This window comes from Schistocerca americana, chromosome 6 (genome assembly GCF_021461395.2).
Source record: "Schistocerca americana isolate TAMUIC-IGC-003095 chromosome 6, iqSchAmer2.1, whole genome shotgun sequence".
Lineage (NCBI taxonomy): Eukaryota > Metazoa > Arthropoda > Insecta > Orthoptera > Acrididae > Schistocerca > Schistocerca americana.
The window spans coordinates 503424985-503497073 of record NC_060124.1 but is presented as its reverse complement, the minus strand read 5'-3'; the positions used below and the strand labels follow the sequence as shown (position 1 = coordinate 503497073).

At 43.4% G+C, this 72089-nt stretch overlaps 1 protein-coding gene across 2 annotated transcripts; it reads left to right on the top strand.

The window, feature by feature from the left end:
• Positions 1-20135: 20135 nt before the first annotated feature.
• Positions 20136-59532, top strand: LOC124619636 (juvenile hormone acid O-methyltransferase-like). 2 transcript variants are annotated; one of them, XM_047146151.1, is made up of 6 exons: positions 20136-20222; positions 35433-35638; positions 41483-41673; positions 48258-48390; positions 52129-52276; positions 57757-59532. In XM_047146151.1, the coding sequence occupies exons 2-6, from the start codon at positions 35453-35455 to the stop codon at positions 58020-58022; spliced, it is 924 nt and encodes a 307-aa protein (XP_047002107.1). In that variant the 5' UTR covers positions 20136-20222; positions 35433-35452; the 3' UTR covers positions 58023-59532. The 2 variants fall into 2 exon arrangements, with proteins under 2 accessions (XP_047002107.1, XP_047002106.1); XM_047146150.1 differs by having other exon boundaries at positions 57754-59528.
• The last annotated feature ends 12557 nt before the right edge of the window (positions 59533-72089 follow it).

The following is a 72089-nucleotide window of genomic DNA, read 5'->3' as shown; positions in this document are numbered from 1 at the left end:
CTCTATCCCCCCCCCCTCTCTCTCTCACTCATACGCACATCCACGGTATAAATATCATAAACAGAAGTTAGTAACGAACATATACTTCGTTAGGTTGGCAACAAACAGGTAAACATACCAAAGACGATAAAACACGTAATGGAATGGCAATATTTAAACTGCGAAAAGAAGTGTACGACGAAATAGTTGTATCGAGTGACAGAAGAACGATAGGCCACCACAAAAAAGAGTGAGAAACATGGTGAACGGTGTGTGGATGGCGAAAAGACAAAGATGTGAATATAGAACAGTGATGAAAGTGGTAATGTGACCTCGAGACCAGTTGTGAAGAAACGCAGATCAGCAAATCGTAAGTAATAAGTTTTTTTACAAAAAAATCGTGAAGTGAACTGTTTAATAATCTATAACTAACAAAACTGTATCGTTATAGATCCCACTGATGATGCCTTAGAACAGGAGAAGGCGAAACGCGTCTGGGATAGATAAAGTAACTAGCAGTAGGAAAAGGCAGTTTGATTTGCAAAACAAGTATTTATATGCTTGCTGCGGAGGATGCCCACGCAAACAAACCTGTTGTTCACCAGACTGGTGTACAAATATACAGTCAAGGTGCGTACGATAACGACGAGAGTTCTCTTGCTTTCGTACGAAATCGCAATCTAGGTATAGGTCCGGTGTGTATAGAGCGCAGACAGGTTGGTGGACGACCACCGATTGGCCTCCTTCTCACCAACAGAACACCATCATTGGCACCGAGCCAGAACCAGCTTTCATCAGAAAACACAACAGACCTCCACCACGCTCTCGTTTGGAATCACTGACGTCTCAGATGGCAGTGGTTTGGAGTCAGTGGGACGTACGCTACTACAGGGCGACTGACTTGGAGCTACCCTTGAAGTAACCGGTTTACATCAGTTCGTTGTGGCACTGTGGTACCAACTGCTGCTCAAATTTCTGCTGCAAATGCATTACGATGCGCGAGAGTCATGCGCCGAACACGATGGCCTTCCCTGTCTGTAATGTCACGTGGCCGTCCGCTGCCCGGTGTTCTTCCGAAGGTACGTCCTCGTGACCAACGCTGATATCAATCACGTACAGTGGTTACGTTCTTGCCAGGTCTTCCTGCAGTATCGCTGAAGGAACGACCAGCTTCTCGTAGCTCTATTAGACGACCCTGTTCTAACTCACTCACATGTTGATTATTGAGTTTTTGTCGCATTAAGGGCATTCGTGACTGAACATCAACTCACCAGGTGCAGTCTCCAAGGTAACTAGTACTCACCACCGTGACAGCGTGCATTTAACGCAAACCTTATTTGCAGCCTCATAATGGTGCTACTAGCACCACTGTTACTTGATGCGAAATTTGAACTGCCATCATCTTTCAGATCAGAACTCCTTCTTAGTGTTGCAACTCTTTTCCGTCAGAATAGTATCGACGACAATTGACACATACGTACCAAATAAATTAATTATCGATGGTACTGATCCCCAATGCTACACAAAACAGAGTAGGACTCTGCGGAAACAATGAAGAAAACGTACCAACTTTAAAAGAACGCAGAATCTCCCACGTGGGAGATGATTTACTGTAGGTTGAAACATAGTGTGAACGTCAATTCGAGATGGTTTTAACAGTTCCCACAACGAAACTCAGTTACAGAATCTGGCAGAAAATCCGTAGACATTCTAGTCAAAGTTCACAAGTGGCAAAGTACAGTCGATATTTTCACTGTGTGATAGCAATGGTAATGCTGCTGATGACAGTGCCACTAAAACATAGTGATTAATCACCGTTTTCCAAAATTCCATTGCCAAATAAAGACAAAGTATATATTCCTGAATCCGAATCACGAACAACCAACAAACTGAGTAGCGTACAAGTAAATATCCTCGGTGTGGTGAAGCAGCTTAAACCACTTAGTAAGCCGGCCGTTGTGGCCGAGTGGTTCTAGGCGCTTCAGTCCAGAATCGCACTGCTGCTACGGTCGCAGGTTCGACTCCTGCCTCGGGCATGGATATGTGTGCTGTCCTTAGGTTAGTCAGTTTTAAGTAGTTCTAAGTCTAGGGGACTGATAACCTCAGATGTTAAGTCCCATAGTGCTCAGAGCCATTTGAAACACTTAATAAAGGCAAGACCTCCTTTCCAGATTGTAAACTAGTAAGGTTCCTTTCAGAGTACACTGATACAATATCTCTATAGTTAACCATTCTATACAATCGCTCTCTCGACGAAAGATTCGTACCTAAGTACTGGAAGTTGCGCAAGTCGCACAAACACACAAAAAAGTAAAAAGGAGTAATGTGCTTAATTATGACCTGCGTCATTAATCTCGATTTATTGTAGGATTTTGGAACGTATACTGTGTTCTAGCATTATGAAATTACCTGGAAGAAAAGAACTTATTGACAAATTGCCAACGTGAATTCAGAAAATATCGTTCTTGCGAAACGCAGCCACCTCTTTATTCACACAAAGTAATGAGTACCATCGACAGAGGGTCTTAAATTGATCCGATATTTTTTGATTTTAGGAAGGCTTTCAATACCGTTTTTCACAAGCGACTTCTAATCAAATTGTTTGCCTACGGAGTATCGTCTCAGCTGTGCGACTGGATTCCTGATTTCCTGCCAGAAAGGTCGCAGGCCGTAGTCACAGACGGAAAATCATCCTGTAAAGCAACTGTGATACCCGGCGTTCACAAAGGCAGTTTTATACGTCTTCTGCCGCTCCCGATCTATACAAACAGCTTAGGAGACAATCTGAGAATCCGTCTTAGATTGTTTGCAGATGACGTCATCAGACGATCAAAACCAATTGCAAAATTATTAACACAAGATATCCGTATTGCGCGAAAAGTTGCGATTGCGTGTAATGTTATCGACCTGCCTAATATAGCGTCGGGCCCCAGCGAGTCGCAACACAACGCAGCATGAACTCGACTAATGTCTGAAGTAGCGCTGGAGGGAGTTGACACCATGAATCCTGCAGGGCTGTCCGTAAATCCCCAGGGAAGCGTCCTGGGACCTCTGCTGTTCCTGATCTATATAAATGACCTGGTGACAATCTGAGCAGTTCTCTTAGGTTGTTCGCAGATGATGCTGTAATATACCGTCTAGTAAGGTCATCCGAAGACCAGTATCAGTTGCAAAGCAATTCAGAAAAGATTTCTGTATGGTGTGGCAGATGGCAGTTGACGCTAAATAACGAAAAGTGTGAGGTGATCCACATGAGTTCCAAAAGAAATCCGTTGGAATTCGATTACTCGATAAATAGTACAATTCTCAAGGCTGTCAATTCAACTAAGTACCTGGGTGTTAAAATTACGAACAACTTCAGTTTGAAAGACCACATAGATAATATTGTGGGGAAGGCGAGCCAAAGGTTGCGTTTCACTGGCAGGACACTTAGAAGATGCAACAAGTCCACTAAAGAGACAGCTTACACTACACTCGTTCGTCCTCTGTTAGAATATTGCTGCGCGGTGTGGGATCCTTACCAGGTGGGATTGACGGAGGACATCGAAAGGATGCGAAAAAGGACAGCTCGTTTCGTATTAGCACGTAATAGGGGAGAGAGTGTGGCAGATATGATACACGAGTTGGGATGGAAGTCATTAAAGCAAAGACGTTCTTCGTCGCGGCGAGATCCATTTACGAAATTTCAGTCACCAACTTTCTCCTTCGAATGCGAAAATATTTTGTTCAGCGCAACCTACATAGGTAGGAATGATCATCAAAATAAAATAACAGAAATCAGAGCTCAAACAGAAAGGTTTAGGTGTTCGTTTTTCCCGCGCGCTGTTCGGGAGTGGAATGGTAGAGAGATAGTATGATTGTGGTTCGACGAATCCTCTGCCAAGCACTTAAATGTGAATTGCAGAGTAGTCATGTAGATGTAGATGTAGATGTAGATGTAGAAGAGTACGAGGGGGTGGAGATGTCTTCTGAATAGCTCGTTGTGTACCATCGCTCGTGCGCCGACTATAACGCCACGTTCAAACTCACTTAAATCTTGATAACCTGCCAATGTAGTCGCAGTAACCAAGCTAACAACTGCGCCAGACGCTTGTTGTCTTACATAGGCGTTTCCGACCGCAGCGCCATATTCTGCCTCTTTACAAATGGTTCAAATAGCTCTGAGCACTATGGGACTTAACATCTGAGGTCATCGGTCCCCTAGAACTTAGAACTACTTAAACTTAACTAACCCAACGACATCACACACATCCATGCCCAAGGCAGGATTCGAACCTGCGACCGTAGCCGTCGCGCGGTTCCGGACTGAAGCGTCTAGAAACGCTCGGCCACCGTGGCCGGCGCCTCTTTACATATCTCTGTATTTGACTACGCATGCCTATACCAGTTCTTTGACGCTTCAGTATATTTGAGTAAAGAGAGACTCAAATGCTGCTCAGTGCACTTTGTTTGGATCTGGTAGATGGCAAAGAACCATGTTAGTAGCGGCTTCAGCAACCAATACTCTTGCTCACAAACGCTTTGTCACGTACGGCAGTATCAGGACCAAACTATCACGTCTTCATGCGGCATGTCAGATTTATATTTGTGTACCCAAGTAGTAAATAATTCAGAGCTGCATCAAATATGCCTGATTCAGTATTATTGCAATTGCTTGGCAGCACATGTTCCTCAATTTTATTGTTCCATTTCCTATGACTTCCGTTTTACTCCTACTTATTCCACTGTCAATAAAATACGTGTACGAATCTGTAAATTCATCAAAACAGATCGGCAAACAAATATTCATTTCGACTGATGTTTCAGTTATATCACGCTGTTGAAAGCAAGAAGAACTGCTGTCGAGAGGAAAATGTGCGAAAAGGTTAAATATTCTCTTTTTTAAACTGTCTTGGCATGTTCTCAGAACGTAATAATGCACACTGCAGAGCTCTCTCTCAAAAAACCGGAAAGAGTATGTTAGCTTTCGCTTCTGTACGGACTTCTTTCTTTCTGAGACATGAGTGTTCTGAACGGTTTGATGTGGCACCCCATGAATTCATCTCCTGCGCCAAGCTCTTAATTTCAGAATAGCACTTACCCCTCAGTTATTTGTTGGATATAATCCAATTTCTGACTTCCCCTTCACTTTTCATCCTTTCCTTTCTTCGTCGATTCTGCGGAGAATCTGCTCATTCCATATCTTACCCATACACCTAACTTTCAACATACTTCTGTAGCACCGCATCTCAAACGCTTCGAATCTCTTCTGTTCCAGTTTCCCCATTGTCTATGATTCACTGCCGTTCCAATGCTGTGCTCCAAACGTAAATTCTTAGAAATTTGTTGCTCAAATTAAGGTCTGCTTTTAATACCAGTAGACTTCTTCTGGCCAGGAATGCTCTCTTTGCCAGTGCTAGTCCGCTTCTAACGCCGTCCTTGCTTCGTCTGTCTTGGGTTATTTTGTTTCCAAGGTAACAAAATTAGTTAACTTCGTCTGCTTCGTGACCACCAATGTTGATGTTAAGTTTCTTGCTGTTCCTCATTTCTGCTACTTCACATTGCTAGATGACAGTTGGGTTTTTGACTTGAAGTTGGGAAAAAGTGGCCCTATTAATCTGACATCAATAAATCGTAGCCCCTCCAAAATAATGAGGTAATCTTTAGCTATGAAATTATACAAGATTCACAATTAATTCAGTTAATAAAGTCAAATCATCTGACAAACATTAACAATATCAAGCTATTATATTGGCAGATCTGGTTAAAGGGTTGTTGGTCTGATTGTAATAATCATGTCTTGGTATAAAATAATAATATTCTTGAAGTCATACTGTGGTTGCTGAAATGTTAGTATCAAAAGATAAATAGCGTTATAGAAGGGTAGGCATCTGAATCTGAGACCGGAATTGAAAGCGTATTGATCGTAAAAATCTGCAGTGAAGTCTTCAGAGGGAAGCTTGAAAATAACTGAAACTCAGTAGTAATGATCTGGCTGTCGCTAGTGTTCATCTCACTGTCGCAGCAAGATCTCACCATCTTTACCTGCAGTTGAAGGCTGAAGTGGCTGCAAAATTAGTTACGCACAAATAACCTGCACCTGCGGCTAAGTGCAACTCAGCCCGAAATATACTAAGTCCCCCAGCTCATCTGCTGACCGCGACGCCTGGTTGCTCAGTTGATAAGCTGCAAAGAAGAGCCCTGTCGTAGGTGTCTGGCAAAGAAGATGAACTCCAGCGATGAAGTCTGGCGATGAATCGAATTTGTTCCGTCTGCTTCCTAAAACAAAGACTCGGGTTTCACATTTTCGTTCTCCATGTCATTGTTGATTGGCTGAGTTACGGATATTCGGAGTGCCGACTAGCAAAAGCATGCCTTACAAGAAGCTGATCCCGTCTCTGCTTCTGATATCATGCAGTTAACCAGTAAAATGTTTCTTAACACTCGGTACTGCGTTTCTCTCTCTCTCTCTCTCTCTCCGTCTAATTTTCTATGGCCAATGAGGTGGGTCCTACTGGGTCTTACACAGCTCAGCCATGTCTCTCTATCTCCTAGTTTATTTATAACATTAGAAGCCAAGATTGCTTAATGTGAAATAGTTTATTTCGTGACCAGTTCCGAGAGTAACTAGCTGTTATCTTCAGATTTCTCAGATATCCCACAAATATAACAACATATCTGTCTTGTCGACATAATGAGAACATGATACAATTACAATAATACGGCTGCACACTGGTCTGCCAAACATAAAAACTTGCTAAATAAATTATCCATAGCACCAGTTGGGAGCACAGGAGCAAAAACATCTACATCAGTAAAGATGATAAGTCGGAATTTCAGGAAGACACAAGGAGTCGCCACACGGACTAGCAGCGTGGTCTGCGGCGCCTTGCCTCGGTTCGCGCGGCTCCCTCCGTCGGAGGTTCGAGTCCTCCCTCGGGCATGGCTGTGTGTGTTGTCCTTAGCGTAAGTTAGTTTCAGTTAAATTAAGTAGTGTGTAAGCTAAGGGATCGATGACCTCAGCAGTTAGGTCACATAGGAACTTACCACCACCACCACAAATACACTCCTGGAAATTGAAATAAGAACACCGTGAATTCATTGTCCCAGGAAGGGGAAACTTTATTGACACATTCCTGGGGTCAGATACATCACATGATCACACTGACAGAGGCACATAGACACAGGCAACAGAGCATGCACAATGTCGGCACTAGTACAGTGTATATCCACCTGTCGCAGCAATGCAGGCTGCTATTCTCCCATGGAGACGATCGTAGAGATGCTGGATGTAGTCCTGTGGAACGGCTTGCCATTTCCACCTGGCGCCTCAGTTGGACCAGCGTTCGTGCTGGACGTGCAGACCGCGTGAGACAACGCTTCATCCAGTCCCAAACATGCTCAATGGGGGACAGATCCGGAGATCTTGCTGGCCAGGGTAGTTGACTTACACCTTCTAGAGTACGTTGGGTGGCACGGGATACATGCGGACGTGCATTGTCCTGTTGGAACAGCAAGTTCCCTTGCCGGTCTAGGAATGGTAGAACGATGGGTTCGATGACGGTTTGGATGTACCGTGCACTATTCAGTGTCCCCTCGACGATCACCAGTGGTGTACGGCCAGTGTAGGAGATCGCTCCCCACACCATGATGCCGGGTGTTGGCCCTGTGTGCCTCGGTCGTATGTAGTCCTGATTGTGGCGCTCACCTGCACGGCGCCAAACACGCATACGACCATCATTGGCACCAAGGCAAAAGCGACTCTCATCGCTGAAGACGACACGTCTCCATTCGTCCCTCCATTCACGCCTGTCGCGACACCACTGGAGGCGGGCTACACGATCTTGGGTCGTGAGCGGAAGACGGCCTAACGGTGTGCGGGACCGTAGCCCAGCTTCATGGAGACGGTTGCGAATGGTCCTCGCCGATACCCCAGGAGCAACAGTGTCCCTAATTTGCTGGGAAGTGGCGGTGCGGTCCCCTACGGCACTGCGTAGGATCCTACGGTCTTGGCGTGCATCCGTGCGTCGCTGCGGTCCGGTCCCAGGTCGACGGGCACGTGCACCTTCCGCCGACCACTGGCGACAACATCGATGTACTGTGGAGACCTCACGCCCCACGTGTTGAGCAATTCGGCGGTACGTCCACCCGGCCTCCCGCATGCCCACTATACGCCCTCGCTCAAAGTCCGTCAATTGCACATACGGTTCACGTCCACGCTGTCGCGGCATGCTACCAGTGTTAAAGACTGCGATGGAGCTCCGTATGCCACGGCAAACTGGCTGACACTGACGGCGGCGGTGCACAAATGCTGCGCAGCTAGCGCCATTCGACGGCCAACACCGCGGTTCCTGGTGTGTCCGCTGTGCCGTGCGTGTGATCATTGCTTGTACAGCCCTCTCGCAGTGTCCGGAGCAAGTATGGTGGGTCTGACACACAGGTGTCAATGTGTTCTTTTTTCCATTTCCATGAGTGTAGTCCTGGCAACACTTACATTGCGTTAAACACCATGGGGTGTCGAAATGGTTGATCACTTTCAGGAGCTACAGTAACCACGAGGTACTTCTCAGCTGAACAGGTATCGAAGTCTCTTACAGGAGCATTTTTAATGCACATAATAGAGGCGCATGGGTGGCACCGAAGGTGAGGTCCATTGCCATTTTATTCACGATAATGTGAATATTGCACCCTTCTGAGATCGCGCCATAGGACGGGGGCAAACAGGATGACTGAAAAAAGCACCAACACCCTTTGCTGTTTCGGATCACGTTCAAATTTCTTCGAGTGCTTTTAAATGGACCCTAGTAGTTGCATTCGGCATACCAGCCCGACTATACACCAAGGGAGTCAGATCACATTCATGGGATTCCAGCACCACGATGTCCCTATGGTAGGGTTGAATTGTCTGCAACACGCCACCCGTGTCGAACGTTGCCAAGAACGTCGTACTGTTGCTCATCGTACTGTGAACTGTAGTTTTCGGCCGCGAAATGTGTGGGAATCAACACCTCAAGGGAAGGGATGGTTTCGTTGACGCCTTTTATGCCATCTCCTGAGGGTTTCTCGTGTCGTTTCTGATTGGTGGAGTATCTGAAACGGTTTTCTCGGCCACTCATAAAAAAATCTCTTGTTTCTAACGCTGGGGGCCACGGTTCTGGCCTCCATAGCAGAGGTGCGAAAGGAAGGGTGGAATGTAAGTAGTGCTGCCACGATCTTCCAGTCGTGACATGTCCACGATGGCATTGGGCACAATTGTGGTGAAATTTTGTGCCTTGTGACATCATTAATCCACATTACACTTCACATGAACTTCTGAGCCTTTCTTTTCGCACCTTTTGATAGACTGATGTTTGAAGCTTCACAGAGCGCGAGGCTGCTGCAGGGCACCACGACTTTGCACCAATACAGAAGAGGTTTGTAGGTACCTTTGAGCCACATTTCAAACTTATGCGTCGAAGTGGAAGACAATTACAAGATCTCGCAAAAGTGACAACATTTTCACTTTCAGTAGTGTATTTCAGGTACGCACATGAAATCTAAAGAAATGAGGAAAGGCAAGTCCACTTTAAAATGATGTAGGTACCGATTACATCTTACAATCGGTTGTTTAACTTGGAAGGTAGATACTCAAAGAACAAGCAAGAGGAAGATGAAAATTGACGCAAAAATTCATGGGAGAAAAATACTATCGCTACAGTTTGCTGATATGATTATCGTTCTGGCTGAAACTAAGATAATAAAGGGTGCAGAAAAAATGTCGCACTTGGAGGTCGTCAAATGATTCCTCATCCAGATTCAAGACGAAAGTTTGTCTAGCAAAGTCAGATCGGGTGCATTCTGAAAACACATGTATTAAAACATGGAGTACATCGTGTAACCAATCGGAATGTGCAGTGGAACGTGTATCAACCAGCCGTACCGTACCAGTCGTCTGTGCTCAGTGAGTAGACTTCTGGGACATCAAACTTATATCCAATGGAGCTATAGTTCGATTCCGCGTCCAGTTCCCTCCCCTTTTTTTTTACTTTTTAGACGTCCGTTCCACAGTTCTCTTTGTTTATAAGCAGAACGTTGTTTTGTTACATGACAATAACCTATCACATGACAATGAGATCCATTAAATTGGATGCAAGTGCCTAATAACCGCGCAGTTCACAAACATAACTGGTCCTGTCAAGTTCATGTAAGGCGGCTTTCCGCTGCAGTACACAAATGACGAACGCTCAAAAATGGTTCAAATGGCTCTAAGCACTATGGGACTTAATATCTGAGGCATTAGTCCCCTCGACTTAGAACTACTTAAACAGAACTTACCTAAGGACATCACACACATCCATGCCCGAGGCAGGATTCGAACCTGCGACCGTAGCAGCAGCGCGGTTCCGGACTGAAGCGCCTAGAACCGCTCGGCCACAGCGGCCGGCTGACGAATACATCGATATGCTCTCGCTACTGAGTGCATCAGATAACCAAGCTGCTGTTGCTGTACGGTACCCTCAGAGGCAGCGTCCCCATAAGAAAGTTTTTCGTCGCCTGGAGCACCACCTTCGGGAATCCGGTAATCTTCGTTCACAAGTCATGGAGAGAGGTTCTCCAAGGACTGGACGTACTCCACAAACAGAGGACGCGGTTCTTAAAACCGTTCACCGTTCACCTGGACCGAAGTACCAGTGATATTGTAAGGCAGTTCCACATATCTCAAGTACTGGTTGCTGAGGTGTTTCCCGATGAAGAACTGCATCCATATCACTACATGTTTACTCAACAAAAACGTCCAGAAAACCGCAATCGACTAGTACAATATCCTAAATGACTTTTGCACCAAGTGGAAGATAACGAACATTTTATAAATAATGTGACATGGACTCTCGAATTTAGCTTCTCGTGAAGGTATTATCAACCTCCACAACAGCAATTATTGGTCTGGACACGGCCGACTTGTCACCCGTGAACGTGGCTTTCAGCTGCGCTTTGGCATATCCCTGTGGGCTGGACTCGTGGTAAAGTGAAGGTTGCTCATATCTGTGCGTACCGGGCCTGTGAGGACAAAAGGCTGGACGTCAAACAAGCTACCTATTGTGTTTTTTGTACCTCGGTGGATACAGACGATGTTACTGCTTCCACTATTACTTTCGGTTGGCTTTATTTGTGTCATGGACGAAACAAAGTGGTCGTTTACGTCTGTAAGAAGTTCATGTTACATCTTAATGTTTAAATAAAGGTGACAGTATAAAAAATTATGCACGAGATACCCCATTATGAAGGTGTAGATTGTGTACAATTTGATGCATTAACTAAAAAATAAAGGTGAGTCCGAACGCGAGTCGAATATCGACCAGTCTGCAAATCGTTCGCACCGCACTGCCCCGTCTCACTTTTTTTTATGATCTCATTTTGTTCTTTAAAGTTCGTTGCATTTGTCCGTGGCGGTCGTCCCATGACACCTGATCAAGTTCATTGTTGATCCGTTCGTTCGGATCATTACAGAAGTTAACTAATCCTCTGACCGAACACGCTGAGCTACCGTGCCGGCTAGCTCAGCTAATGGGAGAGCTCCGACAGAGCGCAGAGTTCTTGCTACCTCTTTGCCACGTTTCTTGGCCACGCTCCACGCATTTACAGCGTTGCCAGAGACTCGATTTTTAAGTCGCATTTCGCCTATTGGCGGGACAGGTTTTATACTAAATACAATTTTGTCTTGAACTGAGATAAGGAACCGCACGGCTGCTGCCAAGTGTGGCATTTTTTCTTCGCCCTAACAACTATAATGCATTCACTATACACAGATAAATTCGGATTAAATAAGAATAAAATGAAAGTGATGAATAGTAGCAGAAATTAAAATAACGATCTATTGAATATCAAATCTGAGGACAATACGACGGTAAGTCAATTATTATCCGCAATTTAGTTATATTTTTGTTTGTTTTGGTAGTACTGTCGTTTTACGTTGATGACGCATGCTTTGTTTATTTGTTGCTATATATTTGCAATTTTCAAGTTGCTGGGTTAATTTCGTTATCGCTGCCGTGCTATTAATCATGGTTCCTCCGCTGTCTATTTGCACCAAAGAAGAGCAACGTTCAGTGATCCGTTTTTTGTGGTCGGAAAGCATATCAGGAGCCGATATTCATCGAAGACTTTCGGTACAGTACGGGAACAGTGTTTTGCCACAACGAAATGTCTACGAGTGGAACGAAAAAGTCCGAAATGGTCGCACAAATATTACGCACGATGAAGGAGCCGGACGACCGTTTACCGCCACAAATGAAGAAACCATTGAGCTTTCACGTGAAATGATTCTCTTAGACAGACAATTAATTATTGACTAAGTGGCACATATTCTGCAAGTTACTCACGATTCTGCCTACGAAATCATCCACAAAAGACTTGGGTTTCTTAAAGTTTGTGCAAGATGGGTCCCAAAACAACACACACAGTTGCATAAACAAACGCGCTTGGACATCCGCAAAAAAACATTTAGATCGCTATGGTAAGGAAGGGGACAACTTCTTAGACAGGATCATTACTGGTGACGAAACATGGATCCATCATTGCGAGCCGGAGAGTAAACGGCAAAGTATGGAATCGAAACATCCAAATTCGCCGTGCAAGAAAAAGTTCAAGACCCAAACGTCCGCAGAAAGACTAACGCTTACGGTTTTTTGGGACGCACAAGGTCCAGTACTGGAACATTATGGGGAAAGAGGTACAACAGTAAACAGTGTAAGTTACAGTGAAAAGCTTACTGCCAGGCTAAAGCCTGCAATTCGAAGTAAACGCCGAGGATTGCTGTCAAAAGGTGTTGAGTTGTTGCACGACAATGCGCGTCCGCATACTGCTGCCCACATTGCTGAAACGCTCCAGAAACTCAAATTTGAAGTACTGAATCATCTAACATATAGTCCCGATCTTGCCCCTTCTGAGTCTCACTCGTTTGGTCCTCTCAAACAGGCATTAAGGGGCCGTCGATTTGCTTCGGATGAAGCAGTGAAAGAAGTGGTGCCTTCCTGGCTGACAACTCAACCGAGAACCTTCTTTTATGAGGGCATCAGGAAGCTTGTACAACGATGGACCAAGTGCGCTGAAACGCAAGAGGGTATGTCGAAAACTGATGTTCCAGTAAGGTTCCTATTTGATTACAATAAAATGTTATAACTACTTTGCTGATAATAATTGACTTACCCTCGTAGCTGCGTTAAAATTTTTAACGTAACTAGTGTGTTATTTCTTCACATCAGCATTCTTAAAAATCAGTTGCTGAAAACAACGAACAAAAAACTAAATAACAAGATCGGTCTTTACGGTGGGTGTAGATGTTTGAGGGGAAATGCTGACGCAATCGCCATTCGTTGCTACCAACAAAAACTGCAGTGTTTAACTTCCTCAGGCAAATTTGACACCACAATTGGTAGCTCGCTGGCGTTTGTCAGGGAAGCATGGAAGCTGTAGGGAGAGACGGTTAATATGCAATAAGTACAAGAGCCAAGAGGGAATAATAATAGTGGACGACCAAGAACGAAGTGCTCTGTTTAAAATAGATGTAAAATAGGAACGTAGTCTTTCGCCCTTATTGTTCAATGTGTACATCGCAGAAGGAATGACAGAAATAAGAGAAAGGTTGAGGAGTGGAATTAAAATTCAAGGTGAAAGGGAATCACTGGTCCGATTTGATGATGAGATTGTTATCCTGAGTGAAAGTGAAGAAGAATTACATGACCAGCTCAATTGGATGAACAGTTTAATGAGTAAAGAGTATGGATTGACAATAAATCGAAAGAAAGACGAAAGTAATGAGAATTAGCAGAAATGAGAACAGCGAAGAACTTAACATCGGGATTGATGGTCATGAAGTGGACGAAGTTAAGGAATTCTGCTACCTAGACAGGAAAATAACAAATGATGGACGGAGCAAGAAAGACATCAAAAGCAGACTAGTACTGGCAAATCTGGCATTCCAGGTCAAGAGAAATCTACTAGCATCAAACATAGGTCTTAATTTGAGGAAGAAATTTCTGAAAATGTACCTTTGGAGCACAGCATTGCATGACTGAGGGCAGGAATATATGAAAAACACTGACAAGGAGAAGGGACAAGATGATGGAACACGTCACAGAATGACAGCCATGTACTAGAGAGAGCTGAAGAGGGCAAAAACCGTAGAAGAAGACAGACACTGGAATGCATCCCGCAAATAATTGAGGACGTAGGTTGCAAGTGCTTCTCTGAGATGAAGAAGTTCGCACAGGAGTGGAGATCGTGGTGGATCGCATCAAAACAATCAGAAGACTGATGACTCAAAAAAAAAAAAAAGCCCTGAAAGGTACATTCCTTCCAACAGGATTATGCAGCGATAGCGCCTAAGACCATCTAATGAGATAGCAGACTACAGACTGACTACATCACATGTTTTCAGTGGGATGGAAGAAAGGAAGGAAGGGCGATTTAAGGCCCATTGATGGCAGAGTCATGACAGAGTGAGTACGCGCATATGAGCGTCACAGCAATGTTTAACAAAGTTCAGTGGAAGACGCTGCAAGAAAGATGCTGTACTTCCTGAATGATCTTACGCTGAACATTCCTAGGTCAATCTAAAAACAAATTATTTTCTTCATCTCATATACTCCGTCATGATGACGAGAGAAAAATGCATCCACGAATAGAAGGTAAAAGAAAGAAACCGTGAAAATGATTCTGGTATAGAATGTAGCCGTCACCTCATGCGGTACAGTGGGTTGTGGAATGCTTATGAGTGTATTAGAAAAGTAATGACACTGGTAATACTGTGAGCGATCTCGCAACGCTGTGTTGTTCTACTTACGTTGACCACTGCGGTCATTCCTTTAAGATGCCCAGTCCGAGTTTCAGCTCCGCTGGAAACCCTCCTTTACCAGGCGCACAAGTTTTTCGATGGCACAAATCATTTTTGGAAGCCCGAGAACGCGTTGAAGACTAACTTCGTTCAGGGAGACCTTCAATTTCAGAAACTGACGGAAACGTCGAACATGTGCCTGTTCTTGAGAGATCAGACCTACGTTTAGTAGTAAAGGTGCTGGGTGATCTGTTAAACTTCAAAACTTTCACGGAACACCAAATTTTGACAGACAATTTGCACAAACGAAAGGTTAGTGCCAAAATGGCGCCGAAAAACCCTTCAACTGGGCAGAAGGATAGTCGAAGAAACTTGTGAGTTGATGTTCTTGGGAGGGTTGCCAATGATCACGAATGGTTCATTCGGGTGATCACAGGTAATGAATTCTGAGACAAAATGGCAGAGTGACGAGTGGCACACTGAGACATTTTCTCGACCGAAAAAAGCCCAAATGGGCAAATCAAAGCTCAAAACAATGCTATTTGCTTTTTTGATAGTAGGGATATCATGCATACAGATTTAGTTCCTTTAGGACAAACTGTCAAGCAAGTGTTTTACAAAGATGCACTTTAAAGGCTAAGGAAAAGAGTAAATCGAATGAGACCAGACATTGCAGACAAGTGGATACTGCATCATGACAAAGCGCCATGTCACACGGACACATCAGTCACGGAATTTTTAACCGAAAACGAGTTCATGCAGTTCCACAGCCCACCTTTCACCTGATCTGAGTACTTGTGACTTTTTTCTTTTCCCAAAATTGAAAAGCTTCTTAAAAGTATGTCAGTTTGGGCTGTGGAGAACATTCAAAAGAATGAGACCGACAAGTTAAACTTTCTAACAGCTGATGCCTTTCGCTGCTGCTATCAAGACTGCGAACAACGACTCCACCAGTGTACAGCTGCCAAAGGGAACTGCTTTAAGGCGAATAATACTGTTATTTCAGTAAATCTTTGGTAGATAAAAATTCAGCCTCATTAATTTTCTCACACAACTCGTATGGAGAAGTGGAAGCTTGGTACGAACTAGGATGGAAAAGGACATCTGATGTGTTCTCCTCAAAGGAAAGAGAACAGCTCCAAACAGGCCGGACCTTGTCGGTGGCGTTTAAGTGTAGAGAGGGGGATTAGTAATCATGACGTCATCATGGCAACTGTGGTTGCGGAAAGTTAATAAATCAGTCAAGAGTGCTAGGAGAGTGTTTCTGATAGAAAGAGTAGATAAGCAGTTGCTAGTATCTCACTTAGATAATGAACAGCAGTCATTTAGTACCATGATGATGGTCAAAGAAGAATTATGGGCAAAGTTTGAACAGATTGTAAATCCTGTGCCTGGTAAATGGATTAAGGATGAAGAAGACCCACCGTGGTTTAATAAGAAAATCCGGAAAATGCTAAAGAAGCAAAGGCTGTTGCACTCTCGATTCACAAGAGGACGCACAAACGACGACAGGCAAAAATTAGCAGAGATTCGTGCATCTGTCAATTGATATATGCGCGAAGCACACAACAGCTACCGCCGTCATATCTTGGCTAAAGATCTGGAGAAGACCCCGAAAAAATTCTGGTCCTATGCAAATCTCTAAGCAGGTCTAATTATTCCATGCAGCCACTCGTTGACCAGTCTGGTTTGACCCTAGAAGATAGCAAAAGGAAGGCCGAAGTCTTAAATTCCACGTTTAATAAAACGTTCATGCAGCAGAATCGTACAAAGACCCGTGTGGATGACATAGTAATATGCACCCCTGGCGTAGAGAAACAACTGAACGAGTTGAAAACAAATAAGTCGCCAGGTTGGGATGGAATCCTAACTCGATTTTACAAAAAGTATTCTACGTCATTGGCCCCTTTCTTAGTTTGCATTCACCACTGTGGATGTCTCAACCAGCCCCAAGTGCCAAGCGATTGGAAAAAAGCGCAGGTGGCTCCAGTGTACAAGAAGGGTAAAAGAACGGACCCGCAAAAGTACAGACCAGTATTCTTAACATCTATTTGCTGCAGACTTCTTGAGAATATTCTACGTTCAAATGTAATAAACTTACTAAAGACCGAAAAGCTCACAGTCGCGAATCAGCACGGCTTCAGAATTCCACTCATGCGACACCTAGCTTGCTCTTTTCTCGCATGATACACTGCGGACTATGGATGAGGGGAGGACAGGCATAGTCCATACTTTCAGATTTCGGAAAAGTATTCGACACTGTACCACACGACAGTCTTTAACGAAGGCCTCCAGATATGTGACTGGCTCGAAACTTCTTAAGTAACGGAACACAGTATGTTGTCCTTGACGCCGAGTGTTCTTCTGAGACAGGGATAACCGAAGGATGCCCCAGGGAAGTGTGATAGGACTGTTGCTATTTTCTGTATACATAAATGATCTGGCAGACAGGGTGGGCAGCAGTCTGCGGTTGTTCGCTGATGATGCTGTAGTGTACAGGAAGGTGTCGAAGAACGTGACTAGAATGATACAAGATGACCTAGAAAAAATTTCTAGTTCGTGTCATTAATGACAGCTGGTTATAACTGTAGAAAAATGTTAATGCGGATGAGCAGGAAAAACCAAACCCATAATGTTCAGATACTGCATTAGTAGTTTCCTGCTTCACGCAGTCAAGTAGTTTAAATGGCTGAGCGTAGCATTGCCAAGCGATATGAAGTGGAACGAGCATATGAAAACTGTAGTAGGGAACGCGAATGGTTGAGTTCGGTTTATTTGGAGAATTTTAGAAAAATGTGGTTCATCTGTACGGAAGACCGCATATAGGACGCTAGCGCAACCAATTCTTGAGTACTGCTCGAGTGTTTAGGATCCGCATCAGATCGAACTGAAAGAAGACATCGAAGCAATTCAGGCGAGCTCCTACCGGTACGTTTGATGGGCATGCAGGTGTTACGGATATGCTTCGGGAGCTCAGTTGGGAATCCCTGGAGGGAAGAAGGCATTAATTTCGAAGAACACTACTGAGAAAAATTAGAGAACCGGCATTTGAAGCTGACTGCAGAACGATCCTATTACCGCCAGCTTACATTTCGAGTATGGTCCACGATGATAAGATCGAAAAATTAGGGCTCATACAGAGGCATACACACTACTGGCCATTAAAACTGATACACCAAGAAGAAATGCAGATGAGAAATGGGTATTCATTGGACAAATATATTACACTAGAACTGACATGTGATTACATTTTCACGCAATTTGGGTGCAAAGATCCTGAGAAATCAGTACTCAGAACAACCACCTCTGGAGCCGGCCGGAGTGGCCGTGCGGTTCTAGGCGCTACAATCTGCAGCCGCGTGACCGCTACGGTCGCAGGTTCGAGTCCTGCCTCGGGCGTAGAGGTGTGTGATGTCCTTAGGTTAGTTAGGTTTAAGTAGTTCTAAGTTCCAGGGAACTGATGACCACAGCAGTTAAGTCCCATAGTGCTCAGAGCCATTTGAGCCAACCACCTCTGGCCGTAATAACGGCCCTGATACGCCTGGGCATTGAGTCAGACAGAGCTTGGATGGAGTGTACAGGTACAGCTGCCCATGCAGCTTCAACACGATACCACAGCTCATCAAGAGCAGTGACTGGCGTATTGTGACGAGCCAGTTGCTCGGCCACAATTGACCAGACGTTTTCAATTTTTGAGAGATCAGGAGAATGTGCTGGTCAGGGCAGCAGCCGAACATTTTTTGTATCCAGAAAGGCCCGTACAGGACCTGCAACATGCGGTCGTGCATTATCCCGCTGAAATGTAGGGTTTCGCAGGGATCGAATGAAGGGTACAGCCACAGGTCGTAACACCTCTGAAATGTAACGTCCACTGTTCAAAGTGCCGTCAGTGCGAATCAGAGGTGACCGAGACGTGTAACGAATGGCACCCCATACCATCACGCCGGGTGATACGCCAGTATGGTGACGACGAATACACGCTTCCAATGTGCGTTCACCGCGATGTCGCCAAACACGGGTGCGACCATCATGATGCTGTAAACAGAACCTGGATTCATCCGAAAAAATGACGTTTTGCCCTTCGTGCACCCAGGTTCGTCGTTGAGTACACCATCGCAGGCGCTCCAGTCTGTGATGCAGCGTCAAGGGTAACCGCAGCAACTGTCTCCAAGCTGATAATCCATGCTGCTGCAAACATCGTCGAACTGTTCGTGCAGATGGTTGTTGTCTTGCAAACGTCCCCATCTGTTGACTCAGGGATCGAGACGTGGCTGCACTGTCCGTTACAGCCATGTGGATAAGATGCCTGTCATCTCGACTAATAGTGATTCGAGGCCGTTGGGATCCAGCACGGCGTTCCGTATTACCCTCCTAAACCCACCGATTCCATATTCTGCTAACATTCATTGGATTTCGACCAATGCGGGCAGCAATGTCGCGATACGATAAACCGCAATCGTGATAGGCTACAATCCGACGTTTATCAAAGTCGGAAATGTGATGGTACGCATTTCTCCTCCTTACACGAGGCATCACAACAACGTTTCACCAGGCAACGCCGGTCAACTGCTGTTTGTGTATGAGAAATCGGTTAGGAAACTTTTCTCATGTCAGCACATTGTAAGTGTCGCCACCGGCGCCAACCTTGTGTGAATGCTCTGAAAAGCTAATCATTTGCATATCACAGCATCTTCTCCCTGTCGGTTAAATTTCGCGTCTGTAGCACCTGATCTTCGTGGTGTAGCCATTTTAATGGCAAGTAGTGTACATTTCGTGTATGGACCACGTAGATAAGATCGAGAAATTAAGGCACATACAGAGGCATATAGATAATCGTTTTCCCCTCGCTCTATTTTCGAGTGAAACAGGAAAGTTAGCAACTAGTTACGGTAAAGGGTACTCTCCGCCACGCACCGTATGGTGACTTGCGGTGTATGTATGTAGATGTAGATTTAAATGTAGAAAGAGAGTGTGCAGGATAGAGGTCAGTATGGAATGGCGTGGACGTTCGCCTACTTGGGAATCGTAGTGAACCAAAGAGCGACTGAATGAGCAAGAGACGGTAAGGCGCAACGGAAGAGGACAGTCCGAGTCGGCAGGTAGCCGTGAAGGTCGCGCGCGCTGGAATAACCGGGCGTCGCTTGTCGCAGCCGCATACATTGCCTCCAGGAGCGTTTCCTGAGTACCCGGGGTTATCTCCACCGATGATGCCGGAGTGGGGGTCAAGAAAACTCACGGTACCGAGAGCCAGCCGGGAGGAGGAGCGGGTGGCGTCCGCAGTGAAGGGGAGGCTTCGAAATAGGCCCGCGGCCGAAGCTGCTGGACCTATATAAATGCCGGCAGTGGCCACACGGTGGCACTCGCATCGCACTGTGACCGCTCCGCCCGCTTCTGAGGACCGTCCCGTCGCTCCCACACATCACTCCACCGGCTCTGCCCGTCACGCCCAAAGGTAAATGCCCACAGCTTGTCTGCTCGGTAACCACGTTACGTGAGCTGTCATCAACAGTTTTTGTGAAACCTCAACCATACAAGCCGCTAGCGTGTGTTGGCCACATCGCAGCACAGTCTGGAAATCGAATCAAAGCTCTCCTGGTAGATTATCAGTCAGTGCAGATATTACACGCGAACAAGTGACGAAGCTGACGCCCAAATGTTTTTTTAACTGAACGTGATTTTCATCATTAAAGACAGCAGTGTACCGCATATCGCTGATTTTAATAATACTGTGAAGATACATTTGATTCAATGAGCTACGAAATTCTGTACTGTTACGAAGATGTGTAATAGCCAGAGTCAGTTATCTGAAACCTTAAGGTACTATTTACAAACTGAAACTGCGTCACAAATTAAAACTGTGTACCGGACCGAGACTCGAACTCGGGACCCTTGCCTTCATCACGAACTGTATTTAAAAATTAAGTACAAGAGATAAATACTAGTGACTAAGAGTGCAATGTACTTACATTTCGTTCAGCGCTGCGCCAAACACACGACAACCACTGTGTTTCGTTTTAAACGTTGATGTAAAACACGTTTTATACGGTGACACGCTTGTAATTTGTTCTTGCTAAGAGTAGCCTGCCGTACTGTCACTGTTAAGGTTAGTCTTTTCATTTCAATCTCTTACATGTACAATGTTGACAAGAACGGTTAGCGTAGGTGCGTAACAATGACTTACCATTAATATTAAAAAGTAGACACTTCCCTGAAGTTCTGAGAAATAATGTTTTCTTGAGCACGAACGATGATCTAAGAAGCCGATAGGTTGTTCGTGATAAAATAAATAATATTTGCAGAATATCAGGAAAGTGATTTCTATTTAATATGATTGTTTTATTCTGTCTATGACCGACGGAAAATTTAGTTACAGATTTCGTTACAATTTTAGACTGTATACAAGTAAATCTGCAACAGATAGCCTCTTTTCAAAGGGTTGTTCGTGAAGAATGGCGATGCGTTACCGCATAATTATTCTTTAGTTTCTTGGCTTACGATGTACCTGGTGAACAACGCGTTGGTGTCGGTTCAACGTTTCGGAGATGTCGTAAACACTTCGCAGACAACGATAAGACGATATCCCAGTGTGGCAACCGAATTACAAGGAATGACTTTACTCTCTTACTTACTGTTACAAGTCACATCACTACACTAATTCACGACACGATAGTGTAATCGTCTTAATGGAAAAACGTGCATGAGATAATGTACGGGCCGCATTTTTTAATTTCTGCAAAAACAATGAAAGGAAACACTTTTCGGTACAACACTTTTTCTTTTTGATGTTCACCGTGTTTGCAAGCCAATTCCGGAAATGCTTTTCAACTCCACTGCTGATTCCTCAAAAACATGGGTTTACAGGGACTCATCAGTTTCTTAAGGTGATGAAACCTGCTGCTCATGATTGGTTTGTTTTGCATAAGGGAAAATAAGAAGTCGTCATGCGATGTATTTCGTGAATACGAAAAATGATGTTATACTCCGTAAATGATCGATTGTGTGATATACTGTCTGACAACTGGCATTTTCACTGTGCAGATCGATATGGTATTTTCGTTTGTTTTTCTTAATTTTATCTATGACTTATGGGAAACAAATTGTTTTCCACTATCAACTAAAGCTGTTCTCTGACGGTTCAAAGCAATGGTCGCGACATGTCCATTGTAAGCAAAGAAACAAACAATCATCTTTTGAACGAGTTTCCCTAACGAACTACTTTTTTGCGTAAGTTCATTTCGGATCTCCGTTAGTAAATGGCTAACCGGTTCATGGGACCCAGTATCACTTAGGGGTTGCCTATCTAGCCACTTCCAAGGGCAACAAAAACTTGATTTTCAATATTTCATATAATTATTAACCGATTTTAAAAATTTAAAATGGCGTCACAATCTACTCATTAAGAGGGATACTCTTAATTTAAAGGTTTCGCACGGAAAGACGGGTATCACAGTTACAAACTATGTATATTTCTTGAAGCATCGCCGGCCGCTGTGGCCGGGCGGTTCTAGACGCTTCAGTCCGGAACCGCACTGCCGTTACGGTCGCAGATTCGAATCCTGCCTCGGACATGGATGTGTGTGACGTCCTTAGGCTGGTTCGGTTTAAGTAGTTCTGAGTCTAGGGGACTAATTATCTCAGATGTTCCCATAGCGCTTAGAGGCATTTGAACCGTTTTTTGAATCTTGAAGCATCGTAAATCAAAGTGCGCTAATACCCAGACTATATTCATCCAGAATCAGTGAATAAGAGCATTTAGTGACTTGGAAAAACTTTACACATAATTTCACTCCGTTACGAAACTCTTTCTTGCTGGCACACCCACAAAATGAAACGAACAAATGTTTATCGCTTAATACGTTTTCGATGTTTATGCAGTAAAACAGAATCGGACATGGCGTTTTGATTTATTGCTTGTTTGCTACCAACTATATTCACAACTCAGTTTTCAGACATTATCGGAATATACTACTGAATGTGCCTGCAAATTTATACCACAGTACCACACGTAGTTCAGAAGGTATGACGTCATAAATTTGCGATGCATGAAAAACTAGATTTTCAATTGCCAATTTCCTCCCCTGAATGCGAAAATATTTTCTCGTTGACAGCCTACATAGGGAGAAATGATCATCGCAATACAGTAAGAGACATCTGGCCTCCTAGAGAAAGTTTTAGGGCTCATTATTCCTACATGCTGCTAGAGAGGGGAACGGTAGAGAGATATTTTTAAGAACATGGCGTAAATTGCAAAGTAGTCACGTAGATGTAGATGTACATATGGATGCTCAAACCGGAGCACAAATTATCCAGTATAAACTTTAAACATAATCTCAAACGTTTTCCAAACTTTTTCTCACTTTTATGCGTAATGTAGAATGTTTAACACATTAACTTATTTGTAAAGTAATCAGAAATTTGAAGCCGTTTCATACACGAGAGTTCAATGGAATCGGAGAGTTACTGGTTTACTGCTACTTAGTTTCACGCTGGTACGAATACATTCATGTAATGTCTTCTGTTAGTGTATTGTACACGGGTTTTTCATTATCTCAGTCGAATTGTTTTATCATATCTTTAAACCAGTTCACATGAGCTGTTACTGAACTTCGCTAGACCTACAAAATTCGTAAATTCATACGATGAAAACATCACGTGAAATGTCCTTTTTTCCACAACACAGTTTGTTTGAACACTCACTATAGACAAACTACTCGGACAGTTCATTGGTTTAAAAATAGGAAACATTTACAGTGATGAAATATGTCAAAAGCGCCATCTTATGATCGTTAATAAAATGTTTATAGTTGCTCTCATTGCATTCAAAACGCACAATGATAGAGTGACTGCAGAGTATTTAAAGTTTCCACAACTAGGCTAGATGATTCATCAGGAAAAAAAGAAATTTCCCCCAGTTGCATTTAAACGGTCATAATTTTATTATACGATATAAAACAACCCGGCACATGTGCCGGACGTTCCACCTAGCGCTCAGCAACTAATTTCGTTACTGCAATTTCCGATCTCTTTCTCTCTAACCGCATAGCTGCATATTATTAGGTACTTGATGAGATCGCATTTTCATTTGTGCACTGCAACCTTAACGAACATGTAACTTACGATACCCTTTCTAACTGATGCTATCTCTTCTATTCTCTAGATTCTAAAGGAAATATTTAGCATGTAAATTGAAGTTCATGAAAAACCTATGTATGCAAATACCTATCGTATTTCGAGTACATTCACGCCTTTGTTGAGTGATGAATCAGTTCCCCCGACCGTGAACAGGTGTAACATAGAGACACCTGAAGTTGTTCAGCGTTTCCACAAATAGCTGTGACGTCTCTTGGAAATTGTTAGAAAACGCTTTGGTGACAGGAACGCCGAAACTGTGAAACTCGAAGTATCGCAGACTAGCTACCCGTTCATTTCAAGTTATGGATAAATTTTAAATCTTTCTTTCCTGTTCACGAAAACGTGCTACAAGGGCAGCGGTGCATTTGTATTTTGTCATACGGGCATACTTTCTTTGTGCTCTCCAACTTCCGCAATGCATCACTTACAGGACCTTAAGGTCGAATCACGCTGAAAGTCAACGGAACAGAATGGAATGTACGGTAATGTCACTGTCAAATGGAGGTGTGTTTGTACAGAACTTCAGCTAAACGTCACTTCGATTAGAATTGTACCGAACGGTGAAAAATGACATTATTAAATCTATTTATGATACAGAAAGTCGGACTATAACATCAGAGTAGAGGAAAAGCAAAGATAGAGTTTATTCATGGCCCAAAAAAAAAAAAAAATCATAAAGGGTATTTGTATACAATAGGCAGTAGGGGTTATGACTGACTCCGGGTTGCCTACTTCCAGGCGTAGGGCTGCGGCAGGACAGGAAGCAGGGAAGATGATAATGTCCCGTCGACAGTGTGGTCATTAGAGACGGAGCACAAGCTCGGATTACGGAAGGATGAAGAAGGAAATCAGCTGTGTCTTTTTCAAAGAAAAAATCCTGGCGTTTTCTTAGAGTGGATTAGGGAAATCACGGAAAACCTAAATCCGGATTGCCGGACGAGGAGATTTGAACAGTCGTCCTCCCGAATGCGAGTCCATCATACTAAACACCGCGCCATCTCGTTCGCTGGTAGGAGAACGTCGGCGGGTTGCTTTCTTAGCATTCGCCGAACCCACACGGCATCATCAGAAACACACACACACACACACACACACACGAACGTGTGTGTACATAACATGTTAAATGGGTATCTTCGTTATTTCAAGCTTACTACAGCTTTTGCAAAGAAATCCAGTTCTTATGATCTTTGTTCAATTACCAAAGTTTTGCAATTTTTGTTATGAACAATTTTCTCAGCAACACGGGTTGTTGGATATTTCACTTTCTCGAGAACTGCTGTATAGAAAGCTTCTGCTGCAGGCTAAGAGTTGTAATCTTCAAGTAGATATGATCTCCGATTACTTTCTTTGAGTTAAAAAATTTTTGACTTTGCAAAAGTTGAATATTGGAGTAGACCATTCTGCAGTATGATTTTTTTCAAAACAGTCTTCTGTTCGACAGCTCCAATGAAATCTCCCGCTTTTAATCTAAGTAGATGAGATTCAGTCATTTTCGTTTTCTTATGTGCAGAAGATTAAGGGCAATTATTCTTTACACCAGATGGTTTTATTTTTATTGTCCTGTGTTCTGTGCGACTTTATTCTCGTACCAAACCTTGTACAATATTTATCGATTTTAGGAACTTCGAATACTATATACTTAAGAGTTTTGTTGGAGCGATCAACCGTGGGAGCTATCAAAATGGTTCAAACGGCTCTAAGCACTATGGAACTTAATATCTGAGGTCATCAGTCCCCTAGACTTAGAACTAATTAAACCTTGCTAACCTAAGGACATCACACACAGCCATGCCCGAGGCAGGATTCGAACCTGCGACCGTAGCAGCAGCTCAGTTCCTGACTGAAGCGCCAAGAACCGCTCGGCCACAGCGGTCGGCTGGGAGCTATCATATTTTAAAATGGTGCAGTAATGATTAACTTTGATATATTGTATTATTTTTTTAAACTACCATTGCAAAATTCCTTTCCTACATCAGCCTTTGTAAATGTGATGATATTCGTCCTTTTTTCAGTATATACATTTTCAAGTACATCTGCTTCTTTTGTACCACGTTTAGAATTCGTAGTAGCAACCCATGCGTTTTATGGAATAAATATTGATCACTGATGATAAACATTTACAGTCAGAATTCCATGTGGAATAAGGAATCGTGGTCTCCTAATTCTGCTTGGCGAAGATCGTCAAAACATTTTGTGATAACAGATGGTCTTGGACATATCCTGTATAGCAGGACGATGCAGCTGACTAGCGATGGCAGCTTGTACTTCTTATGGCTCTTCAATTACTGATGTTATTTGAATCGAAAATGGTCTTGCTATGAGGATATTGGACTAAAATGCTGGACTATATAAAATACAGGTCATAGTTTCACTATAATTTAGAGAAATGAATAAAAGGTTAATGATATTCTACATTCCAGGCTGAACTATAATTTTCAAAGTAGTGTTAATCTGGCTTCTACTAAGCACTCATCCTCAGTTACGTTGCACGATCTTGCCAACACACACGACGGCCGACTATACTTTAGACAACGCCCACGCGCACCTGCTAACCTCTCAGAGACATTTAACTTCGGTAACGGGTTCGTGCTGATGGCTCTCGAACTCTGCCTATGCTCTATCTGATCAAAAGTATACGGAAACCCGTATGTATGACCCTGATCTCTGTACGTCGTGAGAGGCGAAACAAACATGCCAAATTTAAACAGATGCAAAATCCCCAAGATTAGCGATCTTTTACAGAAGCTCGAAATTTAGCGCGGACTTCGATGCGAGATGCTTACAACAATTTCCACAACGAAACTTTATCTCGAAACCTGGCAGAAAATTCAAAGAGATTCTGGTCGTATGTGAAGTATGTCAGCGGCAAGAAACAATCAATGCCTTCTCTGCGCGATAGCAAGGGAGATACTATCGAAGACAGTGTTGGCAAAGCACAGTTACAAAACACAGCCTTCCGAAATGCCTTCTCAAAAGGATACAAAGTAAATATTCCAGAATTCGAATCGAGAACAGCTGCCAAAATGAGTAACGTAGAAGTAAATATCCTCACAGTAGTGAAGCAACTTAAATCACTTAATAAAAACAAGTCTTCTGGTCCATCCTGTATACCAGTTAGGCTCCTTTCGTAGTATGCTGATGCATTAGCTCCGTACATAACAATCATATACAACCGTTCGCTCGACGAAAGATCCATACCCAAAGACTGGAAAGTTGCACAGGTCACACCAATATTTTTTCAAGAAAGGTAGTAGGAGTAATCCACTAAATTACAGGCCTATATCGTTAACGTCGATATGCAGCAGGATTTTGGAACATATATTGTGTTCGAACATTATGAATTACCTCGAAGAAAACGGTCTATTGACACACAGCCAACATGGCTTGAGAAAAAATCGTTCCTGTGAAACACAACTAGCTCTTTATTCACATGAAGTGTTGAATGCTATTGAGATGGGATTTCAGATCGATTCCGTACTTCTGGATTTCCGGACGGCTTTTGACACTACCACGGTCTCGCGGTTCTAGGTGCTTCAGTCCGGAATCGCGCGACTGCCACGGTCGCAGGTTCGAATCCTGCCTCGGGCATGGATGTGTGTGATGTCCTTAGGTTAGATAGGTTTAAGTAGTTCTAAGTTCTAGGGGACTGATGACCACAGCTGTTAAGTCCCGTAGTTCTCAGAGCCATTTGAACCATTTGACACTACCACACAAGCAGCTCGTAGTGAAATTGTGTGCTTATGGAATATCGGCTCAGTTATGTGACTGGATTTGTGAGTTCCTATCAGAGAGGTCACAGTTCTTAGTAACTGACGGAAAGTCATCGAGTAAAACAAAAGTGATTTCTGGCGTTCCCCAAGGTAGTGTTACAGGCCCTTTGCTGTTCCTTATCTATATAAACGATTTGGGAGACAATCTGAGCAGCCGTCTTCGGTTGTTTGCAGATGATGCTGTCGTTTATCGACTAATAAAGTCGTCAGAAGATCAAAACGGACTGCAAAACGATTTAGAAAAGATATCTGAATGGAGCGAAAAGTGGCAGTTGATCCTAAATAATGAAAAGTGTGAGGTCATCCACATGAGTGCTAAAAGGAACTCGTTAAACTTTGGTTACACGATCGATCTGTCAGATCTAACGGCCGTAAATTCAATTAAATACCTAGGAGTTACAATTACGGACAACTTAAATTGGAAGGAACATACAGGAAATGTTGTAGGGAAGGCTAACAAAAGACTGCGTTTTATTGGCAGGACATTTAGAAAATGTAACAGATCTACTAAGGAGACTGCCTACACTACGCTTGTCCGTCCTCTTTTAGAATACTGCTGTGCGGTGTGGAATTCTTACCAGATAGGAGTGGCGCAGTACATCGAAAAAGTTCAAGGAACGGCAGCACGTTTTGTATTATCGCGAAATATGGGAGAGAGTGTCACAGAAATGATACAGGATTTGGGCTGGACATCATTAAAAGAAAGGTGTTTTTTGTTGCGACGGAATCTTCTCACGAAATTCCAATCACCAACTTTCCCCTCCGAATGCGAAAATATTTTGTTGACACCGACCTACATAGGGAGGAACAATCACCACGATAAAATAAGGGAAATCAGAGCTCGTACGGAAAGATACAGGTGTTCATTCTTTCCGCGCGCTATTCGAGATTGGAGTAATAGAGAATTGCGAAGGTGGTTCGATGAACCCTCTGCCAGGGACTTGAATGCGATTTGCAGAGTATCCATGTAGATGTAGATGTAGAACCCGCCAGCATAAAAGTGGGCTGTGAGTACTGGTCGTTAGCAGAGAAGTAGTCACATCAGGAGAGTTCACTAATTTTGAATTTGGACTAGTCATTTGATATGACATAATTAACAGATACATCAGGGACATTTAAAACCTTCTAAAGCCGTCAAGTCCGTTGTCGGGGATGTGACTGTGAAGTGGAAGCGTGAAGAAACAACCATAGCCAAACAAAGACCAAGCAACCCTTATGCAGTGATGATTAGAGACCGTCAAGCATTGCGGAGGGTGGTTGTGAAAAGTCGCATGAAATCAGTGGAAGACAACATGCGCCGGTTGCAAAGTGCTACCAGGAGTTCAGCTGGCACAATGACTGTGTGTAGGAAGTTCAAAAGAATGGTGTAAAATGGTCGAGTAGCTCCTCATAACTCACACATTTCTGTAGTCAGTGCTAAGAGATACTGATAGTTGCGTAAAGAGTGCCGCCACTGAACAGCTGATGACTGAAAACGTGTAATTTAGAGTTATAAATCGCACGATACCCTGTGGCAAGCCGATGTCCCATCCATCATCTGTTGTGCCAGCAGTGAAGTAGAGGAGATGGTGTTACATATGGGAGGGTTTCTCGTGGTTAGGCTAAAATCCCCTTATTGCGCTTCAGAAAGCGCTTAATGATGAAATATTGAAACAGATTTTAAAGGACTGTGCTCTCCATACAGTAGAAAACAGTTCAGATATGATTGTTGTATCAGCATAAAAATACACCTTGTCATAAAGCAGCGCCTGTGAGACAACAGTACGTGCACATTAATATTCTTGAAATGGACTAGCCTACAAACGGAACACCTTTGGTATGAGAAAGTCGATTTTGCTCCAGACATTAGCATCCAACGTCACTACCCTCTCTGATCTCGGGTCTTGAGGAAGAACGGGCAGTCATTCCTCCACAGATATTCAGACATATCATTCTGTCTTGCCAGCATAGTTGAGCCATCATTAACCTGAAGGGTGGACACAGCCCATATTAATGTCCACTAACACGTGTCCTTATGCTTTCAGTCAAATAGTAAGTCTTCAGTCCTACTCTGAAATCGAATACGATCTCTCGCTTCCTGTTCTAAAGCTCCGAAGCGTACTGTTCTATATGCCAAATTCCACGTAATAATTTCGTGAACAGTTTCTAAATCCTCTGAATTTTCGAACAGAACCTTTTATGGCTGAGTTTTCAACAAACTGAGTTTAGGTGAGTCTTCATTCCCCACGACCATCATAAACCTCAAGTAATAATCACTGCTTCCTGAAGCTCCTCCAATAGATATTATTTCATTACGCTGTGAATTAGTGCCTGCCACTTTTGATGCAGCAATAATAATCGGTCTATCAATTCATTCGGATTATTCCAGTGGACGAAGTTGATATGTGCTGACGATTCAATGGAGGCCTTCTTCCAATATTTAACGTCAAGTTCGTTTCCTCCATGCCTGTACATTCGCATGTCCATATGTATTTCATTATCTCTCAATGACGATCCAACGCATTTACCTCATTATATCAGAGAACTGAATAACATCTCCAGCTTGAAAAGATAGTGACATACCTTCTGAACCAAGAACAATGTCTGTATTCCAGAATGAAATTTTCACTCTGCAGCGGAGTGTGCGCTGGTAGGACTCTTCCTGGCAGACGAAAACTATGTACCACACGATGTTCGATCTCGTAACCTTTGCCCGTCGCGAACAAGTGTTCGCTACCTACGACCCCTCCTCACAGCTTCACTTCCGGCAGTACCTCGTATCCTACCTTCCAAATTTCATAGAGGTTCTTCTGCGAAACATACAAAACTAGCTCTCCTGGAAGAAACAATAACGCGGAGACATGGCTTTGCCACAGGGAGATGTTTCCAGAATTAATTTTGCAGTCTCCAGCGGAGCGTGCGCTGATGTCTAGTCTTGTGCTTGAACGCATTCGTTCCCTCCCCAACATCCTTCCTTCCATCCAGACCTCCCCCTTTCCCATTGCTCTTAGCTGGTGCAGTCTGCCTAAATTTCCCTCTCACAAAACTCGCGACATAAGAATATATTACTTCTGTACACCTATAAATACTTTTAAATAATTTTACATCTGTCAGTGTCACAACTATTACTAGTGACAGTAGCAGCAACAGCACAAGTAGTAGAAATATTAACTCGACTACTTCCTAGTCAGTACTATTTATTCGCGTTGTTTCTGCATACACCCAACTCATTTTTAATTTCATCAGTTCTATTTTATTATTATATTTCATATTAAAATTATTGTTATTTTACAGGTAAATCTCATGTAAAAAAATATTTTATCTAAAGGCACAAACCTTGTCAGGTCAAATAAATAAAAAAAATTAATAGTTTCTTGCGAATTTCAAACATATTGTACCATTTTACATTGTCTAAAGCTTTTCCTAGTCGAGAAATCCTATTTACATGTTTAGATTTTTCTTAGGTCTTGCATCTATCGCAAGGTGCAACGACAGAACTGCCTCTCTTGTACTTTTACATTTCCTAAGCCAAACTGATCGTCATCTAACTGCTCCTCCATTCATTTTCAATTTTTCGGTATATTATTCATGTCAGCAACTTGGATGCATGAGCTGTTAAACTGATTGTACGATGAAACTTCCTGGCAGATTAAAACTGTGTGCCGGACCAAGACTCGAACTCGGGACCTTTGTCTTTCGCGGGCAAGTGCTCTACCATCTGAGCTACCCAAGCACGACTCACACCCCGTCCTCACAGCTTTACTCCCGCCAGTACCTCTTCTTCTACCTTCCAATCTTTACAGAAGCTCTCCTGCGAACCAGCATTTTGAGAACACTGGCTTCTCGTTCTCGCCTTTCCTTCGATAATTTCCGAAATGCCGCCCCACTAATTTTGCACGTTTGCTTTTTTCACTGTTATTCATGTTATGGCACTTGAATTTTCAACCAAACAGTCAAAACAAAAGAAAAAAATTCGTAAAAGGAAAGAAAGACTGTATCCAGTTCCAATCGCACTACACCACAAATGAGGACAAAGCTTCTTAACTTTAAGCACGGCCAGCGAGCACAAAGATTTTTCCTTTAAACACGGAGCGATGAACTGACCAACTCGGATTACTCGACGTAATTGTGGTGTGAAAGAATTACAATGCAGAATAATTTACTTTCATTTCATTGTCGCCTGTTCCTCTGTTGTCAGCGAACAGTAAAAGCACACCTGCCGGCTGGTATTCGTCTCGTAAAGAAACGGGACAGTCCCTTCTTTGGCTTCTGTTTCCCGCGTCGCCGAAATTTTAGCTGGGATGCAAATATTTTCTGAATACTCTTGACAATGTCTTTCTAATTTAAAGAGCAAATAATTTTTGCAATTTCTTGCCGTGAGGTGTGCTGGATCGACTCTTATCCCACTTATTCTCATAACATTTTTAGCGGTTTCTATGGGCAGAGAAGAAAAAAAATGGCTCTGAGCACTATGGGACTCAACTGCTGTGGTCATAAGTCCCCTAGAACTTAGAACTACTTAAACCTAACTAACCTAAGGACATCACACACATCCATGCCCGAGGCAGGATTCGAACCTGCGACCGTAGCGGTCGTGCGGTTCCAGACTGTATCGCCTTTAACCGCTCGGCCACTCCGGCCGGCAGGGCAGAGAAGACAGACTTCAAACTGTAAGTATGGCTTCAAATGGCTCTGAGCACTATGGGACTCAACTGCTGAGGTCATTAGTCCCCTAGAACTTAGCACTAGTTAAACCTAACTAACCTAAGGACATCACAAACATCCATGCCCGAGGCAGGATTCGAACCTGCGACCGTAGCGGTCTTGCGGTTCCAGACTGCAGCGCCTTTAACCGCACGGCCACTTCGGCCGGCAAACTATAAGTAGTCTTGTTGACATTGATGTGGCGTATTGTCATATGTGTGAACACTGCTGTTATGTCTACACCCAAATGCACCTTTTGTTCCAACATAAAATAAAATTAACCTTTCCTCTAAGAAAAAAAAGCTTAGTTAAGTAGTTTAATATAAAATTTACAATGCCACGTACTATTCGATTGTACACAGTGCGAACTTTGATATCGTGCGGGCTGCAGCACAACAAATGAGACAAACGAAAGTTGGTTACTTCTCCTTTTTTCGCCAAAGAGACAACTAAGTAAATAAATAGACAAAGTTTCTAAACTCTTGTGAAGCATATTTCACTAGTTATTAGGTGTTCTGCTTACGTTCTTTTCGTATAAACATGTATATAAAAATATAAAACATTCCCTGGATCAACATGTTTTGTTAAACGGGTGTCATTAAATCAACGCTCAGATACTGAAGACTACACAGCTTTGACAATAATTACAGTAATGGAGGGTTCACTTGATACTTCCTTGTAATTTCTACAAGAAATTTAAGCAGTGTCGGGTTTTACATACTGAGGCCCACACATATTACAGTATGTAAGTCACTGCTGATTAGTTTATCACAGCTTTCCAGGGGTTCCGGTATTTTCACGAAGAAAATAATGGTAGGGTTGAGTAGCAGCCGACAATTCTCGGAATAATACCATTTCAAACATTGTATTGTACATTGCCATCCTGACAGCTTACTTCAAAATATTTTGAACAATCATGAAGATGATACCAGACAGAAACCCAATGTTAGATTTCCATTCAGTCACCAAGTAAACTATGTATATTTCCAAGCTTGTATTGTCGAATTTCGTTCATAAGGCTTACTTATACCAACAAGTTGTTTACCAATATTAAAAATGTTTGTCGTTTGTAATCGCAGTTATTTCAAAACGTAATACGTTAAAATGAGTACAGAGCAAAAAATGCCACCCCCTTAAGGTGCCACCCCTAGGTCTGTTATTAGTGGGCGTATATGTAAATCCGTCACTGGCTGGAGTACTAATTATTCTTCATGTTTCACTGTCCAAATTAAAAAATATCGATAAAACGGACATTGCACTAGACTAATTTAATCTCCCTATCAAATTGGAACATAAAGTTACATTTTTTTTTTAATGGAAAACAAACTGACCGTTTCCGTTGACACTGAGTGTTGAATGAAAAATGTAATGAGCGGTATATGTTTGCGATAACTCCAGTTATTGCAAATGTCTGCCAGAATACCAAAGAAAAAGCGCCAGACGACTCTTAGAAGGGACAAACTGTATGTGAACAACAGAAACAGCAAGGTGTTTCAAAATCAGAAATTGAAAACTTAGTGTTGAATAGCTAATTATATGGGAGCTAATTATATGTTTGTATGTATTTGCCTCTAAAAACGAAGTATTTATCTCCAAAAATTCAGGTTGATCACATCTCACACTAGTTTGTATGCATTCTGGATCAAATGTGACATCTGATTGTCAGATTTCCTGCGTGTAAATACAGGGGCAAACGCATCACGTCATCATGATTCACCCTTCTCCTTAACCACACTCTCTTCAATAGGCAAATTAGGCAAATCCCTTCCATCCCATCCTGAACATCCATTTCCCCTCTCCCCTGACCCCACCCCATTCCTAAGCCATGTCCATTCCTGCCAATATGCATCAAAGAGATTCTACACAAATGGTGTTACACATATTTAGCCCTCTTAATAACAGCTCGATATTTTAGTGCAGTATTAGCTCGTCCAATCACATCTTTCAACTAACACTTAAGCTAGCCTTAGAAACATGTTGGAGGCTAAAGAAAATATGGCATGACCTGCTACGGCTGTGATACACGAGCTTTGTTCGGGAGCAATCAACATGCATGACACAACTGGCTTAGAAGCTCTCTGACTGGCCTCTTCCCAACAAAGGGACGTCGTTTAGAAAGAGAAGTGGAGTAGGGAGAGGGAGAGGCGATGAAGGGGTAGGGGAGAGGGGGAGTGGGAGGGCTAGACGGAGGGAAGATATGTAGCTATCGAAGGTTTAGGAGAGAAGTAGGGTGCAATGGCGTCATGCATTTGCCCCTGCCCGTGAATATAGGCAAGCTGACAGTCGAAGGTCAAATTTGATCCAGAATCCACAATTAAATTGTCACTCTGCAGTGGAGTGTGCGCTGATATGAAACTTCCTGGCAAATTAAAACTGTGTACCGGACCGAGACTCGAACTCGGGACCTTTGCCTTTCGCGGGCAATTGCTCTACCGGCTGAGCTATCCATGCACGACTCGCGCCCCGTCCTCACAGCTTCAATTCTGCCAGTATCTCGTCTCCTACCTTCCAAACTTCACAGCTGCCGGGTTAGAGGGGAGCTTCAGTGAAGTCCTCACAGCTTCAATTCTGCCAGTATCTCGCCTCCTACCTTCCAAACTTCACAGCTGCCAGGTTAGAGGGGAGCTTCAGTGAAGTCCTCACAGCTTCAATTCTGCCAGTATCTCGTCTCCTACCTTCCAAACTTCACTGCTGCCGGGTTCGCAGGAGAGCTTCAGTGAAGTCTGGAAGGTAGGAGACAAGATGCTGGCTGAACTGAAGCTGCGAGGACGGGGTGCGAGTCGTGCTTGGGTAGCTCAATTGGTAGAACACTTGCCCACGAAAGGCAAAGGTCCCGAGTTCGAGTCTCGGTCCGGCACACAGTTTTAATGTGCCAGGAGGTTTCTTGATCCAGAATGTCCATCACCCTACCCGCCACCATAACCTGCCATTTCCACTGCGGTAGGTACTCCCGATACACATTTAAACGTTAGTGTGTGGATGGCTCCTCATAAGGTTTTACCTCCAATTCGTCTCTATGTCAAGGCTGGCGAGACTATAAACAGTTACTTCCTGGTGTTTTCTGGCTTCCCATTTAGTCTCTCGTGGGGCAGTCGCAATGGACAAGGCGGAGCTGTACTCGCGGTCCAACGGGCTCCAGCGGTGGGAGGCGTCGGCGGCGCTGGAGGCGGCGTGGCCATCGCTGCGGTGGCCGGCGCCGCCCCTGCGAGTGCTCGACGTGGGCTGCGGCGCCGGAGACGTCACCGTCGACCTGCTACTGCCCAGGCTGCCTCCACACACCCAGGTTCGCATAACAGATTTCTCCCTTCCTCTAAACTCCACTGAGCTTATCTCCAGCAGTATGAATCCTCCAGGTCCAACAGCCCAGTACCTCAGTGGGTTTCTACCACCAACCCCGCCCCCCCTTTAACCGACAGGAAGAACATGCTATGATATGCAGATGACTAGCTTTTAAGAGAATTCACACAAGGTTGGCGCCGGTGGCGACACCTACAACGTGCTGACATGAGGAAAGTTTCCAACCGATTTCTCATACGCAAATAGCAGCTGACCGGCGTTGCCTGGTGAAACGTTGTTGTGATGCCTCGTGTAAGGAGGAGAAATGCGTACCATCACGTTTCCGACTTTGATAACGGTCGGATTGTAGCCTATCGCTATTGCAGTTTATCGTATCGCGACATTGCTGCTCGCGTTGGTCGAGATCCAATGACTGCTAGCAGAATATGGAATCGGTGGATTCAGGAGGGTAATACGAAACGCCATGCTGGATTCCAACGGCCTCGTATCACTAGCAGGCAAGATGACAGGCATCTCATCCGCATGGCTGGTACGGATCGTGCAGCCACGTCTCGATCCCTGAGTCAACAGATGAGGACGTTTGCAAGACAACAACCATCTGCACGAACAGTTCGACGACGTTTGCAGCAGCATGGACTATCAGCTCGGAGACCATGGCTGCGGTTCCCATGACGCTGCATCACAGACAGGAGCGCCTGCGATTGCGTACTCAACAACGGACCTGGGTGCACGAATGGCAAAACCTCATTTTTTCGGATGAATCCAGGTTCTGTTTACAGCATCATGATGGTCGTATCCGAGTTTGGCGACATCGCGGTGAACGCACACTGGAAGCGTGTATTCGTCACCGCCATACTGGCGTATCACCTGCCGTGATGGTATGGGGTGCCATTGGTTACACGTCTCGGTCACCTCTTGTTCGCATTGACGGCACTTTGAACAGTGGACGTTACATTTCAGATGTGTCGTGACCCGTGGCTCTACCCTTCATTCGATCCCTGCGAAGCCCTACATTTCAACAGGATAATGCACGACCGCATGTTGCAGGTCCTGTAAGGGCCTTTCTGGATACAGAAAATGTTCGACTGCTGCCCTGGCCAGCACATTCTCCAGATCCCTCACCAATTGAAAACGTCTGGTCAATGGTGGCCGAGCAACTGACTCGTCACCATACGCCAATCACTACTCTTGATGAACTATGGGATCGTGTTGAAGCTGCATGGGTAGCTGTACTTGTACACGCCATCCAAGCTCTGTTTGACTCAATGCCCAGGCGTTTCAAGGCCGTTATTACGGCCAGAGGTGGTTGTTCTGGGTACTGATTTCTCAGGATCTATGCACCCAAATTGCGTGAAAATGTAATCACATGCCAGTTCTAGTATAATATGTTTGTCCAATGAATACCCGTTTATCATCTGCATTTCTTCTTGGTGTACCAATTTTAATGGCCAGTAGTGTAAATAATATAAATATAAATAATATAAATAAATAAATATAAACACGTATGTATTACGAAAAGTCTTTAGTGAGCTCTAACACCAAAACAGTTCCAGGCGTGGCTATTCTAACTGCTAAACTATCTAACAAGCGTAAAATAGGTCGCATCTGACAGTAAGACCTGTAATTGGAAGGCCGCACCATTACTATTTTGATGCTGAAAGTACTTCAGAAATTCCATAGCAGCAGCAAAATTAAGTGACTTTAGATCTGCCACTAAATGTGATGCAGTACTCCTGGAGCAACTACGACACAAATACGCGACCTGTACTCATAGCATATGTCACAGCACCCACTCTGGATAAAGGTGCATTACTGAAGCTGCCAGTCACGCCATCATAAAATTCCGGTATTCTCAAATGTGCCTTCCATCCGTAGCATGCTCACGACGAAGATCAGCACAGGTACTGTGTGAATGTCTCTCGTCAGGAAAACGGTGGCCGTATATTCCAATATCCGTCGCGTCACTGGAACATAAAGTCATACCGAATCCAAGACCAAAGTCTCACATGCCAACAACAGCTCGTAGGGGAGAGTGAAAACTTTGATGTAGTCGACACTAATTGTGAGTTGGCTACAGAGGACAGCGATTCACTCACGCATCTTTGTCATAAAGGGTGGATGAAAAAGATACGTTCACAACGGGGAAAAAGAAGACCTGAATTTGACCTTTCGTTTCTCGAAGTTTGTTGGTGATATGAAATCCTGAAATAAAAGTTCTATGAAGAGAAATTGGAGTTTACAATTGGCCTTGAGTAACTGAGGCACCCATCCTACATCTTTATAACGCAAAGTGGATGTAAAAACGTTTACTTTCGTTTGCCTTTCATTATCGACATAATCTGCTACACTTGCAATCAGATTCATAATTAGTTCTGATTTTAGAAAATTAACTACCTTTAATAACAGCGAAGAAGAGATACCAATGACGTATCAAGTGCATAACATACTTAAACTACTTGAATAACTTAACAATACACTACGATTCAGATTTTCGTAAACTGAGACCCTCGTAATATAGTCACAGCATTTGCTGTAGTATGGCTTCAACGTGAGCGTGGTTATGTTACTGTGGAATCTCCTCTGCGCGCGTCTCATGTACTAAAAGTGATTACTAAGCGAGTGTGACGAACAAATTTCCGACCAAGGATGTAATGACTGTGTTACGTCATGTGAAGAGACTCCAGGGAGGTAGAGGTACTTGCCGATTTTCGAAGAAGGCTTCTCCGTTCCTTGCCACATGCAGATGAACACTGAACTGCTTAATTAATTTATGGAGCATGTTCACTACTCTGGGATTAATACCTCCCTGGTGTGGATGTTTATGTTCAGGGAGTCTGAGTATGTACGAGTCGAGACCGGTTATTGTTTCCACTAGTATCCCATACTGTCACATCTGACATTTATCGGCTATGCCGCTCAACAGTGCACTGTAGTCGACAACCTGTATGCATCTAACATTACGGACCTTGAAAGCCAGGATTCACCGGAAGACATTATATTTTGCGACTAATAACTCCACTGCCCTCAACAATAATATTGATGGACTGTGAAAAGGGGCGCAATTGGACGCGTGTGCGAACCGTCGACACGGATTGATACACAGTGCTCCAACTCAAGCCAAGACTTTGACCAAAGCCGTACGTCAGTTAACGATATGCAAATAAGATGGCGGCCATCCCGTGTCACCATCGCACTGCATGGTCTAGTACCTACTCAAAGCTTCGTACGACTCGTGTCGTCGTGGCACTTCCCTTCAAAAGTAGGACTACTCTTCGCTGGCGGTTAGCTTACAGTCAGGCCGACCTTCCCGCTCACTCAAGAGAATGTGGCGAGGATCTTACATATACGCCATGGTGACCTTTTTATATTTTTCCTACTTTTTGCATAGCACTGAAGGACCTAAGTCGAAACAAGGCCCCGGGACTAGACAACATTCCATTAGAACTACTGACAGCCTCAGGAGAGCCAGGCCTAACAAAACTATACCATCCCGTGAGTAAGATGTATAAGGCACGCGAAATACCCTCAGACTTCAAGAAGAATATAATAATTCCAATCCCAAAGAAAGCAGATGTTGACAGATGTGAAAATTACCGAACTATCAGTTTAATAAGCCACGGCTGCAAAATACTAACACGAATTCTTTACAGACGATTGGAAAAACTGGTAGAAGCCGATCTCGAGGAAGATCAGTTTGGATTCCGTAGAAATGCTGGAACACGTGAGGCAATACTGACCCTACGACTTGTCTTAGAAAATAGATTAAGGAAAGGCAACCCTACGTTTCTAGCATTTGTAGACTTAGAGAAACCTTTTGACAATGTTGACTGGAATACTCTCTTTCAAATTCTGAAAGTGGCAGTGGCAAAATACAGGGAGCGAAAGGCTATTTACAGTTTGTACAGAAGCCAGATGGCAGTTATAAGAGTCGAGGGGCATGAAAGGGAAGCAGTGGTTGGGAAGGGAGTGAGACCTGGTTGTAGCCTATCCCCGATGTTATTCAATCTGTATATTGAGCAAGCAGTAAAGGAAACAAAAGAAAAATTACGAGTAGGTATTAAAATCCATGGAGAAGAAATAAAAACTTTGAGGTTCGCTGATGACATTGTAGTTCTGTCAGAGACAGCAAAGGACCTGGAAGAGCAGCTAATCGGAATGGACAGTGTCTTGAAAGGAGGATATAAGATGAACATCAACAAAAGCAAGACGAGGATAATGGAATGTAGTCGAATTAAGTCGGGTGATGCTGCGGGAATTAGATTAGGAAATGAGACGCTTAAAGTAGTGAATGAGATTTGCTATTTGGGGAGCAAAATAACTGATGATGGTCGACATAGAGAGAATATAAAATGTAGGCTGGCATTGGCAAGGAAAGCGTTTCTGAAGAAGAGACATTTGTTAACATCGAGCATAGATTTAAGTGTCGGGAAATCGTTTCTGAAATTACTTGTATGGAGTGTAGCCATGTATGGAAGTGAAACGTGGACGATAAATAGTTTAGACAAGAACAGAATAGAAGCTTTCGAAATGTGGTACTACAGAAGAATGCTGAAGATTAGATGGGTAGATCACATAACTAATGAGAAGGTATTGAATAGAATTGGAGAGAAAAGAAATTTGGTGCACAACTTGACTAGGAGAGGGGATCGGTTGGCGAGGGCATATTCTGAGGCATCAACGGATCACCTACTTAGTATTTGAGGGCAGCGCGCAGGGTAAAAATCGTAGAAGGCGACCAGGAGATGAATACACTAAACAGATTCAGAAGGATGTAGGTTGCAGTAGGTACTGGGAGATGAAGAAGCTTGCACAGGATAGAGTAGCATGAAGAGCTGCATCAAACCAGTCTCTGGACTGAAGACAACAACAACAACAACAACAACAACTTTTTGCATATTCTTTTGGCTCTCTCCATATTTTCTTTAATGGAGTTCCAGTTTAGATGGTGGCTTTGATGGTCAACAAATGGCGTAGAGCACACGGCTCTGTTATGCGGAACAGATATAAACTAAGTGCAACAACCTTTTAAACTGATTTTGTATGCATACTGCATCTCCCATATGTGTATAAGACAACGCGAATAAAAACGTTTCTCCTACAAGAGTCTTCCATGATAGATATTGTTTCGACTGCTTCTCTTCTGTCGGAGGCACGAATTTTCCGCAACGGTCAACTACTGTTGTTGTGACCGAACGAAACTATTTTCGTCCGACCACAATCGTAGGTTCTTCGATTGCTCTGAGAGCAGGTGCACCAAACTAGAACACAAGAAATACTAGCTCACTTTATTACAGAAATGAATAAAAGATTTACTTAACTTTGACATACTTCTTTGTCACATGAGTACTAGATAATTTACAACTATCTTCGATCAGCAAGGCATTACTTGATCCACTAATTAAGTAATTATTTCTTGAAGTACAATTTTCAACATTAGCAACAGAATAAGTTCATGTGAAACTTTAACTACTCGTTGGTCCTAGACGATCGTCTTGTCTGCTGTAGCTGAGATCTCTAACTGGGCTTTCTTCCTGGCTCAGGTCTATATTGACCCCAGTGCGAGAGCACTGCTGTTGCTGAGAAGGAGGCGATGTCTTCTGGACCGCCTCCCATATATCGTTGCGGATTGCAGCGAACTCTCGGTAATGTCTGTGGTATCGATTCGCGTTGCCAACTCCGATGTGGCGCCGCGATCTCAGGACGATACCACAACTGTAATATTTAGGCTGCAGCTCCATATGCGTAAAGAGATTTTACTCGCCACTAACGAAAGACCGTATGGTAGTGATGATGAGCACTAAGACGCCTTACAGCGGCATCGCTCTTGCAGCTGGTGGGCACAGACGTATCGGCTGCCATGGTGGAGCACGCCGCGGAATTGTACGGGGCGGCGCACTCCGGCCTCAGCTTCCAGCTCCTCGACATTGCCGACCCTAACATCGACGCCTCGCCCGTCTACCAGCTGGCGCCATTCGACAAGATCTTCTCCTTCTTCTGCTTGCACTGGGTTCCGGAGCAAAGGTGAGGCCAGGCAATGTCGCTGCAGATATTTATGCAAATTATTTCTTGTTCTTTCTTCTCTCTGTACAAAGTAGATTTCCTACAAACTGTAGCAACCCTCTTACAATTTTTCAGCCTCATTAGATGCAAACTGTGTATTGAATTCACTCTTCTTAACACCAAACGTGCGATAGTTTTACCTATTACGCATTCTACTGACTTTATCTTCCACATCCAGTCTCGTTTTCTGACCCACCAAGTCAGCTGAGAGCGCTAATGCGCTGCTTCCTGCACTCGGGTAGGCGCGCCAGCCCCGGATCGAATCCGTCCAGCGGATTAACGACGAGGGCCGGTGTGCCGGCCAGCCTGGATGTGGTTTTTAGACGGTTTTCCACATCCCACTAGGTGAATACCGGGCTGGTCCCCACGTCCCGCCTCAGTTACACGACTTGCAGACATTTGAACATGTTCGCACTATACCATGGCTTACACTAGACGCAGACAGCTGGGGTACACACGTTCCATCCCAAGAGGTGCGTGGTGGCGACAAGAAGGGCATCCAGCCACCCCTTAAAATTAACCATGCCAAATCTGACCGTAACCATGCCGACCCTGCGCAACATGTGGGACAAAGGCACTAGCAAAAGAAAACAAAGAAATATTCAGTCTTGTTTTCACTAGGTCCAGAAATAGAAATTTTGCTAATCCCATTTCTAAATTTCAGTTCATGATGAAATTTTCTTTATATTTTTACAAAATTTAAATAATTCATTCCTTGTTGTTTTTACATAGGTTGACGACAAGCTTGTTTCGGCATTTGTAGCTTTTTCTGGTGTTTCTTTTGACTTTACATTTGTATATCATTTTAATTCTACATCTATGTAAAACCAGTATAAGATTTTTATCACGTATTATACTTATGTCTAGATGCAGGACTTACATAAAACATCTTGGAATGTAACTTCTTTTATTTACTACATTGTTAAAATAAGCAATGTATTTACCTTCTATAGAAACTTCATGTCATACACTGAAGAACCAAAGAAACTAGTACATCTGCCTAATATCGTGTAGGGCCCCCGCGAATACGCAGAAGTGACGCAACACGACGTGGCATGGACTCGACTAAAGTCTTGGTGCAGGAGGGAACTGACGCCATGAACCCTGTAGGGCTGTCCATAAATCTGTAAGAGTACGATGGGGTGAAGATCTCTTCTGAACAGCACGTTGCAAGGAATCCCACATTTGCTAATTAATGTTCATATCTGGGGAGTCTGGTGGCCAGTGGAAGTGTTTAAACTCAGAAGAGTGTTCCAGGAGCCACTCTGTAGCAATCCTGAATGTCTGGGGTGTCGCATTCTCCTGCTGGAATTGCCCAAATTGGTAGGAATGCACAATGAATATGAATGGATGCAGGCGATCAGGCAGGATGTTCACGTACGTGTCACATGTCAAAGTCATATCTAGACCTATCAGGGGTCCCATGTCACTCCAACTGCACACAACCCATACCATTACAGAACCTCCACTAGCTTGAACTGTCCCCTGCTGACATTCAGCGTCCATGGATTCATAAAGTTGTCTCCATACCCGTACACGTCCATCCGCTCGGTACAATTTGAAAAGATACTCGTCCGACCAGGCAACATGTTTCCAGTCATCAACAGTACAATGTCAGTGTTGACAGGCACAGGCGAGACGTAAAGCTTTGTGTCGTGCAGCCAGCAAGGTTATACGAGTGGGTCTTCGGCTCCGAAAGCCCATATCGATTATGTCATTGGTCCCGTTCTTGCAGGATCTTTTTCAGGCCACAACGCAGTCGGAGATTTGATGTTTTACAGGATTCCTGATTTCACGATACACCTGTGAAATGGTCGTACGGGAAAATCCCCACTTCATCGCTACCTTGGAGATTCTGTGTCCCATCGCTCGTGCGCGGACTATAACACCATGTTCAAACTCGCTCAAATGTTGATAACCTGCCATTGTAGTAACAGCAACCTATCTAACAGCTGCGCCAGACACTTGTCTTACATAGGCGTTGCCGAACGCAGCGCCGTATTCTGCCTGTTTACACATCTCTGTATTTGAATGCGCATACCTATACCAGCTTCTTTGGCGCCTCAGTGTATTTGACAGTTGCCGATGCATTTTGCTTGCAAGTAAATTATGTCTTAGGTAGTCAGAGACATTTTTGACAGAGATATTTTGCATTATGCAGACGTGCAATCTTAATTTTATTTATTGTTTGTTGTTTATTGTGTTGTGTTCATCCATGTTCTTTATCTATTATGTAAGTAAAGCCCAATGCCGACAACGTAGGATAACTACACATGATATTCATTTGCGTTTTCAGGGTTTTTGGATCTGCTACTTATCTTTTGAAGGTTAGTAATCATTCCACGTAAGGCAAAGGGAGCGAGGCAAAAACGACTATCTACGAGGGCAGTTCAATAAGTAATGCAACACATTTTTTTTTCTGAAACAGGGGTTGTTTTATTCAGCATTGAAATACACCAGGTTATTCCCCAATCTTTTAGCTACACAACACTATTTTTCAACGTAATCTCCATTCAATGCTACGGCCTTACGCCACCTTGAAATGAGGGCCCGTATGCCTGCACGGTACCATTCCACTGGTCGATGTCGGAGCCAACGTCGTACTGCATCAATAACTTCTTCATCATCCGCGTAGTGCCTCCCACGGATTGCGTCCTTCATTGGGCCAAACATATGGAAATCCGACAGTGCGAGATCGGGGCTGTAGGGTGCATGAGGAAGAACAGTCCACTGAAGTTTTGTGAGCTCCTCTCGGGTGCGAAGACTTGTGTGAGGTCTTGCGTTGTCATGAAGAAGGAGAAGTTCGTTCAGATTTTTGTGCCTACGAATACGCTGAAGTCGTTTCTTCAATTTCTGAAGAGTAGCACAATACACTTCAGAGTTGATCGCTTGACCATGGGGAAGGACATCGAACAGAGTAACCCCTTCAGCGTCCCAGAAGACTGTAACCATGACTTTACCGGCTGAGGGTATGGCTTTAAACTTTTTCGTGGTAGGGGAGTGGGTGTGGCGCCACTCCATTGATTGCCGTTTTGTTTCAGGTTCGAAGTGATGATCCCATGTTTCATCGCCTGTAACAATCTTTGACAAGAAATTGTCACCCTCAGCCACATGACGAGCAAGCAATTCCGCACAGATGGTTCTCCTTTGCTCTTTATGGTGTTCGGCTAGACAGCGAGGGACCCAGCGGTAACAAACCTTTGAATATCCCAACTGGTGAACAATTGTGACAGCACTACCAACAGAGATGTCAAGTTTAGCACAGAGTTGTTTGATGGTGATCCGTCGATCATCTCGAACGAGTGTGTTCGCACGCTCCGCCATTGCAGGAGTCAGCTGTGCACGGCCGGCCCGCACGCGGGAGATCAGACAGACTTGCTTGACCTTGCGGCGATGATGACACACGCTTTGCCCAACGACTCACCGTGCTTTTTTCCACTGCCAGATCACCGTAGACATTCTGCAAGCGCCTATGAATATCTGAGATGCCCTGGTTTTCCGCCAAAAGAAACTCGATCACTGCCCGTTGTTTGCAACGCACATCCGTTACAGACGCCATTTTAACAGCTCTGTACAGCGCTGCCACCTGTCGGAAGTCAATGAAACTATACGAGACGAAGCGGGAATGTTTGAAAATATTCCACAAGAAATTTCCGGTTTTTTCAACCAAAATTGGCCGAGAAAAAAAATGTGCTGCATTACTTATTGAACTGCCCTCGTATACACCTCCGTGCGAGACGTAAAGTCTCTGTCTTGTCCTCACGGTCCTCCGCGAAATGTACGTTGGCGGCAGTAGAATCGCACTGCAGTCAGTTGCAAATGCCCATTCCTACATTTTCTCAATAGTATCTCCCAAAAAGAACTTCGAGTTCCATATGTCGACTGCCGTTTGAGTTCACGAAGCATCTCTGTAAAACATGTATGTTGATAGAATCTACCAGTAACTAATTTGGTATTGCGTTCCACAAATGATGCAAACCAGGTAACTAATGATTTCTCGTGCTCTGTTTGGAATTGGCGAACCTCACCACGCCAGCCAGTGATGCTGACCGTTACGCCACACAGCATACACCACATCTCGCCGTATTGCTCCCTCTCCCGGAGAAACAGCGACCTTCTTTTTCAAAAGCTCTCATTGAAGCCAACTGTCAATCTCCTAATGTACATCTTCTCATGGTCCTCTGTATGACGCATTCGCGAATCCTCGAGTTCTCGTCATGTTGTTACACAGTCTTCAATATGATGAGCGCGAAGGTAGCAGCTCCTGTCTAAGCTTGCCACCGTCCATTGGGTCTTCAGTTTTCTCGGACCTTCCATCGTCAACCTAGGCCTCTGGACTGTAATAGGGCTTCATACGAAGAACATGGATGACGTATCTGTGCTTTTGGCTTTTATGAAGGATCATAATTCTCGACTAAATATGCGACGTCCGACAGACGACGAAGGGTACGATACGGCCCAAAGTAGCGCTTTGCTAACATTTCCGATAGTCCTACTTCCCACAGAGGCGTAAAAATCCAAACCAGGTCTCTCGAGCTGTATCTCGCTTGGCCGGTGCTTGGCGTTATAGCGCTCGCGCTCGTTCTCTTGGGCGCCCAGGGTCGGTACACGAACAAGCTACCTTGTTCTTTTGGTGATATGTTTCATGTAGACATCGTGAGAAACGTCCTGCTCCTACGGGACCAATGTATCCATTGGAGCTTCGGCCTTGCAAGCAGGTAGAAATAACGGTGTAAAGCCTGTAGTGTCTTGCTTCGCCGTATTGTATGCGAATGTCACTATGTGCAGTATTGGATCCCAATTTCTATAATCCAAATTATTGTACATCAAGAACTTACCTGCCAGCATCTTATAAAGCGTTGTGTGAGAGCATTCGTCTGTGTATGGTGGACAGTTGCCGTTCTATCACTAAACTGACATGGCGCAATGTCATCCATAAAAATTCCATTGTTTTTTAGATCAAAATAGTCTCCAAGTAGCCGAACATAACCGTCTCCAGTCAGTGATCGGTTCAGTTGGACGAGATAACCCAGCCCATTCCACGTAAACGCAGCCCACACCATTATGAAGACACGATCAACTAGCACAGTGCCTTGTTGACAACTTGGGTCCATGGCTTCGTGGGGTATTCGCCACTCCCGAACCCTAACACCAGCTCTTATTGACTGAAACCGGGACCCATGTGATGAGGCCACAGTTTTCCAGTCATCTATGGTCCAACCGATAAGGTCACGAGCCCAGGAGAGGCACTCCCGTCACACGTCAGCTGTCCTAGCCCATTAACCTCTAATTTTGCCGAACTGTCCTAACTGATACGTTCCTCGTACGTTCCATATTCATTTCGGCAGTTATTCCACGAAGTGTTGCTTGTCTGTTAACACTGACAACTTTCCACAGACACAGCTGGAAGTTTGAAAATTTGTGGTAAGTTCTGTGGGACCAAACTGTTAAGGTCTTACACATTACTTAATCTTACTTTAACTAGCTTACGCTAATGACAACACACACACCCTTGCCCGAGGGAGGACTCGAACCTCCGACGGGGAGAGCCGCACGAACCGTGGGAAGACGCCCTAGACAGCACGGCTACCCCCGCGCAGCAAACGCAGCTGCTCTCAGGCGTTAAGTGAAAGCTCTCGACCAATGTGTTGTTCGTGGTGAGAGGTAATGCTTGAAATTTGGTATTCTCGGAACACTCGTGACACTGTTAATCTCGTAATACTGAATTCCGTAATGATTTCCGATACAGAATGTCACAAGCGTGTAGCTCAAACTACCATTCCGCGTTCAGAATCTGTTGATTGCCATTGAGCGGCCGTAATCACGTAAGAAACCTTTTCACATGAATCACCTGAATACAAATGACAGCTCCACCAATCCATTGCCCTTTTATATCTTGTGTACAGGCTAGCGACACCAACGACTGTGCCACATTGCATACACCACAGCTCGCAGCAGTATCTACAAGTAATGGCAATACACATTCTAAAGACAATTTTAAATAGGAAACATTAAATTAAATTTTTCAAGATGAAAAAATGGTGCAGAGCATAAAAAACTACACACCCTCATCTATATAATGGAAATAGTAGAATAATGAAAGTATTCTGCGAACACGACATAATGATAAACATACCAAGACGTTTTCAGACAAGCAATAGCGTTTATGAAGATAAGAATCGAGGATGATTTGTCAAAAATTTCTTCATTTAGCACCTACAACAGTACTCAAACAGAATCATGAGTGCTACAGCAGAATTATTTGTAGTGCTTTTTGATACTCAAGTAGAGACGCCTCTGTGTTTCGTATTTTTGTAACCATCCAATAGTTCGTAAATTACTTTTCCTATGCATCAACAAAAAACAAACTTTGAGTGAACTACCTACACGCACTCCGTCACGGATATGCATACTTGCTCGTTTTCTGTCATTGCTGAAATGTCGAATTTCCACTGTAAAAATTCTATAACTTGTAGTCACATGCGAATGTAAAGAGTTGTACATAAACTATGAATTCTAAGACTACTGCGTACACGAATTGGCAGGCAGGCAGCTGAAAATCTACACCGGCTGCTGAAACCAGGCGGTGAAGTGGTCCTGACACTGCTGGCCCACTGCCCCATCTTCAGCGTGTACGAAGGACTGGCGCACAAACCCCAGTGGAAAGAGTACATGCAGGTAGGTACACAAGATCCAAAACATTCCGACTAAAACACTCCGTAATCCAGTTCGCATGTTTTCTGTGAAGCATTATTTGTAGCTACTATAAAGAGCAACTAGAAATGAGAAACAACATATGTTATTCAAAGCTTTCACAGCAAGACATATACATTTCTGTGTTGTCAATGACAACAAAAATAAAGTTTTACAACTAATCAGAATGACAATGCCACGTAGCTATCACACAATGGAGCTATGGTGTACATCAAAGTAGGAGTTACCACAACTTGTATGCTCATTGCCCGTAAACATGTTCCAAATGGTGCCCCGTGGTAACTGGATCACTGTCGTAGCCTCCTTCCACCACTTTCCTAGTTATAAAGTGCAGAGAAAAAAGAACATTTACAATGGGGTGACAGAAATCGTGGTCTAAAATCGTGTCTGATCTCCTTTTCCCCAGCATAGTGCAGAAACTCGATGTGGCATGAAATCAACAAGGCAATGGAAGTTCCCTGCACAAATATGGAGCCATGTTGCCTCCTTAGCCGCCCATAATTGCGAAAGTGTTGCCGGTGCAGGATTTTTTGCAATAATTACGTCCCATAAATGTTCAATGGGATTTATAGTGAACGATCTGGGTGGCCAAATCATTCGATCGAGTTGTCCAGAGTGTTCTTCGAAGCATTCGCGAACAGTTGAGGCCTGGTGACATGGTGCACTGTCATCCATAAAAATTACATCTTTCTTCGGGAAAAATTAGCCGAACATAACCTTTCCTTCTGATTATCGCTTCTGTTCGATCAGAGCACCCAGTCCGTTCCATGGAAAAACAGCCTCCACTTTTGAAGTCACTATCAGTTTCCACAGTGCCTTTTTGGCCACTTGGGGTCTGCACCACAGTCGAACATTACCACCAGCTCTTACCAACTGAAATCGGGACTCATCTGAACAGCGCACAGCGCACGGTTGGTCAATCGTCTAGAGTCCAACTGATATGGTCACAATTCCAGAGGAGCGCTTCAGGCAATGTCGTTCTGTTAGCCAACGGACTCGCGTCGGTCGTCTGCTGCCATAGCCCATTAACCCCAAATTTCGCCACACTGTCGTAATGGATACGTCAGTCGTACTTCTCACATTTCGGAGGGTTATTCCACTCAGTGGTGTTTGTCTGTTATTCACTGACAACTCTACACAAGCGCCCATGCTCTCGGTCGTTACGTGGAGGCCGTGGGACAATGCAATGCCCGAGGTAATAGGTAATAACCGAAGTTTAGTATTCTCGGCACATTCTCGACACTGTGGATCTCGCAATATTGAATTTCTTAATGATTTCCGAAAAGGAACGTCCCACGCGTGTATCTCCAACTACCATTCACCGTTCTAGGTCTGTTGTTAATTTCCGTCGTGCGGCCATAATCACGTAGGAAACCTTTCCACACGAATCACTTGAAGACAAATGACAGCTCCGCGCTGTAATGTAATAAAATAAAAATTATTTGTGACTCTTTTTCTTTGCTTTCAGTGTAATGTAACAGAATGAATTTGAGCCGTGACTTGTATAAAAAAGAAACACACATTAATGCAATGGCTCAGCATAAAAGAGAAATAACTAATGTAGAAATGTTATTAACAGTGTAATATTTTGTTTAATTTTGCCCGACGTGTATAAGCACTCAGAAAAATAGCTCAGTTATCAGGGTAGTTACGTAATCGTCGATAATTAATTGTCCTTTTCTTATTTAACCAACACTACAGATATTATTCCAGGCAAGTGAGAAGTCGTGTGCTTATTGCACCAGAGAATATTTGCCAAGTCTGTTCGATGTACACTACTACAATACGTAACTTAACCTCGTGGTTTGGTCTCAATTCCCCAATATAAGATAACAATAGTAGCATCTTCAAATGAAATCCTATAATGGAACTGGAATCCTGTGACCAGACCTTTTCTGCCTGCGATGTTATCTCGTTATATAAAGAAAATCTGTACGTAAAAGTGTTAAATTATTAGTAGCTGCCTCCGGTCTCGTGGGATCTAAAATAAAGTTAGTTGTCCTAACCGACGGCACGTCTCGTAGATGAGCTAAAAGAAAAATGTTAAAGATTTTTCTAAGATGGCGCCTAACAACGAAAACTCTTTGTTAGTTCCCATATCTACGTAAGACAATCCAGGTATCATACTACCAATTGATAGACAAAATAACCATTATATTTTTCGGGATTTAAGTACAACTTTCATTATCAGCTGGTACAGCAAGATGAGCTTTACACAAGAACGTCCTCTTAGGTCCGAATCCAAGCAGATAAGATAAGTGAAAGACAAAGGAAAGAGTTCATGCATATAAGCGCAAGAGTCCATGGAATAACATGTCCATTGTAGTTCTGTCTCTTCTTCTTTGGCGTACTTGTCGATTATTTATAAAATTTATCATGATATTTCGTTTACATTTTTTTTTAAACCCAAGTCCACCCAGAAGAAACAGTACTGCCTTTTCATACTTTCTCTACGCTATACTACCGCCATCTGTATTTGTGCACATCACTATCCCATGACTTTTGTCACCTCAGTGTATTCTATACTTCACCTCAAGAATTGAAAACAAGTGGAATGTGGCATCGACATCGGATGTTTCAAATTAATTGCGACGAACGTGTAGAGATGATATCTTACGTAATGGGGACCAACTTCTCTTACAGACAAACTGTTGACTGACACTTCACGGCGACGCCAGGAGTCGTTCTATTCAATTCGTCGGCCCTGGGACGTCGAGATTTCACCAACTTGCAGGGTCTACTAACCACGTGTTCTGCATCTGCATACTAGCTACACCGGAACACTGTTACAGATTTTGAACAAAAATTAACTTTTAGAATGAATGCGTGTAAGCAAAGAAAGATATTTTAGAAACTCGGGCCACAGCCTTTCAGGTGATGAAGATGACTGGCTTAGGCAACACACACTGCATACGAATGCCACTGAGTGCCTCCGACCTGATGCCTTTCAGGGCATATGCAACACAACAGGAAACATAACGCAGCCGAGAAACTTGGAGGAACATCGTGACATGATCTGCTAGTCACAGAAGTTTGTTGTAGAGACTTTGAAATACTCCGTACGTTCCTTCATACAAGCTACCACTAACGCCACTTACTTCAGTGGTCCTGTCAGTGCAGACTGGGCACAAACGGTCATTTTCCAAGTCATGTTTCACACTGGACTGCATTTATGGCTGAGTACACGTTAGATACTATTGACATGAATGCGGCCAACCAATCACAGCGGACGAATGTCTGGCGTGATGTTACTTGGTCACTATTAGTCGTCTCAGCTGCCGGTAATTAATCATACTTTCAACAGTATCTCTACATCAATCGATATGTAGAGCTCAGAAAGTTACATATCGTTCTGGGCATTCCTGCAGCTGCAGAATTCTAGCAGAACGATACTAATGCGAAGTTCGGTATTTTCTCTGCACTGGAACCACCGCTCCTCCTCTTTCGACAGGTCCTTTCACCTCACTGTCGCCGGCTTTGTCTTTCCGCCAGATATCCACTCACTCGTGACTTCACACAGTAAATCACAAATGTGGATTCCGAAGACAGTGAGAAGTTATTTGGACTGTCAACATATTCTTCACTTTATTCTATCACCTGTACGCTGTCCAACCGTCCCATGACTAAGTAACGAATGTCTGCATATAATACTGTGTTATTTGTTTACGTGCGTATAACAGAGTAACTCAGTTGCTGTAACAGGACGCAAGCCGCTTCATTTCGCCGTACCATCACAGCGAAGACCCGGCGCGCGAGATGAATGAACTCCTGTGCCGCGCCGGGTTTCGAGTGACGCTCTGCACCCGGCAGCAACGATCCTTCACTTTTCCCGGCCACGGCGCCCTCATAGGTGAGTTACCGAAACTGATCACTACATCTCAGAGTGTTGTTAACAATGTTCTGGAAGTACGAATCTCCAGGTTAAGATGCTGCCCAATTATCAACAATGCTCTCATTGCAAGTTCCCAAGTAACATATTCCTATTTTGTAATAATGCGCACTGCTTGTTGTTAAAACTCCATTACCATGAAGGCACAATACAAACAAACGTCAATTTGTCGTGAACTGCACCAACTGTTTGGATACGCTACTGATTAGCTTTTCCTCCACTACATTCCCATCCGGCCGCTGTGACCGAGCGCTTCTAGGCGATTCAGTCTGGAACCGCGCGACCGCTACTGTCACAGGTTATCCAATGCACCTTTGTGCGTCAGTCTGGTGATTCGACTCGCTACCGCTAGGGTCGCAGGTTCGAATCCTGCCTCGGGCATGGATGTATGTGATGTGCTTAGGTTAGTTAGGTTTAAGTGGTTCTAAGTTCTAGGGGACTGATGACATCAGATGTTAAGTCCCATAGTGCTCACAGCCATTTGAACCATTTGAACTACATTCCCCCCACTATTTGAAAATAAGAGCATTCAGGAACTTTCAACACCCTTTAAACATCATTTCAAGCCTTTTCTAAACTTTTTCTACCTTACATGCTTAATATCCAACATTTAACACGCTGTCTCATTTGTAAAGTAAACAGATGTTTGAAGCTGTCTTATGCAAGGGAGTTCAGTTCTTTAAAGAATCAAGGATTTACTGGTATCACTACATACTGCAATGTCTGTGTATAATAACACTGTGGATGATGCTAAGTGGTATTTCCTACGCACAATTTTCTTTAGCACCTTTGATGTCAGGTTCCGTCTGTTGGTACATCCAAAAATATCTATGACTTGCGCCTTCCACTTCGCCGCAATGTAAAGGCAGAGATGCTTGTATTTTTATGCGCTGTTGGTGCTGTGCAAAGTGGCCCGGTTGAACTTCAACAGTGTCATGTGTAACTGCAAATTTCCATATACTTGACAGCCTGTGCCACCTAGGCCGGACAGAAATCGTTATAATTCTGACGTGTTAAGGTTGGTCGTTTTATCCATTTTCAAGGCCTCCGTGGCATCATCTTTCAACAAGTTACTGCAAGATGGCCTGTTGCGCATGTTATCCTGGACAACATAGATACAGAGGTGCCCTGAACTGCATGTACTCATAATCAAAATTTAATCATGGGTTGCCGAAGACTAACACGCCACAACTAACCAGGAACTACGACTGGTGAAATGAGGAATACGGTTGAAACAGCACGGAACGACGTACCCCTCTTTTTAATCAAAGCTTAGTTCGAATCAATATATACCTTCTACACATTTTTGCTGCCAGTTGTGGAAGCTCTGTGTATTAAATTTCCACATTAAGCACGTAAGCGAGAAAAGATTTAGAAAAGTATTAAGATTATTTCTAAAAGTTGTTGGAAGTCGATTTTCTCTCATGGTCAAACACTGGATCAGTATATTCTGGGTAATTTGTGCTCCGTTTTAAGAGAAAGCTTGTTCTTCACGCATCTCAGTGCTGTGACCGTCATACATCCTGAACCGTGGACAACGATAAATACAGACCTGATCTTTTCCAAAAAACTCGCCAGACGTCTTTGACCAAACTATTTCACTGGAGCTATCACACACGATTGGAAAACTGTTCGTAATGGATGCCGAACAGTTAATCGCCTGTACAATAGTAGATGTTAGTGGCGACTGCATTTCTTGAAAAGAAAGAGAAATGGAAATGAATGTGGATGAAACGGTGGATTGCGAGCATAAAAGCTAGATGTATTCGTCAGAACTTCCTTTGCGAGCTACAGTGCGAGGATACAAAGAAAAACGAAATTTTTTTGAGAACACGCTAACAATCTTTTCAGTCTGCCCCCACGAAAGTGGTCCCTCATATTTTCACGCACAATACTCATTTAAGAGACGCCACTTCTTAAGTTCATTATAATAATCGATGTTTTTGTAAAGCCTGCAGCTCTGTCATTTAGGATTTAAACAATGAAACGCCGCACCAGGTACCCATTTTTTTCTTGCTTAATACGACGCGTTTCGAGAATTTACTATTATCAAGAGTAAGTACTCATATAGGTATTTTATGGAGTGTTTGTACAGGGTGACAATTATTGAACTACACTCTTGGAAATTGAAATAAGAACACCGTGAATTCATTGTCCCAGGAAGGGGAAACTTTATTGACACATTCCTGGGGTCAGATACATCACATGATCACACTGACAGAACCACAGGCACATAGACACAGGCAACAGAGCATGCACAATGTCGGCACTAGTACAGTGTATATCCACCTTTCGCAGCAATGCAGGCTGCTATTCTCCCATGGAGACGATCGTAGAGATGCTGGATGTAGTCCTGTGGAACGGCTTGCCATGCCATTTCCACCTGGCGCCTCAGTTGGACCAGCGTTCGTGCTGGACGTGCAGACCGCGTGAGACGACGCTTCATCCAGTCCCAAACATGCTCAATGGGGGACAGATCCGGAGATCTTGCTGGCCAGGGTAGTTGACTTACACCTTCTAGAGCACGTTGGGTGGCACGGGATACATGTGGACGTGCATTGTCCTGTTGGAACAGCAAGTTCCCTTGCCGGTCTAGGAATGGTCGAACGATGGGTTCGATGACGGTTTGGATGTACCGTGCACTATTCAGTGTCCCCTCGACGATCACCAGTGGTGTACGGCCAGTGTAGGAGATCGCTCCCCACACCATGATGCCGGGTGTTGGCCCTGTGCGCCTCGGTCGTATGCAGTCCTGATTGTGGCGCTCACCTGCACGGCGCCAAACACGCATACGACCATCATTGGCACCAAGGCAGAAGCGACTCTCATCGCTGAAGACGACACGTCTCCATTCGTCCCTCCATTCACGCCTGTCGCGACACCACTGGAGGCGGGCTGCACGATGTTGGGGCGTGAGCGGAAGACGGCCTAACGGTGTGCGGGACCGTAGCCCAGCTTCATGGAGACGGTTGCGAATGGTCCTCGCCGATACCCCAGGAGCAACAGTGTCCCTAATTTGCTGGGAAGTGGCGGTGCGGTCCCCTACGGCACTGCGTAGGATCCTACGGTCTTGGCGTGCATCCGTGCGTCGCTGCGGTCCGGTCCCAGGTCGACGGGCACGTGCACCTTCCGCCGACCACTGGCGACAACATCGATGTACTGTGGAGACCTCACGCCCCACGTGTTGAGCAATTCGGCGGTACGTCCACCCGGCCTCCCGCATGCCCACTATACGCCCTCGCTCAAAGTCCGTCAACTGCACATACGGTTCACGTCCACGCTGTCGCGGCATGCTACCAGTGTTAAAGATTGCGATGGAGCTCCGTATGCCACGGCAAACTGGCTGACACTGACGGCGGCGGTGCACAAATGCTGCGCAGCTAGCGCCATTCGACGGCCAACACCGCGGTTCCTGGTGTGTCCGCTGTGCCGTGCGTGTGATCATTGCTTGTACAGCCCTCTCGCAGTGTCCGGAGCAAGTATGGTGGGTCTGACACACCGGTGTCAATGTGTTCTTTTTTCCATTTCCAAGAGTGTATATGAAATAAAATCGTCACGACTTCTGAACGGTTTGCGTTAGGATGTTCAGACTGCAGGCCGCGGGGCATGATGGAAAATAGTGTGAGCATGTATGGTTTGGTTTAGTGACAAAACCCACTTTCTTTTGGACGGGTTCGTCAGTAAGCCAAATTTGCGCATTTGGGAAACCGATATTCCGCATTTCACGATCGAGAAGTCTCTTCACCCTCAACGGGTGACTGTGTGGTGTGCAGTGTCCAGTCAGGGAATAATCGGTGCGATATTCCTTGACGGCACGGTGACTACCGAACGGTACGTGAAGGTTTTGGAAGATGATTTCATCCCCATTATCCAAAAGTGTCGCTGATTTCGACAAGATGTGGTTCATGCGAGACGGAGCTCGACTCCATTGAAGTAGGAGAGTGTTTGACGTCCTGGAGGAGCACTTTGGGGACCGCATTCTGGCTCCGAGGTACCCAGATGCCACTGGCATGGTCCTCGATTGGCCACCATATTCTCTGTATCTGAATACATGCAACTCCTTTTTGTGTACAATTATATTAAAGACAAGCAATAACCCCAAAACCATTGCTGAGCTGAAAACAGCCATTCAGGAGGTCATGGACACCATCGATGTTCTGGCACTTCGTGGGTCAAGCAGAATTTCGCTATTCGTCTGCGCCACATCATAGCCAATGATGGCAGGCAAAGAATTTTTTTCTAAAGGAATTATGAACTTTGTAAGCGCTGGAGGACTTGCATTGAGCTTGGGGGAGATTATGTTGAAAAGTGATATAGCTTTGTACCACTTCTGCACAGTAAATAATATTTTAAAAAATATTGAAGGTTTTCATTTGACTCACCCTCGTATGTTATCAATAACCCCCATTAATAATTTTGTAACTATTCTCATGGCCCTTTTCTGTTGTTCGCAAACACATGGAAACATTTCTGTACGTCTTTCTTGTTATGACAGCGTCAGATATTCACCTGGGGGTTGAAATTGGAAGTAATTTTTTCCAGAGTAATTCGGTTCCGCATTAACGCATTAGCATGCCTACCAAGTATCGGTGCCATACGATAATTACAGCCCACATCGCACCTCCGTTAGTAGCTTTACTTTAATTATAAGCACCCAGTATGTACTGAGGCAAAACAGTTGTTACCTTTCCGTAGATTAGGAACAATCATTGGAATCAGTACTGCAAGGTTTGCATTTCAAAACCAATATAATATATAAATCCACGTCTCATCATTTTTAATATATGCAAAGTAATTAACAACTAGAATGATCTATTACTCTATGACAAACAAGCATTTACTGTTGGAGGCATTTAATCAACACATTTAAGTTTCGCCACATTCTCCAGTTCCATAACAATCTGCATGAAGGTTCCACTAACGTTTTGACTATTTGTCCACATGAATTAGTCTCCAATCTTCTCGTTCTTGGAAGTCTTTTTTCGTATTCAGCTAACCGTCACCTATCCAGGCACTCTTTTAACTTGTCGCAAGGATTAAAGAGATGGGCCGTAGCCAGATTACTTCAGTGTTTGCACTTTATCTTAAAATTTAAATGACGATTTGTACACCTTAAAAGTAATGTTTCTAAAACAATTTAAAAACCTGTACAATGCTCAAGGCTGCTTAGGGAACTAAGACACCAGATTTTCTATTGTGAAACAGCCTGATTGTCTTAACTGGTTTGTTACTTCTTGATAATTCGGTTCTTATAAAAAGTTGTAGAACGTGAATAAAAGATTAAAGCAGGTATAAATGTCTATCGCCTTAAATTATGAGGGCCACATAACTAACACGAAACCCAGAGAAACAGGTTTGAATTAGCTACTAGTCTTTCTTTACTCTGACGTTTGGTACTTGCCTCTGTTTCAAAAACAACTCTTTTTTGTTCCACACAGAAGCCGTGACAGCCGTGAACCCGTTTGTGGAGCGCTTGCCAGAAACGCTGCAGCAAGAGTTCCTAGAAGACTGCATGAGAGAAGTTCTGCGACAAAAGCTCGTGTCGATAGAAGACGATGCTGACAGCAACAACAATAGCAACGGCAGTAACAAGAGCGGAAACAACGCAGTCGACGCCAACAGCAAGAAGTTCACCACGCGCTATAGCGTGCTCACTGTCGTGGCAACGAAGGCTGCAGCACAGAACGGAGTTCGAACTGTACGTTGACTAGGCCGGAGAACACAACAATAAGCGGTATCTGCAGCCATCACGAGTAGAATGTGGTAGTTGCGGCTGGATGTTCGTAGATGTCCCGCCAAGTTCTTCCCCGTAGTCCTCAGTACGCTACGGCAGTCGGAGAATAGTACCACAGGTTATTTCACCACCTAATCCTGTAGGCAATTTCCTGTGTCTCCGTGGTCTGCAAAGGACCAACTTCATGGTACTTGAGATGAGTAAAGCACCTTGGATAGGAAAGTTCTCGTCAGGTGTAGAAACCACGACAGGATTGTCTTTCATAGATCTGTGTAGCTAATGATAATTAATTAACATTCACTAGCACATCTTAAGAGAGGCACTGAAGATTAAATAAACAAAGTTAATAGCGCATGGACACTCCTATACTCCTACACTGCGATCCCATGTGCAATTTATACATTTTCCAAACTGTGTACCTATAACACTTCTACCAAATCATCTCTCAAAAAAACCATATCTTTTTCAGTAAGAAAACTGTAATGAAGATATTCATCATTATTATTCTTCCATATTTTGGAGTGCAAGTGGCCTTTTGGATTCCGATACAGTGTCAAGCTCTATGTTAAGCATAATTTATGCAGATATGCACAGTTTATAAAGATACGCACGACATAAACACATCGTAATGTTGATAGCGAATTAGGGTTTCAGACAGAGAGTACAAGTTTTCGAGACTGGAGGTGGCATGATGGGAACAAAATGTGACTGTTGACACATGAATAAATTAACAGAATCTCTTACGACATCAAGAACGGATGGTGTAGTATAATCATTTATAGTTTTCCTGTGATCAGTCTTCTCTGTATGATTGTCTGATGACTACATAGTCACATGTATACCTTTTTCCCAGTACATGTTATTGATCACAATAAATATTCTAACGCAGGGATACTTAACCTTTTTTGCCTACCACCCACTTTTGTTTGTCTGTCAGTGGTAAAACTTCGTAACTGCCCCCCAGTTGGACAGTAATGGTTATTTATAAAGCAGGGAAGTAACTTTACTTACAAAATTTATAAAGATGGCTTATAGCAAGTTAAATCATATAATAAAAACTACGTACCAAATATTTTGTGTCAAAGTTTTATGAAGACTTAATGAAATTTTTTTAAAACCCCTACTGTCAACCGCCCACCATGAAAGCTGGAATGGCCAGTAGCTGGCGATAGGTATCAGGTTGACTACCACTGCTCTAACGCTTGGAAGAGATTGTCCTAAGAAGACTACTTACAGCTTAAAGCTCCTACTACATCTACCACGTTAATTCAGTTCGGAGTACAAAACCAGAGTAAATAATTAATGACGTTTATTTCCAGATGAACCACGAATATTATACTAAGAAGCTGCAAAGATTGTTTTCCTACAAAAATTAAATAAACGAAGTGTAAACAGAGGCTGGCACTGGAATCCAAAAAAAAAAATCTTCATTAAATAACATTAAAACACAAATTATTGTCAGTGAGAGGAAACACTCTTAGAAATAAACAGATGTACTGGCTCGCAACATAACACGAAAAGTAATTATCACAATTATCACTCAGTTATTCTAACTGAAAGGTCTCATGTTACACCACAACATTCAATAGACAGTAACATCTCCGCTCAAATACAGACACATCTCTCTGCCAGAGCTGCAGAAACATGGCAACTCTTGCACAAGTAAAACGCATTCCGTGACCTGCTGACAAATTGGCACACTACAGTTACAATATGTGATGGCGTCGCATTGTTGCCGCACAGTGCATAAGACTTTGGATTGCATTCAAAAAGGGCGAAGTTCAAGTCCTCTCCCCTCATCCAAATTTAGATGTTCCCTGCAGCCTTCAGTTTCCCTAAGATGAATTTGCGGCTTGTCCCTTTGGAAATGAAATTTTCCATTTTGTTATTCATCGTTGTCCATTCAAAGTTTAAACTTTACAATAACCTCGTCGTAGTCAGGCGTTAGACCTAACCATATTTACTGACAAACAGCTTCGCTCTCTAGTCAGAATCAATACTTCTTTTCAAGGTTACTGCTTTCTATTTGTTGTCATTAATGTAGAAAAGTGAAACTGTTTCAACCGCAGAACTGATTGGCATAGAAGCTAAGTTCCATTAAATACACAAAGATTTCATTTGTATGTGTTCGTTTTCTTTTTTTATAGTTGCATTCTATAAAGTCAGGTCTTCGATCACCAGACAAGCACATGTGAAATTTACGATTCGTGGAAATGTCTTCTAGCAACAAATACTCAGAAATAAACAGCAATATTGGAAGATGTGGCTATTAGAATAATATTTATTTTACAACTTTTTAATTTTATATTAAGTAAGTGTGAAAAATTCCGTAAGTGCACATACACAAATAGACAATCCTCCACGTCTGCATGGCTCACATGTTCATACCGTAACGTAATCATGCGTACGGAAAAAGCAGAATCGAAAGTTTAATCGCATTAGGTATCTGACTAGAATTCCACAACCGCACTTTCGGAATATATATTGGTAACCAACGGTCAATTTTAAACGGCTATAATTGTGAAAAAGTAATTATGCCTTTGTTTTCTATAGTCTTTGTGAAGAATTACGACAAACTATTTTGCTAAAGCACACAGCAGTACCAGTAGCATGTACCGATGTGACTGCGAGTATTTTCAATCGTTAAAGTGATAGTTAGCTTTTACATCTATTTAAACAGGACTGGTTTCTTACAACAGTCCTTTTCTGAAAAAGACGTTCTTTTTTTTCGTCTTTAGAGGATCGAAACGGATATACATACAAGCTGTATTTACTTCTGTTCTTCTACGCGATCCTTTATGTAAAAAGCTACATGGGCCGGCCGGTGTAGACGTGCGGTTCTAGGCGCTTCAGTTTGGAACCGCGAGACCGCTACGGTCGCAGGTTCGAATCCTGCCTCGGGCATGGATGTGTGTGACGTCCTTAGGTTAGTTAGGCTTAAGTAGTTCTGAGTTCTAGGGGACTGATGACCTCAGATGTTAAGTCCCATAGTGCTCAGAGCCATTTGAACCATTTTGAAAGCTACATGAAAGATCGCCTAGAAGTACAGCCATCAATTTCTGTAAAAATCATTTAATGTGTTATAATGCAGAAATTAAAAGGTCGAAATGCAGTAGTAGTCGTTACTGCTCCATTTATTCAGAACTGCGTTGTACGAGCAACATTATCATTTAAAGATGCAATCATGAAATGGCCATTTTCAGTCACCTGCTCAGCAACTAGACAATGAAAATTACGTTATTCTTTCTGTGGTAGCTAAATGTCAAAAGTATATGTTCCATATACGTCTACATTACGAAGTTGTATGGCAATTTGCGACCTTAATGTACTACCAAAGATCAATAAAAGAAGCAGAATATAAAAAGACTTTTATAACCACTCACGTTTTGTCATTTCTTACAGTAGTGAAGGGTAATTGTCACAAACTTTGGTTGTGTAACGGATTCCCAGTAATAACTATTCCAAATATCTCTATCCAGCTACATCACTGCTACAGCCTCTTCTCAATAACACTTGAGTTGTCCGCAGCTCGTGGTCGTGCGGTGCGTTCTCGCTTCCCACGCCCGGGTTCCCGGGTTCGATTCCCGGCGGGGTCAGGGATTTTCTCTGCCTCGTGATGACTGGGTGTTGTGTGATGTCCTTAGGTTAGTTAGGTTTAAGTAGTTCTAAGTTCTAGGGGACTGATGACCATAGATGTTAAGTCCCATAGTGCTCAGAGCCATTTGAACCATTTGAACACTTGAGTTTATGTCACGTCCTTCTCCCATATAAACACTCAGTTATGGAATAACATGTGCGTACTATCATATAAGCTATGTTTTTCCTAGTTTCAAAAATAAAGTGACGGCTTTCTTTTTGGAATAATGACAGCTCTATCTTTACTCCTCGCTGAATCCAAATACGCCATAATCTACATGCTCAACACTTTTACCCAGAGTCTCAAAACGACAGCAGTAGATCACCCCCCTCAAGCGGATTTAGCTGAGAAGGAAAAAACTCAGTTTCGCTGAATGGTAAAAGCTCAGATAGCACGATTGAAAGGACGTCTGCAGTGCGAGTAACAGAAAGAAGTTTATCAAGTTCACAGAATAAATAACAATTTTAATTCTTCAAAACAAATTCCTTCAACAGTCAGCCCAGTTCTTCTTTAGAGGAATTCAAGGAGAGTTAGAGTGTGGAAGCTGAGAGGAGTCTACTGAGATACGAACAGAAGTCTTTATTTAACGCAGTTGGCTCACTTTGGTCAAGACTGAACGGTACACTACAAGTAAGTGGAACAAAACAAAGTCATTTCAGTAGATTACTAGGCATCAAATGAATAAACAAAGTAAGCCACATGAATTCAAGCCACAAACGAAAGGAACTCTAAGGCAGAGGATGCTAAGTTCAAATTACTGGCCTCTAGATTTAATGAATTCATCCTAATAACATTGGTAAATACTGAGAAAGAAACTGACGATCAAATCGATATATATATATATATATATATATATATATATATATATATATATATATATATATTAGATTCGTTTAGGCACTGAATACTCCTCCAGTAGACAGATTTTTGCCAGCTCAGCTGTTAGAGACCACAAAAGTCACTACGTCACTATATAACAGTTACTCTTCAGGCTATGATGGTATATTTCAGTCACAATGCTGAAATCTTAAGCTGATTTGGTAGCGTCTCCCTCCAGTTGCCTTTTTAATCATTCCATGAGTCATGGTGTATTTTCTGAAAGACTGGTACATGTGACAGTAATAGCCACTTATAAAAATGGAGACAAGGGAGTTACATCTAATTACAGATCACTCTGCTTCACCACCGAGTTCTTCTGAGAAGTCAGCTTGTAATACAATAATGAACGACTGTTGTGATAGTAACTTCTTAACAACTGCGCAATTTGGCTTCCATAAACGATACTCTACACAGATAGGGACATAGAATCTCAAAAAGTCACCTATAGTATCATTATACAAAAGAGCTTCCTCTGCTAGCATTTTCTATGACACATACTTTCTGTTGCGTAAATCACAGAATTGTACTAGAGAAACTTTTATGTTATGGACTTCAATACATCACCCACGCCTTTACGTATTCATCCCTCAGAAAACAGGTAATACATTAAATGATACTCTAGGAATAAAACTAAATTCTGAGTCAGTAACATTAAGTAGTGTGTCCCAAAAGGTTCAGTACTTAGATCAGGCCCGTTCTTGAACTACATAAATGATATACCAAAGGAAGGAGAGAACTCTTCTAAAACTGTGTTGCTGGAGTATACTGACAAAGGGATCAAAAAGATGCATTGGTTTTCTTTATTTCTTCTTTTTTTGCAACCAAATAAATGTGATTTATATGTACCAGGGATAGACAGATGTGGACTAAGTAAATGAGTGAAATTCCTGGACATCTGGGTGGATAACGAACATTTAGATAGGTTAATCAAAAAACTCAGTTATGTCTTTTACACAGAAATCTCTCCCATTATACTGACCTGCACACAGAATTGCTAGCAAACATTGTATCGATACACATACACTATTTGATCAAAAGTATCCAGACACCTGGCTGAAAATGACTTACAAGTTTGTGGCGCCCTCCATCGATAAAGCGGGAATTCAAAATGGTGTTGTCCCATCCTTTGCCTTGATGGCAGCTTCCACTCTCGCAGGCATACGTTCAATCAGGTGCTGGAAGGTTTCTTGGGGATTGGCAGCCCATTCTTCACGGAGCGCTGCACTGTGGAGAGGTTTCGATATCGGACGGTGAGGCCTGGCAGGAAGTCAGCGTTCCAAAACATCCCAAAGGTGTTCTATAGGATTCAGGTTAGGACTCTGTGCAGGCCAGTCCATTACAGGGATGTTGCTGTCGTGTGAACACTGCGCCACAGGCCGTGCATTATGAACAGGTACTCGATCACGTTGAAAGATGCAATCGCCATCCCCGAATTGCTTTTCAACAGTTGGAAGCAAGAAGGTGCTTAAAACATTAGTGAAGGTCTGTGTTGCGATAGTGCCACGCAAAACAACAAGGAGTGTATGCCTCCTCCACGAAAAACACGACCACACCATAACACCACCGCCTCCGAATTTTACTGTTGGCACTACACAAGCTGGCAGATGACGTTCACCGGGCATTCGCCACGCCCACACCCTGCCATCGGATCGCCACATTGTGTACCGTGATTCGTTACTCCACACAACGTTTTCCCACTGTTCAATCGCCCAATGTTTACGCTTCTTACACCAAGCGAGGCGTCATTTGGTATTTATCGGCGTGATGTATGGCTTATGAGCCGCTCGACCGTGAAATCAAAGTTTCCTCACCTCCCACCTAACTGTCATAAAACTTGCAGTGGATCCTGATGCAGCTTGGAATTCCTGTGTGATGGTGTGTATAGATGTCTGCCTATTACACATTACAACCCTCTTCAATGTCGGCGTTCTCTGTTACCCAACATAAGAGGTCAGCATGTACGCTTTTGTGTTGCACGTGTCCCTTCACGTTTCCATTTCTCTATCACATCGGAAACAGTGGACCTGAAAAAATGGAAATGAGCATTTGGCGTCATTGGCCGGAAGGCCCTTACGGGGCAGATCCGGCCCCCTTGGTAGAGGTCTTATTAGATTCTAAGCCACATTTGGCGACCTGCGAGCCCTGATGTGGATGAAGTGATGATGAAGACAACACAACGCCCAGTCCCTGAGCGGTGAAAAATCCCCGACCCAGCCGGGAATCGAACGCGGGCCCGTAGGACGGCAATCCGTCCGCAGACCACTCAGCTATCGGGGACGACACAGTGGACCTAGGGATGTATAGGAGTGTGGAAATCTAGCGTACAGAACCCAATCACCTGACTACGTTGGAAGCCTGCGGAGTGCCCCATGCTTACTGCACTTTCCTGTAGAATACTTCATTTGACCGACCTACTTTGCTGCGGAAGATGATGCCGTAGGACAGTCATACACTATGTAATCAAAAGTATCTGGTCACCCTCAAAAATATACATTTTTCGTATTACGTCAACTGCCACCTAGGGCATCTCTCACAATTACTAACGGCTACTGAGTTCGCTGATACGGAGTACCTCGCTGATATGGAGTACTATACCTGGCAGTAGGTGGCGGTACAGTTCACGTAATACGAAAAATGTGTATTTTTGAGGGTGTCCAGATACTTTTGATCACATCGTGTATGACCGTCCTACGGCATCATCTTCTGCAGTAAGTATGTCAAATAAGTACTCTACAGGACAGTGCAGCAAGCATATTATTTAACGTTGATAACTGAACGTCTTCCAGAAGTCTGTTCAGGAACCTTGAGGTCTAGGCACTACTGTAATCACTCGCTACCCAAGAACACGGGTCCGCAGCTCGTGGTCGTGCGGTAGCGTTCTCGCTTCCCACGCCCGGGTTCCCGGGTTCGATGCCCGGCGGGGTCAGGGATTTTCACTACCTCGTGATGACTGGGTGTTGTGTGATGCCCTTAGGTTAGTTAGGTTTAAGTAGTTCTAAGTTCTAGGGGACTGATGGCCATAGATGTTAAGTCCCATAGTGCTCAGAGCCATTTGAACCAAGAACACGGTACCAGTTTTAGGTTGTCTATCTAACGGCGTCCAGGGGCACAAAAAGTTGATTTTCAATATTTCGCGTTATTACTTAAAATACTGTCATAATCTGCTCATTTAGAGTTGGAAGTTTTAGCAAAAGTGTTACTGTTAGAAACTGTGTGTAGAGCGAGGCAACGTAACTGACCGCACTTAAATACCTGGATTTTATTCATCCAGCACTTGAGAATAAGAGCTCTTAGCAACTTACAACAAACTTAACACATAATTTCAAATCCTTACGAACATTCTCTCGCTAACACCCCCACAAAATGATGAAATGACAAAAGTTTATCGTTTACTACATTTCAGTTGTTCACGAACTAAAGCTTCAGCAACAGACATGACGTTTTAATTTATTACGCCGGTACTACCGACTCTGTTCATAAGTCTGCAGCAGTATCCAGACATACGACTGAATGTAGCTGCAAAATTATATCACTGCACGACACATAGTTCAGAAGATATGGCTCCATAAACATTGCGAGACGTGAAAAATTAACTTTTTCTTAAAATAAAGTGCAAATTACCCAGACTATATCTAGCGATTCATGATGAGAACACTTAGCGACTTCCAGCGAACTTATATCATAGTTTCAAACGTCTCCTACACATTTTCTTACCTACGTTCTTAAGGTCAAATATTTAACTCATTAACATATTCGTCAAGTAATCAGATATAATGATAAACTGTGAAATCTGCAACGACAACATTAGAAATAAAAATAATGCATCCCCTTATAGGATACAGAATAGAGTTCTATATTCTGCTGCAAAAGTTTGAAATAGGTCACTGGCAAACATAAGGCAGGAAACGGGGAAATCCTCAAATGTTCAAAGCTAGAGTTAAAGAGTACTTTATTAGCAACTCCTTCCATAATTTATCACTGCATCTGGCCTTGGTGATGTAAGCTTATGTTAAACATTTTAATTTTTGCAGTACATAGACAGCGAGTGGAATTCTCGGAGACCAGTAAGCCTAAGGTACTTTACAGAAGTCACCTGCAGTGGCTGTTCCTCCCAGTTAAACTGACTTATTCGATGTCCCTGAAGGCTCTTACTCATGATGGAGTTTACAGAGTATGATATATGAATGAATGAATGAATGCACTGTCTTAACTTCTTTATCCTTTTTCCTGATATTTTTGTAATTTCATATTGCATTTCGTGTAAGTACTATGGTTACTACATTCTAAAATATTTCTATATCCCATGTTTCTTTTTTCAACGATAACATAAAAAGAAATACGTCTTTTCTGTGGTCTGCTGTTAGTGTCTGAAAGCCCTAATATAGTTAGAATATACAAGCTAATAAATAAACGTGATGCGGATAACTTCAAAACAAATTTGCTGGGACACTTTATCACTACCTATCATCTGACACTGAGGGCCAAATAAGTACCAGTAAGGCCATGTTAATCTCTTTTCTTTCACAATTGGATAATTTATTGACTGTTACAGTACCAGTTTTTTCTTTGTTTGAACTGGATTTAGTTTTCTTTTTCACACATATTAATTTAATTTGATGACAGTCTTCCTATACTCGTTCTTTTTCGGATTTTTTGTATCCTCTCATTTTCTTGTGTACTGGCACTACCCAGTTCTTTCTTAATGCTATACCAATTATCATATGTTTGAAATCGTCGGTTTACTTGTGTAAAACTAGGAAAAATTTATTAAAATTTTAGTCTCAAATTTTTATTGTATACTTTTGTGGTTTGTTCTGTATATCGTCCTGAGCTTATGCAGTTTGTTTGTTGAACCTTGCCATGTGTATAAGTCACTACAAACTGAATTCCATAGTTCTATTTTGGAGTTCACAACATAACAGTTATACAAAAGCATCACTTCACCCAACAATTTTTTTTATTTCTTACAGGTAAAAATTTAGGCAATGACAGTTATTAAGCACAGCTGGAATAACTACTTCCTTTTGAAAAAAATATTTATAATTATCAGACATCCATCAAAATACCATTTCATAAGGCGAAAAAGGTAATAATTTCTGAATCCATGCCGTAAATGATTTGAAGTCCGCCCCAATAGCTGAGTAGTCAGTGTAACGGATTGTCGTACTACGGGCCCGGGTTCGATCCTCGGCTGGGTCGGGGATTTTATCCGCTCAGGGACTGGGTGTTGTGTTGTCTTCATCATCATTTCATCCCCATCTGGCGCGCAGGTTGCCCAATGTGGCGTCGAATGTAGTAAGACCTGCACCAAGGTGGCTGGACCTGCCCCGTAAGGGGCCTCCCGGCCAACGACGCCAAACGCTCATTTCCATTTTTCCTATGATTTGAAAAGACTTGAGAAATTATTATAAAGATAAGAATATACACATGTTCTTCCTTCAGAAACATAATCATCTGACCATAAAAATAAATCATGTGATACATGTAGTAAGTCCTGTGCCAGTACACAGATCTGTTCAATTTATCTGAATTTTCTTAAGAGTTTCCACAAAAATTTATGGCAGCAGAGTAATAGTACACTTGCAACTAATGTTAACTGGAAACATACCGAACTGTTGAGAGAGAGAGAGAGACATCACATCACACCACACACACACACACACACACACACACACACACACACACACACACACACACAGAGAGAGAGAGAGAGAGAGAGAGAGAGAGAGAGAGAGAGAGAGTAGCGAAACGATAAGCCATCTGGTTACCAGAAGCAGCGCGATTACAGAAACTTGACTAACATTGCTACCGAGTATTCCAGGGTCACCAGAAAGTGAAAAAATCTGTGCTGAGTAGTACTGATTCAGGTAAGTCGGTATCAAAAGGCTGCGTATCTGGGTGCACAGTTTAGTGGTGTTAAAATCACAAAATATGATGGTTGGACAATATGGGAGATTAAGGAAGGTGACATTACGTCAGTGACGTATCCTTGACTCAGGAAAGGCTAAACCTCTAGAGAGATACGAGGGTTGTACCAAAAGTAAGGTTCCCTATGAGCTACAGCCTCGAGGGAAGATGCTAGGCTAAAGCTTAGAACAGTACCATGTGCAGTTGTTCCCCCATTCTCCAGCCCACCCGTCGGCGATTCGCTACGTCGCTCAGTGTTGGCTTAGCAGCCATCAGAGATGGAAGTGTTGATCGCCGCTCCCACCAAGTGTGAGGTTCGAGCAGTACTCCGGTTTCTCCACGCAAGGAAGTTACCACCCATGGAGAGACATTGGCAACTGACTCAGGTTTATGGTGAAGAGTGCATGTCCATTCAGCACTCCCACAAATGGTGCAGGGCTTTTACTGAGGATCGCACAGAAGTTCACGATGAAGAACGGAGTGGAAGACCGCCGCTTTCGGATGCGATTGTTCAGAAGATCAACAGTGAGCTGCTCAAAGATCAGATGGTCACTGTCCGTGAACTTGCTGAATGCATTTCTGAAGCTTCCCACAGCACAATTGAAAGAACTTGAACAGAAACGTTGGGTTATCGCAAGGTGTGTGTGCTTGCTAGGTCCCCCGTATGCTGACTGACGGACACAAAGAGCAACACTCTGACTGTGCTCGCTAGTTTCTTCAACAATGTGAGGGGGATGGCAACAAGGAGAAGCTGTTGGCCTCTATCGTCACAGGAGATGAAACATGAGTGTTTCATTACACCCCTGAAACAAAACAACAATCTCATCACTGGCATCACTCCAGTTCACCGCCATCAAAGAAATTCAAACAAACGCAGTTGGCAGGAAAGGTTATGGCGACTGTGTTTTGGGATCGGAAGGGGGAATCCTCATTGATTTCATGCATCCAGGGACGACAATAAACTCAGACAGATATTGTGAAACACTGACCACACTCCATTGAGCAATCCGGAATCAGCGGAGAGGACGACTGATGGAGGAAGTGGTTCTTCTTCACAACAATGCTCGACCCCACACCGCTCGTCAAATACAGGAGATTTTGAAGAAATTTGGGTGGACTGTTATGACCCAGCGCCTGTACAGTCCGGACTCAACCCCCAGCAATTATCGCCTCTTCCCGAAGCCAAAGGAACACTTAAGTGCCAAACGCTTCAAGAGCGACGATGAAGTCCAGTCAGAGGTCACACGCTTCCTCAATGGGTTGGTGGGAGACTTCTTTGACTTAGCAATACAAAAGCTGGAGCATCGTCTTCAAAAATGTGTCGAAAAAAATGAAGATTATGTCGAAAAATAGACAAAAATATAAGGTTTTCAAAGACGTATAAATTAATAACAATAAACAATGTCTTCTATTTGTAAAAAACGTGGGAACCTTACTTTTGGTTCAACCCTCGTAGTAAGAATGTACTGTGTGGCTATTGTGGGCTGTAATTATCGTATGGCAGCGAAACTTGGCAGATATGCTAATGCACTAACACAGAACCGATTTACACTGGAAAAAAATTAGTTCCAATTTTGGCCATCAATTGCAAGTCTGGCGCTGTACACTGTTTGTATCTTGGTATGACATCCACACTGTCTTTTGACAAGCTGTGACATGAGTGAACAATGTAGCTATCGAGAAGAGAGACTGTGCGCTGTTAGTGAATGTTTTACGTGAATGGCAGCAACTACAGAGCTGAACTGAGGAAGTACCTCCGACTGAAAGTTCTGATGAGAGGCCCAATGTCATTAAATGCTTTACAGAAGATGATTATAAAATTCGAAAACATAGGTGCGTTTGGTGTGGCACCTGGAAGACGAAGGCGTGCTATCTCGCTGGAAGTTATTGACGAGGTTGTTTTTGCTGTAACTGATCATGCAACACGGGCCCAGGTAGTGCTAGTGCTCATTCAGTGTCATGAGAATAGTCCACCCATTAGTCAATAGTGTGGAAAGATTTTCAGTCTATTTTGGACTGGTACATGTGCAAGATTCAGATGATAAAGCAACTGAAACCTCATAATCCGCAGCAACATTCTAAATTTGCTATTCGGTTTCTGGCACAGATAGAAGTTGATAACATATGGGTGGGCAACATTCCACTGAGAGACGAGGCACATTTCATAGTGCACGAACAGCCATTGCAATTGCCGTATGCGACTGTGTACTGTGCATTCAAAAGCACCTTTATTCTCGCTCCGTTCTTCTTTCAACAGCATACACCCAGAGAGCATGTCAGATACTCGTGACGTTTACACATTGTCGAAATTTGGAAACCACTGTTCTCATGTAGGATAGGGCAACTTCTCATGTCGTTCGCCTAGCGAAAGATCTGCTTAACGTAAGCATCCACGAATGTCTTACCTCCGGAGGTTTTCTATATGTGTGGCCTGCAAGACCACCTGATCTGTATCCATTTATGTTTTAGCTATGGGGATATCTAGGAGAACGTGTTTATCAGGGACGTGTTCGGACTCCACCTGATCTGAATGCCAGTAGACAGGAACACATTTCTTAATTTCAACAGGATTTCTGCGAGCAACTGTTGATCACATCGTTTTACGGATGTAGCAAGTCGTCGACGTCTCCTGTGCTCATATTGAATGAAGTGTGAAAGAGACGGTTAGTAACAGAATTAACTTTGTGCCTTTCTCACTTGTTTGATCTTTTCGGCCCACATCAAATGGTTCAAATGGCTCTGAGCACTATGGGACTTGACATCGGAGGTCATCTGTCCCCTAGAACATAGAACTACTTAAACCTAACTAACCAAAGGACATCACACACATCCATGTCTGAGGCAGGATTCGAACCTGCGACGTAGCGGTCGCGCGGCTCCAGCCTGAAGCGCCTAGAACCGCTCGGCCACTCCGGCCGGCTCGACCCACATCCCATTCCTAATTCATTACATATGGAAACATTTCCACACGTCTTTTTTATATTCAAAGGTCCAGGTTTGGACATGATGACCACAACTGGAACTAATTTTGTCCACTATAAATCGGTTCCGCATGAATGCATTAGCCTATCTATCATGTTTCACTACCACACGATACTTACAGCCTTTATTGAACCTCTGTGAGTAGAGCGCACTTTAATTATAATCACCCCGTGTGAATGGCGATGGTTGATGACCAATGGAGAGATAGTGAGGACTGATGGACCATGGAACTTGATAGGTAAATCACGTCGAACTGTGATATTAAGAAGAAAAAGGTTTGTTAGATGGAGCTCAAGTCCAGCCATGGACGGGGTCATCGGTGTTACAGCACTGCTGCTGTAAGACAAATGAGGGGGAGGAATTCGACCATGCGTATTTCAACTAAACAAATTTACGAAAACCGCTGATAACCCCAGCCATCCAAATTATGAGTGCAGTGCTATAACCCTTTGACTACCTCGATATTGAGGGATGAATAACACTTAGGCGGTTTTTTGTTCTACTGATAGGTTATCAGAGAACCAATTAGAATTTGTTGCATATTATTGTTATGTAACAGTGTTCCATTGGTAAAAGCGAGGCTACTCACGGTTAGCAGAATTCTTGCAATTACAGACTGCATATTGAATAAAAGC

What these genes read in the sequence shown, in the direction of transcription:
- LOC124619636 (XM_047146150.1), top strand. Translation starts at nt 35,453, where the DNA reads ATGGACAAGGCGGAGCTGTACTCGCGGTCCAACGGGCTCCAGCGGTGG. An exon ending in GGCTGCCTCCACACACCCAG is followed by an intron (nt 35,639 to 41,482) that starts GTTCGCATAACA and finishes TCGCTCTTGCAG; the next exon opens with CTGGTGGGCACAGACGTATC. An exon ending in CACTGGGTTCCGGAGCAAAG is followed by an intron (nt 41,674 to 48,257) that starts GTGAGGCCAGGC and finishes ACGAATTGGCAG; the next exon opens with GCAGGCAGCTGAAAATCTAC.